The following is a 72,089-nucleotide window of genomic DNA, read 5'->3' as shown; positions in this document are numbered from 1 at the left end:
TTCTGTTTCCAAGTTCTACCAAGAGATATGCCAATAAGATTTCCAAAAAAAGACCACACTCTGTATGGAAATTCTCTCTCAAAAAGCACATGATTAATATCTTCAATATGACCATGATTACAGCAATTACATTTAGATACAAGAGGAATACCAATACGGCGTAATCTGTCATCCACAAGGCCATAAACCATGTCCTCCAAAAATGGATAGACATTTTTAAAGGAAGATTCTTATGCCAAATCCATGCATGCCAAACCATAGAATTACCTCTAATACGAATACAATTCTATGCAGATTTTGTAGAGAAAATACCTGTATCCGTAGGAGTCCAAACTAGAACATCCTTTCCATTCTTCAGTCCAGCTAAATCAGTTATTATCTCATCCACCTTATCTTGCCCTACTAACTCCTCCAATAACTCCACATCTCAACTATTGACAACCTACAATCTTTAACTTTCAAAAGAGGAGAACCCATAACATTCATATCATTAATCAATAGACCATTATCCCTCCATTTGTCATACCAGAAAAAAAGATCACCCTCTCTAATTTTCCATTTTGAATTATTTAACAAAAACGGAATACAATTAGCAACCATTCTCCAAAATCGAGATCCTTTATTATTTTCTATAAGATACCACGGCCGGGTTCCAACATATTTGGTTTTGAAAAAATTTGCCCATAAAGAATTACCTTGAAGAAGGTTCCAAGTGAAGCGCATATGCAAGGCTTTCTGAACATCCTCAAGGCTTCGTAACCCAATTCCTCCTTCTTCCACCGGCTTACACATCTTATTCCAAGCCAAGCATTTCTTTTTGTTCCGTCCATCAGCTTCTCCCCAAAAGAAAGAACTCATCAATCTATGAATCTTGGCAATAGTAACTTAAGGTACCTGTAAAACAGCAAGTAGATGGATATTCATACTAGATAGAACATGCCTCAAAAGAACAAGTTTTCCTCCCGAAGAAAGAAGCCTCATCTTCCATCCACTAATCTTTTGCCTCACTTTATTCACCATATCTTCTAAATGAGCCTATTTCAAATGCCCTCGAATTATTGGCACACCTAGATATTTGAAAGGGAAAGTTCCTTCCATAAAGCCCGTCTACCTTAAAATCCATTGCTTACGCCGATTTGGAATTTTATTAGAACAATACAAAGCAGATTTCTGAACATTAATAGTTTGTCCTGACCACCTCTCATATTGAATCAAAATTTTTGAAGAACCCGCACCGATCTTTGACTTCCATTAGAAAAAACCATAACATCATCAGCATACATCAAATGAGAGATAATAGGCGTACCTCGGGCCTGAGAGAATAGGCCAAACTGATTCTCTTGCACACTCCTATGAATCAAACGGGAAAGAACCTCTTGTTGGATGATAAACAAATAAGGAGATAGAGGATCACCTTGACGGAGCCCACGACCACCCGGAAAAAAAACCCTTAAACGTTCCATTCATCATGACTGAATACCAAGGGCTAGAAATACATGAATAAATCAACTCACAAAATTGAGAAGAGAAACCAAACCTTCTCAAAACCATTATCAAGAATCCCCAATCCACCAAATCATAAGCTTTCGCCATATCCACTTTTAACAAGATATTCCCCCCATGTATTCTTTTATTAATAGACTGCACCAACTCCTGAGTGAGGCTAATGTTCTCAAAAATACTCCTTCCAGGACTAAAGGCTCCTTGCTCCAAAGAAATCAAGCGAGGTAAAATACCAGTTAAACGAGAAACAATAATCTTGGAGCAAATTTTATAAAATACAGAACAAAGACTAATAGGGCGGAACTTATCAAAACCTGTGGGTGACTCCATCTTTGGTATAAGAACCAAATATGAGGCCGTGAAAAATCTTGGAAGATCCTTGATCATAAAGAATTCCACTACTGCCTTCCAAACATCAACCTTAACCACTTCCCAACAATTTTTATAAAAGCTCCAAACCCATCAGGACCCGGAGTGCTTTGATTTGGGATGGATGATACTGCCTCAAACACTTCCTCTAAAGTAGGCGGCCTAATCAAAGAAACATTTTCCTCCTCTAGTATGACCGTCTCAATAAGGCCTTCCAGTCTAGATTGCTCTATGGGCGGTTCTCCTCGAAGTGAATCTTGAAAAAATTCCACCGCCCCTTGATGAATACTCTCCGGGCTCTCATAAGTTATTCCATTCGATCTCATCTCCAACACTCTCTTCCTTCTTTTATTGATAAGACAAGCATGAAAAATTTTTGAATTACTATCTCCCTCCAACTTCTATTTAAGCTTAGCCATTTGTGCCAATCTCATCTCTTCCCGATGCCTCCAACCAGCTAGATTTGAGACTGCCTCATGTAGTTCTCTCTCCAAATTTACCTCCCAATTTGATTGAAGCTGTAGCTCAATCTCCTCAATCTATTTTTCAAGGGTATCAATACGCCCTATTGTGTGACCAAATACTTTTTTATTCCATTCCCGAAGAACCACCTTCGTATGTTTTAATTTCTTACTTAATACTTAACATCAAACTTTAATAACACAACTATAAAATTCAAAAAACTCCATAAAATGTTAATCCATTTAATCAACCCAAGTATCTATGTTCCTTCATGGGGACAAACAAGAAATTCTCAATAACATAAATTAAAAACTCTCCAAAACTCGAAAATATCCTTAACTCATCAAATCAAAATAACCAAAAATAAAAACAGTTTTCTAACTACGACTCTCAAATAAGTACTTGTACCCTTGGGCACTTGTTCCATTACAGACATCATAGCTTGCTAAAACCTCCTACTCTTGTTCTCCAGCTGAACCATCAAAATTATCTGAAAAATAATTAGAGATAAGGGATGAGTTATCAACAGCTCAATAAGCAAAGGACATAAACTAGTGTGTAAACATGAGCATTTATAGAGTTTAGAATGCAGAACAAAATACTTTTAATTTAGAATGCAGAATCAGAATAATATTTTCAAAATGCAGCGTCAGAACATGTTATAAAAAATATTAGAGCGAAAATTCAAAAATATTCAAAATCAAAATCCCTTTGGCATAGCATAAACTGAAACATCACATCTTATCTTATCATATCAGAACAAATACCATGTTTAACCCCCGTGAGAGGGTTGTACAAATCCCGGTAGCTAACTAAGCAGAAATAGAATGTGAATCTTCTTCTTATTCATTCTCGGAACCTCGAGTGTGCACATAGGAAAGGCCACGAAAAAAATCACTTTGTTTCTAAAGTGGGTGCACCAGAAATAGAAAAGTTGGTACCAACCCGAACAGAGGCCACAGTTTTACACCCGTGGTAAGGTCAGAACGAAACAGAAACAGAAACATAATGTTATACCAGAGGTTTTCAAAAACCACATCAGATCATATCAGAGTACATAAATCTTCAGAACATAACAAAATGATATCACAAAACATAATTTATGCACAAAATTTCAAATTCGCACTCTTTTTCAAAGTTCAGAAACAGAATGTCAAAAATAAGCTCATGTCTACACCAATCATGACAGAAAATACTTTCTTCTTAAACAGAATTTCATGAGTAATGCAGAACAAATAACTGAGGTAGTTCAAATTTATTTTCATAACCAAATATGTATATTTTCAAAAAATAACCTCAGCTCATTATATTTTAATGCAAAGTCTAGCATAGGAACCCCGCTTACCTGAACTTCTTAGTTTTTCAGAATTTTTCTCAAAATGTCGAACAGTAATTAATCGTCACTTATAAAATAATCACATAATTCTCATAAATTTTCAATTAATCACATATTTCGATATTTAATTCTAAGCTTCTAAAATAACCTATTTTAATCCTTCAATACCTAAAATCCCTCATAACCTTAAAATATCCTGATGCTCTAAATTTCTTTGATAATACTCAACATTTAAGGTAAGTACTAGTAAAAATTTCGTTAAAAAATAATAAGCAAATAGCTTTAATCATAATTTAAATGTTTAAAATAAAATTACACAGTTACTAAAATAATTTGCTACCAATAGTACAATTTGAAAATCCTATTTATTTTCTGTAAAATTTCTTATACTTCCTGCATAAACAATGTAAAAACAGATTTAATATAAACACAAATTTCAAATTGAAACCATCTTATAATAAGGGCAAAACTGTAATTCCATATCTAAATAATATGTAGTAAAGGGTACTAATGTAATTTCATCCAATTCTTTGAAAACCAACAAAAACCTACTTAAAACAAATAAAAATGCATGGCAGGGCTTACTCAAGGAGGAAATCACGCGGTAGTGGGCGACGCAGCGAGGGGCTAGAAGCTTAGCGATGTAGCATGCGACATAGCGGTGGAAGCGAGAGAGAGTAAGAGAGAGAGAGAGAGAGAGAGAGAGAGAGACCAACTAATGAGAGAGAGAGAGATGGAAAGAGATGGAGAGGAGAGTGGGTGAGATCGGCGGAAGCTTACCGAGAGGAGAGCGATAGACTAGGATGGAGTGCAGCGCCCGACGAAGCTTCCTGTGCGGCGGCGATGTCGAGGAGGAGGTTGGCAGCATAGGGTGGCAAGTTGGTTGAACACGATGGGGAAAGCAACTTCCTCTGTTTCGGAGGTCAATAATAGAGTATGTCGTGGGTGTTCTTCCTTCAACGACTAGGCGATGGTGGTTACCTTTCCATGGTGGTGAGGACGGCTGGAGGGTGGTGCGCTGTTTGTACAGAGGAGTTGTTGTCCACGACTTCGCGTGGCAGGGTAGCGGCATCACTGAAAGAAAAAAAATAGTGTTGCGTTACGGGCTTGGCCAGTGATTGGGGGTGTTGCACGGCTGCGCTGAGGGGAAGGTCTCATAGTGAGGAGAAGAAGAAGCTACAGAGGGGAAGAGGTTGGGAAGTGAGCAGGCAATGGTGGCCAGACATGGTGCAATGGTTGTTGCGGTTGCTGAACTCCATATTAGAGCGGGATGTTCCCACAGTAATGGCTTGTTGCTACAGCTGAGACCATGAAATAGGTGGTGCCGCATGGTGAGGCTTTGGACCCTAGGTGATGGTCGTTTATGGTGGAGGGATGGGCGTCGGACTAGGAGAGGTTGATTCGTGCGACAGAAGGATGAGGAAAAGCACGATTGACGGCAGCGAAATGTAACAGAGGCAGTTTTTCTATGCATGGGCTAATATGTGTGTAAATATATGTGATGTGAAAAACCTAGAGAGATGAGGGAGAGGTGCGTGCAGATGGAAAAAGAGTCGTGCATGTGCATGGAGTGGATAAAAAAAACAAGAGACGTGCAAGAACATGAATGCCGTGGATGTGAGAAAACTCTAGGGGTGAAAAATAAACGGAAAAAAAAAACGTGCGGGGAAGTTAACGTGTGAAAAAAAATGTGATTAAAACAGAACAAAAATAAAAACCCTAAAGCTGAGGAGAAAAACTGATTCAAGTGTAACCCTAGTTGAGGGAGAGTGGTGTGCATGGAGAGGAAAAACAAATGAATGTGAAATGAGTAGTACGTAAAAAAAAATAAGGTAACACGGACTTGGGCTTTTTTTGCGAATTATAGGCCCCGACTCAAACTCAAATAAATAATAAAAAAAATTATCACTGCCCATAAAATAATAGTCAAAAAATTTCCCCTAGCTTTTTCATATACTTAACCCAAAAATATATAAAAAAAAAAACTTGGCGGTAGGCTCGGGTGTTACATTCGCCCCCCTTAAAAAAAATTTCGTACTCAAAATTTGCTAATACTATAAGCAAAGCCTAAATATTTATCCGCTAGAACTATTCCATGCATACCCCATACGTCAATCATATTGTCGAACTTAATTAATATTCCAGAATTGTCGAACCTAATATTCCAAATTCTAACCCTCCAATATTATCGATCGTATTCTTCTATATTTTCCCTAGCCATACACGTTCACACACACTACCTTTTCAAGTCTAGAATATAAACCTCCCTAATGCAGTTAAAGACCAAACAATAAATTCCAAAATCTCCACCTAATATAAAAACCTCAACAATATAATTAAAAACCTAAAATAATTTTAAACTCTCCACATAATCTACAAACCATTTACAAATATCGAAATAGACCCTCAAATTATCATGTCACCAAAGCCACGCTTCCACTGCGCATTTTAACAACTTGTAGTCCTAAGCATATTGTATCTCAAATCAAGTACATCTGAAAAGAACTAACCTCCACATTTAACTAGTCCATACATTTTTTTTTCGTTAGATTTAATTTTGCAAAGTCTCCCAACATGTATGTAGATTCTAATACATCAATATCACAAGTCTAAACCTCCAGTTCCTAATCAAAACTCGTTCCACGAAGTCAACTTAAAATCTAAACCTTAAAACCTATCAAAATTATTTCCTACAATCCACAGAATATGCCTACCGAAATTAAAATCGCAAATGTCATAAAAATTGTTTCCTTAAATTATGCAAAGTCTAAAACCTCAAATTTTGTGGAACTCATTCCATAGGTCCACAAGTGCTAAAACCTTACATATCATCAAAAAAAAAAAAAAAAAAAAAATCATATCCTGGAGCCTGCAGAATTCTACAACCTTAAAATCTCCTCAAAACTACTTTTAAAGTATGTACCATCTCTAAATCTCAAATCTCCAAAGTTTCAAACTTGACGACGAGCAGCCATCCTGAGATTTTAAACTTAGTTAAACATTCTAGGGAAAGAAAACAAAATATGTATAAACAAAATATAAATAGCAACTAAAATATTTAAAAACAAGTCAAAAATAAATAAATGAATCAATAAAATCTTGAACTTGTTTTAACCATTCTTAGCCATTTCTTTAACCAACTCATATAGTCTTCCCTACCATATAGAAAAACTCATTTCTCCCCATAAAAGGTCTTACATCTTAGAATCTAAACCTCAAAAATCTAAACCTTAAATTAATCTTTATAAAGATTATCTCCTATATTCCACGAATTAAGCTTGTCGGATCTAAAATCTCTAAACCTCAAAATCTTAAAACTCAATCATAAAGTCTTGCAAAATCTAAAACCTTAACTATCCTCATAATCATCACTTAATCTTTAAAATTCTACACCTCAAATTTGAAATTTCTTCCAAAACGCACAGATATCCACACCTCAAATGTTTATAGTCTGCAGAACCTCAAACCTGACTTTCGGCCAAACTTATAACAATTTAAAAATCTAAGCCATAAATCATATTCAAGTTGTGTCCTACATTCTTACAGAATAAGCCAATCAAAATCTAAAACCTAAAATTCCATCAAACTCCTTATCATAGTATGCAGAATCTCAAACCTATCTCTGATACCAACAGTAACGCCCCATTCCCGGAGGTTCGGAGAGTTAGCTCTTAATACTTAATATCAAACTTCAATAACACAACTATAAAATCCAGAAAACTCCATAAAATGTTAATCCATTTAATCAACCCAAATATCTATGTTCCTTCATGGGGACAAACAAGAAATTCTCAATAACATAAATTAAAAACTCTCCAAAACTCGAAAATATCCTTAACTTATCAAATCAAAATAACCAAAAATAAAAACAGTTTTCTAACTACGACTCTCAAGTAAGTACTTGTACCCTTGAGCACTTATTCCATTACAGACATCACAGCTTGCTAAAACCTCATACTCTTGTTCTCCAGTTGAACCATCAAAATTATCTGAAAAATAATTGGAAATAAGGGGTGAGTTATCAACAACTCAATAAGCAGATGACATATACTAGTGTGTAAACATTAGCATTTACAAAGTTTAGAATGCAGAACAAAATACTTTTCATTCAGAATGCAGAATCAGAATAATGTTTTCAAAATGCAGCGTCAGAACATGTTATCAAAAATATTAGAGCAAAATTTCGAAAATATTCACAATCAAAATCCCTTTGGCATAGCATAATCTGAAACATCACATCTTATCATATCATATCAGAACAAATACCATGTTTAACCCCCGTGGTAGGGTTGTGCAAACCCCGGTAGCTAACCGAGCAGAAACAAAATGTGAATCTTCCCTTTATTCATTCTCGGAGCCCCGAGTGTACACATAGGAAAGACCACGCAGAAAACTACTTTGTTTCCAAAGTGGGTGCACCAGAAATAGAAAAGTTGGTACCAACCCGAACAGAAGCCACAGTTTTACACCCGTGGTGAGGTCAGAATGGAACAGAAACAGAAACAGAATGTTATGCTAGAGGTTTTCAGAAACCATATCAGATCATATCAGAGTACAGAAATCTTCAGAACAGAACAAAATGATATCACAAAACATAATTTATGCACAAAATTTCATATTCGCTCTCTTTTTTCAAAGTTCAGAAACAGAATGTCAAAAATAAGCTCATGTCTACACTAGTCATGATAGAAAATACTTTCTTCTTAAACAGAATTTCATGAGTAATGCAGAACATATAATTGAGGTAGTTCAAATTTATTTTCATAACCAAATATGTATATTTTCCAAAAATCAACCTCAGCTCATTATATTTTAATGCAAAGTCTAGCATAGGAACCCCGCTTACCTGGACTTCTTAGCTTTTTCAGAATTTTCCTCAAAATGTCAAACAATAATTAATCGTCACTTATAAAATAATCACGTAATTCTCGTACAATTTGACTAAAATAATTTGCTACCAATAGTACAATTTGAAAATCCTATTTATTTTCTATAAAATTTCTTATACTTCCTACATAAACAATGTAAAAACAGATCTAATATAAACAAAAATTTCAAATTGAAACCATCTAATACGAAGGGTAAAACTGTAATTCCATATCTAAATAATATGTAGTGGAGGGTATTAATGTAATTTCATTCAATTATTTGAAAACCAACAGAAACCTATGTAAAACAAATAAAATTGCATGACAGGGCTTACTCAAGGAGGAAATCATGCGGCAGCTTGCGACGCAGGGAGGGGCTAGAAGCTTAGCGACATAGCGGTGGTGATCTCGGCAGAGCACTGGAAGCGAGAGAGAGTAAGAGAGAGAGAGAGAGAAACCAACTAATGACTGAGAGAGATGGAAAGAGATGGAGAGGAGGGTGGGTGAGATTGGCGAAAGCTTACCGAGAGGAGAGCGACGGACCAGGATGGAGTGCAGCGCCCGACGAAACTTCCTGTGCTGCGGTGATGTCGAGGAGGAGGTTGGCGACGTAGGGTGGCAGGTTGGTTGCACACAATGGGGAAAGCAACTTCCTCTGTTTCGGAGGTCAAAAATAGAGTATGCCGTGGGTGTTCTTCCTTCAACGGCTGGGCAACGATTGTTGGCTTTCCGTGGTGGTGAGGACGGATGGAAGGTGGTGCGCTGTTTGCACAGAGGAGTTGTTGTCCACGACTTCGGGTGGCAGGGCAGCGGTGTCACAGAAAGAAAAAAAATAGTGTTGTGTTACGGGCTTGGCCAATGATTGGGGGTGTTGCACGACTGCGCTGAGGGGAAGGTCTCACAATGAGAAGAAGTGGCTATGGAGGGGAAGAGGTTGGGCAGTGAGCAGGCGATGGTGGCCAGACGTGGTGCAATGGTTGCCGCGGTTGCTGAACTCCACGTAAAAGCGGGACGTTCTCAAGGTAATGGCTTGTTGCTACGGCTGAGACCGTGAAACAGGTGGTGGTGCACGGGGATGCTTTGGGCCCTGGGTGATGGTCGTTTATGGTGGAGGGATGGGCGTCAGACTAGGAGAGACTGATTCGTGCGACAAGAGGCTGAGGAAAAGCATGGTTGGCAGCAACGAAACGTAACAGAGGCAGTTTTTCTATGCATGGGCTAATATGTGTGTAAATATATGTGATGCGAAAACCCTAGAAAGATGAGGGAGACGTGCGTGCTGATGGAAAAAGAGTCGTGCGTGTGCATGGAGTGGATAAAAAAAACAAGAGACGTGCAAGAACATGAATGCCGTGGACATGAGGAAAACTCTAGGGGTGAAAAAAAACGGAAAAAAAAACGTGCGGGGAAGTTAACGTGTGAAAAAAAAAAGGTGATTAAAAACAGAACAAAAATAAAAACCCTAAAGCTGAGGAGAAAAACTGATTCAAGTGTAACCCTAGTTGAGGGAGAGTGGCATGCATGGAGAGGAAAAAGAAATGAACGTGAAACGGGTAGTACGTAAAAAAAATAAGGTAATACAGACTTGGGCTTTTTTTGCAAATTATAGGCCCCGACTCAAACTCAAATAAATAATAAAAAAATTAATCACCGCCCATAAAATAATATTTAAAAAATTTCTCCTGGCTTTTTCATATACTTAACCCGAAAATATAAAAGAAAAACTTGGCGCTAGGCTCGGGTGTTACATTTGCTATTTGTCTCAGGTTGAACCTAAAAAGGTGGAAGAAGGCTTACAAGATGAAAGTTGGGTCAATGCCATGCATGAAGAATTGCACCAGTTCAGCCGAAATCAAGTATGAGAGTTAGTTCCAAGACCTAACGATCACAACATCATTGGAACAAAGTAGATTTTCAAAAACAAGTCAGACGAATATGGAACCATTGTTCAAAACAAGGCCAGACTGGTGGCACAAGGATACACTCAAGTTGATGGAATTGACTTTAACGAGACCTTTGCACCAGTAGCTTGTTTGGAATCTATTCGAATATTGCTAGCAATTGCAAGCCATTTAAAATTTAAGCTTTATCAAATGAATGTTAAGAGTGCTTTTTTAAATGTCATACTCAACGAATAAGTATATGTAGAACAATCAAAGGGATTTTCTAATCACTTGTTTCCTGACCATGTTTTTAGGTTAAAAAAGGCTCTTTATGGATTAAAGTAAGAACCTCGAGCATGGTCTGAGAGACTAACGAAATATTTGGTTGAAAATAACTTTGTAAGACGTCAAGCTAACCGAACGCTGTTTTTAAGAAAATCTGGTAAGCATCTACTTATTGCTCAAATTGATGTAGATGACATTGTGTTCGGTTCCACTCTTGACAAACTCGCACGTGAATTTTCTAAAGAAATGCAGAATGAGTTTGAAATGAGTATGATTGGAGAATTAAATTTCTTCCTTCAGATTCAAATTAAACAAACTGAAGGAGGGATTTTTATTTCGCAATCTAAATATGCCAAAGATCTTGTTAAGAAATTTGGCATGGAAGGGAAGACACATGCTCGCACTCCTGAGCACCTCGGTTAAAATATGTTCGAATTCAACATGCAAGAATGTTGATCCGACTCTATAGAAGCATGTTAGGAAGTCTTCTTTATATTACTACTAGCAGACCTAACATTTCCTTTAGTGTAGGTGTTTGTGCACGATTTCAGGCTAATCCTAAAGAATCACACCTCACAGCAGTAAAAAGAATCTTGAAATGCCTGAGTGCTACTGTTGAATACGACATCTGGTATTCAAAAAATTCAAATTTGAGTCTAGTTGGCTATTCTGATGCTGATTGGGCTGGTAATGCTGACAACAGAAAAAGCACTATAGGTGGTTGTTTTTATGTCGATAGCAATCTAGTAGCATGGATGAGCAAGAAGCACAACTCCATTTCCTTATCCACTACTGAAGCCGAATACATTGTGGCTGGTAGTTGTTGCATTCAGCTTCCTTAGATGAAAAGATGCTTGAGGACTATGAGTTCTCCCAAGATACTATGACTGTTTACTATGACAATTCAAGTGCAATTAGTATCTCGAAGAACCCTATGCAATACTCAAGAACCAAGCACATAGATATAAGACATCACTTCCTAAGAGACTTGGTTGAAACAAAGGTAGTGTCTTTGGAACACGTCAAAACCGAACACCAATTGGCCGATTTGTTTACTAAACTTTTAGATGGCTTAAGGTTTGAATTTCTAAAGAAGGCATTGGTGTGTGTGACATGCCCTAATTATTTTTTCTTTTCTCTAAATAATAATAATAATAATAATAATAATAATAATAATAATAATAAAAGGGGTTTTTTTTTTTGTTTTTCAACAACTCCATGTTGCTTTCATTGTGCTAGGTACAAGCTTTTTAGTATAATGGTCCTTGAGCTTTGTGACTCCACAAATTCATCTTGCTGGGACCGAGGTAGATCTTGTCTGGTATGTATTTTTACTTTTGATGCACAACTCTTAAGGAAGACCACACAAGGATTCTATTCTCTGCACTGTGAGGAACTTAAATCTAATCTCCTAACAAATTGGTGACAACATGCGTATAAGCATACAATGCCCAAAGTAAGGGGGAGTCTATATCTTGAATTGATTAAAACTAGTTGAACCTAGTACCAAATCGAAAAAGTTCTCCTCTTGCCATGCACTAAGGTCGATCCTTATAAAAAAAGTCGGTGTTCAAAAGTCATTGCGGAAAAAGACGAACACACATGTATGGATCTAAACTCTAAAAGGTCATTGTCGAAAAAATCGTTGTCTCAATCATTGTGGAAAAATATGAGCAATACAAAATTGACATATAGAGTAAATATGGCTTTGTGCTTGGAGGGAGTTGCTTTTTCAGGTATCTAGGCCCTAGCATAAAATTTGACTTTCAAGAATAGCTCATCCTTATTGGAGCAAAACTGAAAAAATTATAAAAGAAAGGGGAGTACAGAAAAGAAAGAAAAAATATTAAAAAGTTTTTTTGGACAGTTTTTTTTTCCTCACTCACACACACAAATTCTTGGCAGGTCATCAATTAAGAAAAATGCTCAACTGTGAAAACTGACCATTAAGGAATACTTATCATAAATAAATGGGAAAGAGTTGAGTGTAACAAAGCTCGAACAAGGAAATTACTTAAAAAGGCCCAAGCTTTGTGAATGAAAAATACATGATATTTTTTTTCCAGTTCTTTAAAATTATTTTCTTTTTCAAGAATTTTGAAAACAAAAAAAAAAAAAAAAAAAAGGGGGAGAAGGGGGGGTTATGAGTAACTAGAATTGGAGTGGAGTGGTACCTCTAAAAACATGCTCTACGTGTTTAAAAAAAAAAGGGGTGCACGTGCATTGCACTTTCCAGGCCTTGAGTGGCAAATGAAAAAGATTAACTGCACGTCAATTCCCTTAATCACCATTAAGCCTCGATTCTCTCTTCCACTCACTCTGGTTACATGCTCTGATAAACTCTCAGAGAGAAATGCATCATCTTTCAGTCTGTACATCTCAAGAAATTTGGATTTTTCCTCTGCGCAAAATCAAGGTAAGTCTTCTCTTCGGAATGGGTTTCTTAAACTTTAGATTGCTAGAAAACTCTTTAGGGTTTTCTTAGTCTCCGATTTCTTAAAAAATTCGCTGAAATCCTTGAAGTTTTGTAAACTGTAGTTGGCTTGGAATTGAACACCTTGTTGAAGGGGTAGAATAAGGTTTTGAACATTCAGGGTAGGATTTTGATGGAGAAGGTAAGGAACAAAGGTTACATGTGAGTCTATTTGGCTATTTTTTTTCTCTCAATATCTTTGTCGTTCATTCTGGGCTGCGATGATCCTATGCTTAAGTGTAGATGTTTTCTGTATCTGTTAAATTTGTTGAACATTTGTGTGCTTTCAGGATAATTTCCCAGAAACACATATGTGCTATTTTTTTTTTTTTTAATTATGTTCACATTCTTGGCCCTGTTACATCAATATTTTGGGAGAAAAGTGAATCTGTTTACTCTATGTATTCATCATGCTCAAAAAATGTTTTTTTTAGATGAAGTACAAGTCAATTTCAAAGAAAGCAAAGTTCGACAGCAAAGCACCTCCAAGTACATTCCTCCAGTGAGGAAGAGTCTGAGTTTCATGAGAGAACTCCAAAGAACTACCCTCAAAAAGTCAAAACGAGAGGAAAATGATCTGTCCCTGCTAAAGGAGTAGGGAGTACATCAAAGGCTTCTACCAAAAAACCAAAACCCCCAAAGTTTGTCAGTGAGGAGGCAAAGACAGCCTATAAGATAGTGTTCTCCAAGAGAAATGTTCTTGGAGAATGAGAGGTAACTCTGAGTGATGTAAATGACCATGCATTTGAATTTATTGCTCACATATTTGCTAACAGAGGATGAGAGAAAATTACTGAGAGAGCCCCTGCCCCTTATATTGAAATAGTAAGGGAATTTTATGCTAACGATTTACTAAGTATGGACAATAATTTTATTACATCCACTGTTAGGGCTGTTGACATGATTATCACTCCTGAGATTATTAGAGATGTCTATGAACTTCCTAGTGTGAAAAACCCAGGTTTTCCATACAAGGGTATGGGGACCCCATCAAAAATTCAAATGAAAGATTTGTTTTCTGGACCCAATGCACCAGCATGGCCCCCAAAGGTTCATAGACTTTCTATGAAATCAATGCTCCCTGAATTTAGATTGCTTGCCAAAGTAGTACTGACAAACCTTTGGCCCATCACAAGGCATACCGAGCTGACAATTGAAAAAGCCTAGTTTATGTATGCACTAGTTAAGGGTGTACCTATAGATCTTCCCTCCCATATTATTAATGTGATTTCCAAGGCTAGGGCTGACATGACAGACAAGGAAAATCTGCCTTTTAGAGGACTCATCACTAAGTTGGCTAGAAATGCTAAAGTGTCTTTAGGAAGCACAGAGGCCACAATAAAGATGTATGGGAAGATCTCCTCTAAAACGGTCACCAAGTCAGAAGTTGTGGTTGATGGAATGAAAAGGAGCCAAGCTAAGGCATTCACATCTTCTCATCCTGCCCCAGGAGAATCTATCGAAGTAATTGAACAACTTCAGATGTTGCAGTCAAAACTTGACTCATTTGTGGATAAATGGGAGGAAAAATTGGGAAATGGAACAAATGCTAGCAGATCTGCAGGACGAGTCTGAGAAGGTAAGTGATAGGCTGAAGCAAGTTGTTCTGTTTGCGGATTAGATTCTAAAGACAGTCAATCCAACTGAAGATGAAGAAAAATCAGACTTTCACTGATGCTGATAACCACATAAGGGGGAGATGGGATGGATTTTCAATAGAAGCAACTGAGGGAGCTGCGGAGGTAATGCTGACAGAATGCTGACAACACCACCACCACCACTTTTTATTAATCTTTATTTTTGAAAAGTCTCTGTTGATTTGCATATTGAACAAGCTTTTATTATTTTTTTTCTGTTTATTATGTTTGCTATATTAAACTGACATGTGTTTGGTTAAGTTAAGACTCAATATGATACTTCAAATGTTTTGTTTTTTTATTTGTATGACGTTCTATATGAGATCTTTGCTGGTGGGTTGGTTAGTTGGTTTTGTAGGTTTAAATCACATTCATCCATTATGTGTTTTGTCATCAATCAGCTAAAGGGGGAGATTGTAAATATAATTTATGTTTGGCTAGAATTAGATGAGTCCGTACTCAATTTGAATTATGGATAAATGTATTTTTGATAGGACTCTAGGAGTGCATCCGATAAAGATAAGTATTTATCTAATAAGGATGTGTAACGCCCCGTTCCCGGAGGTCCGGAGAGTTAACTCTTAATAACACAACTATAAAATCCAGAAAACCCCATAAAATGTTAATCCATTTAATCAATCTAAATATCTAATTTCCTCTATGGGGACAATAAAGAAAATCTCAATAACATAAATTAAAAACTCTCCAAAACTCGAAATTTTCCTTAACTCATTAAATCAAAATACCCGAAAAAAATAAAATCAGTTTATTAACTACGACTCTCAAATAAGCACTTGTACCCTCAGACACTTATTCTACTTAATCATCACACCTTGCTAAAACTTCCTACTCTTGTTCTCCAGCCGAACCATCAAAATTATCTGAAAAATATATGGAGATAAAGGGTGAGTTATCAACAACTCAGTAAGCAAATGACATATACTAGTGTGTAAACATGAGCATTTATAAAATTCAGACTGCAGAAACAAAATATTTTCCTTCAGAATGCAGATTCAGAATAACATTTTCATAATGCAGCATCAGAACATGTTATCAAAAATATCAGAGCGAAAGTTAGAAAACATTCATAATCAAAATCCCTTTGGCATAGCATAAACTAAAATATCACATCCTATCTTATCATATCAGAACAAATACCATGTTTAACCCCCGTGGTAGGGTTGTGCAAACCCCAGTAGCTAACTGAGCAGAAACAAAATGTGAATCTTCAGAACAAAACAAAATCATATCACAACATAATTTATGCACAAAATTTCATATTCGCTCTCTTTTCAAAGTTCAGAAACAGAAAGAAAAAATAAACTCATGTCTACACCAGTTATGACAGAAAATAATTTCTTCTTAAATAGAATCTCATGAATAATGCAGAACAATTAACTGAAGTAGTTCAAATTTATTTTCATAATCAAATATGTATATTTTCCAAAAATAATCTCAGCTCATTTTATTTTAATGCAAAGTTTAGCATAAGAACCACGCTTACCTGGACTTCTTAACTTTTCAGGAATTTTCTCAAAATACTAAACAATTATCAATTGTCACCTATAAAAGTCACGTAATTCCCGTAAATTTCCAATCAACCATGTATTTCGATATTTAAGCTTAAAATGCTAAAAGAACCTATTTTTAAAACCTCAAAACCTAAAATTCTCGTAACCTTAAAATATCATCATTTTCTAAGACCATCAATATCCACTTAATTGAATTCATACTGAAGAAGAAAATTTATTGAATAAGTATTATGATAATTATATAACTCAATAAAAATTAACATTCAAAATATCTAAAATACCAACAATATTTTATAAATAAAAAGAATACATTGGTTACTAAAATTTTCATAAAATAAGTCATGAAAAACTCATCTCTTAAGAAAAATATGTTTACTTCATTTAACTAACAATATTATCAAAATACAATATAATATTTATTGAAACTTAAAGCAAAAATCCTATTTAACTATAAACTTAACAACAACAAAAAAAAAAAAAAAACTTCTCACCCGAAAACAGTAGGCTAAAACCGGGAACTTTCCATATATATACATATATATTAGGTTAAAAATTTACATATATATATATATATATAATCACACCTTAAGAAATAAATTTAGCGATGAACATAAACGCATGAATATTAGACATGCAGCGGCGGCAGAGACTCATTGAGAAGATAAAGTGCGACGGCGCAGGGTGCAATGGGAGGTGGTGCACTCGGTGGCTATGCACTGGATGAGAAAGAGAGAGAGAGAGAGAGAGAGAGAGAGAGAGATGCACGGTGAGAGAGAGACAAAGTCATGAAACACAGAGTGAAACACGGTGTGCATGGAGGTGTTACTGAGAGTGTTACTCGCGGCAACGGCCTGGGTGGCTAATGACGGTGGCACGGCTAGGCGTGGCTGAGATGCTAGACCATGGGTTCCCTTTGCACCGCGGAGGAGACGTCCGAAAGGGTTGGTTAAAGCGAAAAACCTATCGTGCTTGGAGGAGCAACCAATACTTTGTTTTCGGAAGCTAAAACAGAGTATGCCGTGTGTGCTTCTCCTTCAACGGTTGGACGACGGTTGCTGCCTTTCCACGGTGGTGAGGACGGCTGGAGGGTGGTGCACTGATTGCATAGAGGAGTTGCAGTCCACGACTTCGAGTGGCAGGGCAGCGGCGTCACGGGAAGGAAAGAAATAGCTTTTCGTTACGGCTTGGCCAATGGTTGGGGTGCTGCACGGCTTGGGGTGGGTTTACTTGACCAAGGCGGAGGACAAGTGTTCTGCAGTGGCTATCTTACGGTGTTGGTGGTTTGCGGTGGAGGATGAGGGGAAGGAGGGATGAGATCAAAAGGGACGATGGTTGTGGATGGTGATTTCTGTGCGTGCGTGGGTGGAGAATGCCGTGGGAGTTGCGGCAACTGGGCATGGTAAACCAACATGCAGGTACGCTTGTATATATATATATATATACACTGGCGGTGACGAAGAGGAAAAAAAAACCCTAGAGATAAGAGAGTAATGTGCTTGCGGACGAAGAAGAGTCATGCGTGTGTGTGCATGTCGTGGACGAAAAGGAGACTAACGGGTGAAGACGAAAAATAGACTGAAAGAAAGACAAAAAAAGAAAAAATAAATAAATAAACATGCAGAAAAAAAATATTTTACCTGTGAAGAATTAAAACAAAATAACATGAACAAAATAAATAAATAAGAAAATCAATAATAAAAAAAAAGAGTTTGATTGGGTCCGGGTGTTATAGGATGAGTGTTTGAATTGTAACTCTTATCAAATCTTGTTCATATGATAAGATAAGAGTTTACAAGAGTCATAGGCATGTTTCGAGTTTTAGAGTTAGTTGAAGAGATAACGATACAAGCCTTATTTAAACTCAAAGAAATTGAGAAGAAGTAATCTAGTCCAAAATGTTCGTAGATAGTGAACAACGTATTTGACTAGGATTTTGGATAAACATATCAGTAGAGTCCTTATCCAAATCAATTACAAGATTACCTATTTGTAGAGAAGTTGGCTGAGGGTTTCAAGAAAACTTGAACAACACATATTCACAAGTGTTTAGAGTTTGAAGATTTGGGTAGAACTTCAAGAGATTGTGAAAGAGAAAATTCTTGAGAGAAGGACTTTCTAAAACGCTCAATCCGTGAGATTGAGTGAGAGCATACTCCAAAGGGGAGTTGTCGTGTTCGAGTTCAATCACTGGAGGTTCTTGTAGGAAAGACAAAGATTGGGAGCGTTAAAGGTTCTAACTACCTACTACGATAGAAGATAAGCGGGTCATGTGTCTTGGGTAAATATGTCTAGTTACAAAGGTTTTGTAAACATTTTACTTGTAGAACTCTCAATTAATAAAATTGGCTTTCCTGGGTTTGGTTGCCCTGTAGGATTTTATCTTTGAAGAGTTCTTCAAAGGGTTTCCCTTTGTAACCAAATTATGGTGTTCTTAATACTTTATGCTGGTTATTATTCCATGCTAATAGTTTTTTGTTTAGCATTAACGTGCGTTACAGGGATACTTGGATAATTTCAATATAAACCTTAAAACAAGCTTTTCTGATGAAAACTGAGCATTACAGTTCTCATGCCTAAAAAGGAAAAAATTGAAAGCTAAAATGGCAACTTTATAATCCTACATTCATGCTCCGACTGGTTTAGCAGGCACCTCCACCATAGCCCCATCTGCGGGCCTCTCCACCTTGACACCGACATCATCTGAATAGTCACTGTGAACTACACGCACGATCATAACCGACAAGTTATCGCACGAGCTTCCATATGTAGGATTCAAAGCTCAAAAGTTTCAGAAAAACATGTTAACAGACAAGGGTAACCTTTACAAAGTTATTGATTGGAAAAGTGTGACCTTTATGAACTCTTGGATCATCTCTATTGTGCTCATGCTACGATACATAGATTTATAGATAGATAGATAGATAATTTGACTCAACTCCATCAACTTTCCAAGATCAAATTGTGGAGCCTTCTGGATCTTGACTTTCCAAATAAACACATTTCGTAGAGGATAGATGCTTGAGGTTGCCTTCTCGATCTCTTTGCCAATTGACTCGGGGATGAACTTGCGAACCAACTCTTTGAGATTACAAGACGATGCCTGGTTGATCATGATCTCTCTCATCTTACGACGGATCTAACATGACCAAAGCAAAAACTTTATATGTACCACTCGGTTGAATAAACACCTAAATATCGCATTCAGTAGACAAAACAATCAAAATAACAAACACATGGATGGATTTAACAACCAATCTTAATGAATAGAAATAGACATCGGGAAAAGGATTAGTAGGGATATAAGATAGTGTACTTCATCCTTTATATTATCTGTTATTGCATTTATCAAGCACGTCGACAACGAATCAAATCATTTAAGCCAGTAAGTTAGAGAATCTTTTACCAGAAAATTATGCAAAACACAAACTCAATACAGAATAATGCAGTATAAGTCTTCCTAGATACAATCTCTGCTCTATTTGATGATAAATAGTTATATAGGTATCTAGTTAACTATCATGATAACCTAGTTAATATCACCTGTCTAATATGGCTGGACTGGGCATAACAAGTCCTCTTGACTTGGTTTTGCACCTCTTAGTAAATCCAATGCACAACATCCTCAAACTGTAATTGTCGGTAGTCTTCACGTTCACACCCACGTGAGCCTCAATCATTGTCTGCCATTTCCTTACCAAAGACCTCAATTTGTCTGTGGTAAAATCCATTCCCTGAAATATTTGATTTTTTTTTTAAATGTAAGTTTGTTTTATCATTAAAACTAGCACTAACAATGTTTTTCTTTGATCGAGAAATATAACAATTAAAAAAGCATAACACTAACAATGTTGTACACCAATGAAACTATACTACATAACCATACCCGGAAATTGGTTAGGACATTCCTCCCTTGAACATCCTCAGCTCTCAATCTGATCTTTCTGTAAGCATGATCCTCATGATCCTGAAGATCGGCCATTGATATCTCAAAGACTCTATGTTGAGCCCTTCAGATGCAATCTAGTAAAAGAGACAACAGGGGCATGTGTAGATACATAGATAAACATATATCGGCAATGTCTAAACACATTAAAAGCTTAATGGTTGTGGAGGATTAAAAAAGTATGCTCATCATCAACATGCATAGGAAAGATAACAAAAGAATCATATCAAAATCACATTAGGGAGGAGAAGCACATAAAGGCAAGGATGTCACAACCAGAGTCGAAGTCATATATATTCCAGAGACTTCGATCAGAAAGGGAATCACTGACTTTAAAATATAATGTCATTAAATTACATCTAGTCATGTGTCAATGAACAAGAATTACTTAACAATCAACCAAATCGGCCAACTACTTGAGCTAAAACAACGCATATAAATTGATTGGACAAGCCATAGCCAAAAACATTCAAAGAAAGATTGCATCTTTACAGCCGATATAGTGACGATATCCAGGCAGCCAAAATTTGAACTCTATTTCATATCCAATATTTTCTTGTCAAACAAACAGCATAAAATGAATGGAGAAAATAAATGACTAAAAGAGATACCTTGGTACCTTGAGTCCGAGTAACGAGGGTTTTGCCACATTTTTTTTACTGCGAACACTGAAGGCACCTTGATATCGTACCAATCCTTTTTCGCAAATGGTTGGCCCTATTCATATATACAACTCAAATGCTCAAGAAAGAAATGTAAAGGGCAATAACAAAAATGAGTAATATAAAAAAAGTAGGAAGATAAAACTCACGCCTTCTTCTTGCCTCCCTTCTTTCCATTGGAAATCCTTTTATTCTTTCTGTTCCATACAGACACCAAAACAATTAACGCCTCACAAATCCACGGATCTTATTTCACATGGAGAGATAATGAAAGAAATAGAGAGTATAGCCGACGACCATATTAGTCTCATTTCTATCATGCAAACGGTTAAGTATCCACCATTTTGCCAGTGCATTTGGCTCAGATGGTCCATCTCTTGCATTTACTTCAAGCCTTTTCAGGTCAACGATTGTTCATTAACAAATATTACCAGTAGTATTGGTAAAAGAAAAGAATAAAAACATGGATATAAAAAGCTTATTTGAAGATCTTTAACTTTATTGAAGCATTCTGAACCTATGGGAAATGGAATGACTCACAGTGTAATTTAAAAGAGTAGTCATGAGTGCTAAGGCATACATTGGCTACTTGTTAAGTGAAACTGGGTTTATAAGTGATTCTAAAATATTTACCAACCTTTTTGAGGTTATAGCATTGATATGGCTAGCGCTTTCCCTAGATTGTTATATCTGTTATTAGAACAACTCAGTGAGGCCAGCCATGCGTTTCTAAGCACTATATTGCTATGACTTTGATGAAAACGTCATGAATTTAAGAGGGAGATTTTGTAACACCTCAATCCCACATTGAGAAAAGACATGACTCACATGGTTCAAGTCATGAGCACTAAATCTCACATTGGCTACTTACTAGGTGAAACTAGGCTTTCTAAGTGATTATATGGAAGTTTCAAATTGACTAGTCATTTTAGGGGTTATTAGGCATATGTGGCCAGCACTTTCTCTGAGTAGCTACATATCCAACACACCTTGACCGATAACTATGAAAATTCATAACTCTATCAACACCTAATTGCTTTCTAAAGAACCTTGTGATCGATTGTAATTGGCTTCAAGTAACTTGAGGAATACAACGATTCAAGAAACCAAAAACAACAACAGTAAGAATGACAGTTCCATATATGACAATATAGATCATATCAGCTTCTAGGCCAGCATAAGAACATTTATAAATGCTTGCCATTTATTTTAAAAACAACAACAGTAAGAATGTTCCCATTTTCTGGCAAAAGCAAGAACTTTCAGCCTGTGAGCCGCCAAACACAAGCTAGTAATTTAGGTTAAAGTCTAATGTACAAGCAACCAAATCAGACATTCACAGAGTAAAAATACATACGATGCCAAATTCGATGGGATTTAGGTTTTGTTTTTTTCGTTTGCTTTTTGTCTCAGATTAGGTTCATGTCAAACACTAGCTTTCCAGCCGTTCTTGTGAAAGAGAGAGAAACAAAATCTTGCAACTATTTTAGCCAAAGTTTACACTTTGGTTTGCACTCACAAAAGAACATGAACAACCATATACCTAAATGAGTTTTAGATCGATATTTTCCAATTTTCAACAAGATTTAAGGTCTGCCTTCTAATGCTGTTCATCTAGGGCAAAGCACTATATTGTCGCAAGTCATGACTCCCGCTTGAATTTCCAACACCGCAAGCCTCTGTTTTGGAAATCTCTAGATTCTGAAATACAATGGATTGCGGTTTCTGCAGAGCTGCGCCGTGGAGGAAGGCAGCGAACAGTGGGTATAGGAGCTTGAGCGAGATCCATGAGGGGGCGAGTAGATCGACGGTGAGAGAGAGGGAGAGCTTCAGTGGAGGGGCTGGGGACCATTAGGGGTATAGTTGGAGGTGGTGTAACGGCTGCGGACGTGGCTGCATTGGGAATCTGAGGGAGAAGAGAGAGGGAGATCTGCGGGAGAGAGTGTCACAGGTGCAGTGGGCAAGGCTTGAAGAGGGTGACTAGAAGAAGGGAAATGTAATCTGTGTAGAAGGTGAATAACGGAATTAACATATTGGGAATAACAAAAATAACGGAATGAAGTCCTTTAGTGAAACAAAGCGTTTAGCTCTTTATAATTTGCGTTTTGAGTATTAGAGTATTGCACTGTTTTTCTTCTTCACAACTGCTTCTATAAAAGCAGGAGTGATCACGTAATTGGCATCAAGAATTTAAGTGAGATCATTTTCTAGAGGTTGGGAATCCCTCGAAGATTCTCTGCAAGATTCGCCATGGAATCTTGATCATACTTTGTGAGTTCTTTTTGTGTTTGTTTGTTGCTTTCCTCTGTGTGATTGGCAGTATCTAGAAGAACCTTACAAGTGGTAATAGTAGTAGTCGATCTTGGGGGAGGTTATGAGAGGGTACTCGTGCCACCAAGAAAGGTCAGCAAGAAGGTTATCAAAAACAACAAAGAACTGGTTCAAAAGTAATTGGAGAACCATCAGCAAGCCATTAATGGTATGGTAGAAAGGTTAGAACAATTTTCTGACATGTTGTGTTCTTTAGTTGAAACTGTTAATGAAAACTCTTGTTGTGATAGAGAGGTTTTTAATGAGCCTAGAGGTTAGGAGGATAGGCCTGTGTTTCAGAGGAATTTTCGATTAGATTTCCAAGATTTGTTGGTATTGATCCTACGGGTTAGGTCTTTAAGGCCAACTAGTACTTTGATTTTTATAAAGTACCTTTCCATAAAAAATTAATGGTGGCTTCACACCATATGAAAGGGGAAGCATTGGTTTGGTACCTAGATGCTTTAGATTCGGGGCAGTTTAATTTTTGAGAATCTTTAGTTGTGGCAATGCAAGTCAAATTTGGACCATCCACTTATGATGATCCAATGGAAGCATTAACCAGACTAAAACAAACTACTTCTGTTAGTTTGTATAAATCTCAATTTGAAGCCTTGTCAGATAGGTGGAAGGGCTTGTCAAATAGCTTAGCTGCTTTGTTAGTGGATTGAAAGATGAGATAAGGCTGCCTGTCAAGATGTTTAATCCACTAAATCTTGGAGCTGCTTTTGGTTTAGCTAAGATGCAGGAGGAGTATGTGTTATCCTCGAGGAAATCTTGGAGACAGATTGGGCATTATAGTGATAAGTGGCCTATTTACCATGGGGGTGATTTAACTGCTAAGGGTTAGAAAAGCATGGTTCCTGTAAGGAAGATTACTTCTGCTCAAATTGATGAAAAACGGAAAAAAAGGATTTGTTATCATTGTGATGAAAAATGGAATCCTAATCATAACTGCAAGGCCTCAAAAGTATATTTTTTGCATGGGGAAACTAGTGTTGCGCAAGAAGAATTGTTGCCTGAATCTGAAGAAGTAGAGAAGAAGGGCATTGAAGAGCTTGAGGTCTCATTACATGCTATATCAGGTTTCAGGTTGCATTAATAGTAATGCTATGAAGTTGCTGGGGAAGATTGGCTCCATGTCTGTTGAAATTCTTGTAGACTCAGGATCCACTCATAACTTCATAGATCCATTGGTAGTGGAATCTGCAAAATTAAAGGTGATAGAAGATGGTGGTTTGCAAGTTAAGGTAGCAAATGGAACCAAAATATTCAGTCAGGGTAAATGTGAAGAGCTGATTAGTATTCAGGGTATAAATTCAGAATTCCATTTCATATCCTTACTCTTGGTGGCTGTAACATTGTGTTAGGAGTTCAGTGGCTAAAAACATTGGGTCCCATCCAAAGGGATTTTAATAATATGTCTATGGAGTTTGGAGTTGAGAGCAAGAAGTTGTCATTACAAGGTATTACTTCTGATGTGACAAAATGGGAAGTTGGGGCTAATTTGTTGAAGTCCTCTTTTGTTAGGAAGCAAGGGTGGTAATTGCAATTGGTGGTAGTTGAACCAGGGTTGGAAAAAATTGAGTTGCAAACTGAGGTAGAGGAAGTGTTGGAGCAATTTTGGCTAGTATTTGAGGAACCAGTGGGGTTGCCACCACTTAGAGCCTTTGATCACCAATTGTATTAAAGGAAGGCACTACACCAATTTCAGTGAGGCCTTATTGATATCCTCATTACCAGAAATCAGAGATAGAAAAAATTGTGCAAGACTTTTTGAAGAATGGGGTTATAAGACCTAGTCAAAGTCCATTTTCATCTCCTGTTCTACTTGTTAAAAGAGCTGATGGAACTTGGAGGATGTGCATAGATTATCAAGCACTCAATCAAGCAACTATCAAAGACAAATTCCCGAAATCTGTCATTTATGAGCTGTTTGATGAACTTTATGGTGCAAAAATTTTTTCCAAGCTTGATCTCAGATCATGCTATCATCAAATAAGGGTAAAGGAGGATGACATACCTAAAACTGCATTTAGAACTCATGAGGGCCACTATTAGTTCTTGGTAATGTCATTTGGGCTTACCAATGCACCTGCCACCTTTCAAGGGTTGATGAACCATGTTTTCAAACCTTATCTTCAAAAATTTGTGTTAGTTTTTCTCGATGATATCTTAATCTATAGCCAAAACATGGTGGAACACCTTGCACACTTGAAAATAGTATTGTCTATTTTACAGTAGCAGTCTTTGTTTGCAAAGAGATCAAAATGTAAGTTTGTAATTGCTGAAGTTGATTATCATGGGCATATTATTTCTGGAAATGGAGTAATGGCAGATCCAACTAAAATTTTTTCCATGCTTGATTGGCCTATACCAAAAACAATGAAGGCATTAAGAGGCTTTTTAGGCCTTACTGGTTACTACAGAAAGTTCATTAGAGGTTATGGATCCAATGCTACCCCATTGACAATGTTATTGAAGAAGAATTCCTTTGTTTGGTCTATAGAAGATGAAGAAGCCTTTAATCATTTGAAGGTTGCTGTAGCAAAGCTTCCTGTCTTGAAGTTGCTAGATTTTTCTAAAAAATTTAAAATTGAGTGTGGTGCCTCAGGGGTGGGGCTAGGAGTTGTGTTAATGTAGGATAGCCAGCCAATAGGTTTTTTTAGAAAAGGTTAGGGCAAGGCATTGTCCTTGTCAACTTATGAAAAATAATTCTTAGCACTGGTATGTGCAGTGGGCAAGTGGAGGCCATATCTGTTGGGTCAAACATTCAAGATTAAAACAGACCAACAATTACTAAAACATTTATTGGAGCAAAGGATGACTACTGAGGCTTAACATAAGTGGATCTCAAAGCTCATGGGGTATGATTTTAATGTCGAGTACAAGAGAGGTAGAGACAACAAAATTGTTGATGCACTTTCCAGAAAGGAAGACGAAGAGTTAGCTACATTGGCCCTTATTTCATTTCCCACTCCTGTGTGGTTAGAAGAGCTTAAGTAAAGTTATGCATTCTCTATGGATATTTCTAATATGTTGGTTGCTTTACAGCAAGGGAAGCAATTCCTTCTCTTTAGCAAGGCCTCATTTTCAGAAAAGGGAAGTTGGTGTTAGTTCCTTCATCACCCTTTCATCAAAAGGTGTTGCAGCATATTCATCATAATCCTGAAATAGGCCATCTTGGGTTTCACAAAACTCTACAAAAGGCTAGATTGGACTTTTACTGGCAATGAATGAGGAAGGACAGAAGGAAGTTGGTGAAGGAGTGCCAAATTTGCCAAATAAACAAGCATGAGACTATGCTGCCAACAGGGTTACTCCAACCCTTACCTATTCCTCAAAGTCCTTGGCTTGACATTGCCATGGATTTTATTGAGGGCCTTCCAACCTCAGGTGGTATGTCAGTAATTCTAATTGTCGTGGACAGATTAACTAAATTTGGCCATTTCTTCCAAATGGCTCACCCTTACACAGCCAGTAGGGTGGCTGAGGTTTTCTTTAATGGTGTATCAGACTCCTTGGATTACCTAAAACAATCGTGTCTGACAGGGATGCGATTTTTACCAGTTTATTTTTGAGAGAGTTGTTCAAAATGCAAGGGACTACTTTGGCATATAGCTCAGCTTAACATCCTCAATCTGATGGTCAAGCTGAGGCTTTAAAGAAGTGTGTAGAAGGATACTTGAGATCCTATGTGGGATCTAAGCCAAAGAGTTGGTGCACATGGCTGCAAATGGTAGAATGGTGTTATAACACCACTATCCATTCCTCTACTGGGTTTTCACCATTCCAGGCTTTATATGGGTTCCCTCCCCCCAAATTGTTGACCTATGTTCCTGGCACTACTGCTAATGTAGCAATGGATCAACAATTGAAGTCTAGGGATGAGATTTGTCATTGTTAAAGGAGTATTTGAAGAAGGTTCAGGAAAGAATAAAGTTATTTGTTGAGAGAAGAAGATCTGAGAGGGTTTTTGCAGTAGGTGATTGGGTTTTTCTCAAGTTGCAGCCTTATAGAGAAAAGTCTATAGCTATGAGACACAACATGAAGTTGGCCCCAAGGTATTATGGCCCATTTCATATCCTCGAGAGGATTGGTGAGGTAGCTTATAAGTTGAATCTGCCTTCCTCCTCAAACAATCATCCTGTTTTCCATGTCTCATGTTTAAAGAAGAAACTTGGTGATCAAATTTTTCCATTGTCTACCTTACCTCTAGTTGACAAAGAGGGTAGTGTGAAGCAATCTTGGAAAGAAGGGTGAGGAAGGTAGGGAACCATGCCTCTACTGAAGTGTTAGTCAAATGGATAGGGGCTACCATCGAGGATAGTTCATGGGAATTGCTTTGGAACCTTAGAGCTTCTTATCCTCATTTGGTGGGCACAATTCTCTAATGTGTCACGGGTGCCTTGTGGGCAAGGCCTTGAAGAGGTAGGGATTGTCACGGGTGTAGTGGGCAAGGCTTGAAGAGGGTGACTGGAAGAAGGGAAATGCAATCTGTGTAGAAGGTGAATAATAGAATTAACAGATTGGGAATACTAGAAATAACGGAATGAAGTCCATTAGTGAAACGACGCGTTTTGTCATTATTGCATTTTATGCTTGCGTTTAGCTCTTTGTAGTTTGTGTTTTAAGTATTAGAGTATTGCACTGTTTTTCTTCTTCATGACTGCTTCTATAAAAGCAGGAGTGATCATGTAACTGGCATCAAGAATTTAAGTGAGATCATTTTTAGAGGTTGGGAATCCCTCGAAGATTCTCTGCAAGATTTGCCATGGAATCGTGATCATACTTTGTGAGTTCTTTCTGTGTTTGTTTGTTTCTTTCCTCTGTGTGATTCTGAGTGATTGGCAGTGAGGATCTAGAAGAACCTTACGGAGAAAGAAGCCGCGAGGAGGGGCTTGGCTGGGTTGGCTGGCGACGGTGGAGGTGGAAGGTGACGGTGGGTCGATGGCGGCGTACATTGGCTGCTACTTGGAGGCATGAAAAGTGGGGATCGGGGAGAAGAGTGATTAGGAAGAGATGAGTGGGGCATGATTATGCCCAAACTAGTATGCGGTGTTATAGTATAGTTCAGGGTGTCGATCCACAAGGATCAAAAGAAACACAGCAAGACGCAAGCTTAAAAGAAAAGATTAAATTATAATATGACAAGAATCTAAAAATTCTACCTAAAGCACGTAATTAAAATAAGATTAGGGCACGGATAAGAAGGTAAATAAAGCTTTGGGCTTCAATCAATCGGATCTAATACTTTGACTTTTTCAATCCAACCAATATACACAATTAAGAATTATAGCACCAAATTCCTAATTGGAAGACATGATATTATATTCATCTACTTTCTTAAGTTTAATTCTAGAATCTATTCTCCCCTTACAAACTACGGTTTTCATATATAAAAATGAATATCAAATCTAGAGACGACACTTTGTTCACAAACAATAATGCAACAAAAGATCACATCAATGGCATGGAAAGCCTATTTAAGTCACAATCATATATTCATAATCCTATAGCTCAACAAAATCAAACCATAGTAAGATTTAATATAATTGTCTCAAACTTAAAATATCCAAAACAAATAGAGAATTGAATCCTAGAATCTTAAACAATAAAACGTAATCTATGAATTCAAATATAGTCAACGTATTTTCACCAATTAATTTTCGCCTAGGCTTTTCCTAAGATTTAGTTCTCCACAGAAGAACTAAAAATAACTAAAAATAGTATTTTTCTCCTCTCTTTAGAGCCGAGCCATCTTCCTTTTAAAAACTCTCCAATTTCATGCCAATGATATGTTTAAATAAGGTAGAAAAGAAACCCTAATGTCTTCATGATTCCCGCATAAACAATCGCCTAAATTTTATCACTCATCTTGGTAGCCACCTACGTGCCTCAGAAGTTTGAGTTTAGAAATACTTATAGAGAAAAATTTGTAGCCCTTTAAGATATCTTTCCAATGCATTAATAATTGCATCAATCCGATATGTGAATGGAAAGTTACGATCAAAATACTAAAATATGTCCAGGCTGTCTCCTTGCACGTTTTGGACTATGATCTGAATTATTCTCAAACCCTATCATTATCCTTATTGGCAGAGTCCTACACTCGTTGAAAGTTCTTAGGTTGTTCCAACGTCTTGCCCACTTGAATGTTCTCCTTTGACTTTGACTAGACTTTGACTTGGTCTTTTATAAACCCTGAAATTAAACGTGAAAATCTACTTAGGAGTATCCCAGAATAAATAGAAACTCAATTTAAGAATACACATTAATTCTTATGATTTCTATTCTCATTTTAGCATTTTAGTCTAATATATAGGGTATTTAGAGTGCACTTTCGTACACTCATCACACCGCTCAACTTGCTTATTGCTAGTCCCTAGCAATTTCTATACTAAAGAGATGAAAGAGAAGAGAATCACTAAAATAGGCCACCAATTCACATTTTCTAGATTTACATGTCAAAACAAACTAAGGAATCTAATAACCCATCAAAATCAATCCACTTATAGCAATTCATTGGGTGTGTGTGTGTGTTCTCCAAGCCAAAACCGCCTTACCACTAACATTGACACATGAAACATCAAGAATATCTCAAGCAAAATGTTCAACTCCATAACTTACGGGTATAATAGTATTTCGTCGAAGGGCTCTCTCTATGGAGTTGAAAAGTGGTGTACACACAATCACATAAAGATTTGGGTAATTATGAACAAGCAACAAGCAAGCATTGACCTTATGATAGGAACACTAACAAATGAGAATTCAACCATTCTTTCCACATGCTTTGTAACGCCTGTCCTTGTGGTGGGTCTTTTTATAAAATATTTTGAGAAAGGACGACGGGAATTACCATCCGATTTAAAACTTTTTGCTTTCTTCCCAGGGTGCAAGACTCTACGTTTATAAAATAAAAATGTGCTTTTACAATAAAAGAGGTTTATAGCGGAAAACATCAATTTTAATAATAAAATGCCTCTCTTACATTTAAACCTCGTGCCTAGACTTCCGTGCTCTTCCCCATGGGCCGTGTCCGTCCCAACGCGTACTTCATTTCCTTCCCAGTGGGAGGGGAGAGGGACATGCATAAAAACTAAAATGAGTCGAAGACTCGTAAGCATTACTTCATGCAGTTAAAATATAATAACGTTGGTTTTCATTCTTGCATTCATCATTCGTATATCCTATACATACATGCATGCGTGCATACGTGCGTTCATTTGAAAACGTCACTAGACGGGGTTTTCCTTTGAAAATGGACTTTCTTTTCGTAAAACATTTCACCCGTCAGTACCTTCATTTCTGCAAGAGTGCAGTGCCTTCATTTCTTAAAGTGCGTTTGTGCATGCGTACATACGTACATACATACATTCTTTCTTTTCACTTTCATAGGCCGGTACACACTGTTACGCCCCGTATGTTAGGGTTAGCGGCCCTTTGACCTGGATTCCGCCCGTAGCCACAGGTTGGGAATCCCTTTTCATAGGGGGCAGCACTGGGTGCACTACCAGTACTACTTACCCGGCATTACAATCTGCCCATTCATTGGTACCCTTTCATTCATTCATATGGCCGTTACGTGTCTTCATACATTTCATGCTTTCATTCATTCTTTCATTCATGCCAGCTCTGAAGAGCTGGAACTTTCATTCAATTCTTTCTTTCATTTAACATGAGAAAACATTTCTTTTCGTGAGAAAACATCATTTCGTGAGCATGGGCTCGAACGTCCTCTTTCATTACGTCCACGAGCATCACCTCGCGGCATTCACAAAAGTGTCAGTTCGCATCATCCATAAAACATAAAGCACGGGCTCAAACTTCGCTTTTCGTGGCATCCATAAGCATCACCTTGAACGTCGGCCTTCGCGGCGTCCATGAGCATCACCTCGCGGTGCTCGCTACAGCATCGGTCCGCAGGATCCACGAAGGCGTCGGCTCAAGCTCGTCTTTTGTGCACTTTCATTAGTTCGTTTCTTTGAAAATACATACAATAGATACATCCTATAGTCATCCATTCGCATGCGTACAATTAATAACTTTGGGTGCGTAAAAATGGGCTTTCATGGAGGGGCCGTACGTACTTATACGTTTGAAAGCATGACATCTTCTTTCATAAACATTTTCTTAAAGAGAAGAGCTTTTCGTTTTCGTTTCATAATTTCTACAAAACTCTAGAAGGGCACGAACGTAATACTTACCTGGACTCCATGCTACTTTCATACCATGTAGTCCATTCATGCGAGTGTCAGCTGGCAACCTACATGCATACATAACCTTAACGTCATTCTCTATCTAATGCATAAGCAACTGAACTATATATAGAACTACACTATACTTGAAACACTCTTCTTCTATCCCGTGCACTTATGTGCCCTTCACTATATTAAAACCTTCGGGGACCACTTACAGTCACCACATCTTCCAACTCAACGTCTTGCCTCGAGTGCTCATTCACTAAAGTGAACCCATGATTCACCTTAAAATTAAGACACTAAGACCTCTGTCTTATTCTCCTTATTGAACTCATCTTGATGCATGACTCAGACCAACTAAGTCACGCATCCCAATCATAGACAATAGACCCGTCACTACCTCCATACATCTTAGCCCATACTAATCCTCATTCTCATCCATATAAGCCACACGACTCTAAGCCAACTCTGAGGCTTAAGCACTGTGTAACTATGCTCAGGACAGATTACCCATTACATATGGTGAATCCGTCCGGCACATGTGTCTAACCAGAATACACATGTACCTTACCCCTTTATCACCTAAAATCAACATATAACATGTTGATCATCTGCTCGTAGGGATGAGGGCCATATTCTGATACCAACATTCTCTTAACTCGGTTAGCATAACTCTTCATGCTATCCGTCCCTTCTTACAGTTCATCCCAACACTTAACGAGACAAGACTCCGTTCACAACTATGCCTTGCGTCACGTCACATAGCTCGAGACTACTCTCAAGCTACACCGTGACCTTGTCACGTCACCTGACATCCTATTACGTCACTTCTACGCCAACTTCTTACTCATCACGAGTACGGTTCCTCATGTACTCCCGTCACATCGTGACATCTCGTCACGTTCCCGTTACGCCATTCCAAAACTAACTCCTTATCCATCATAAGCATGACTGTCAATAACCACGTCACTTCGCGACGTTGCCCAATCATGCTTCCGCTGTGTACTCTTACACTTTTTCTGCTACTTCACGCATACTTCTAGCCGTAAGTCAATCACAGTGACACTTGTCACCTCAGACTACAGGCTATGCCATAACTACTTCGGGACATTGTTCCACAATTCTTGACACTATTCATCACGTTCTATGCCCATCAACTGCATAACCATCCTTATCTCTACGACACGTCACACGGAGTGTTGCTGCCTCGTGGAGTACACTCCACGTATACTCCCTTTCCACACGCTACAACCTATCATTAATATGGCATAACCGCCATACGATGCATCATTCCACCACATGGAGTACACTCCTCGTGTACTCCATTCATACACACTACGACCCATCACCGTTATGGCATACTTGCCATATGGTGCATCTTTCCACCACATAGAGTACACTCCACGTGTACTCTCTTCATACATAACACGCCACTCAGAGTACACTCGTTATGTCACATCACCATGATGGCATACCCGCTACATGGAGTAAACTTCATGTGTACTCCATTCACACACCACGCCATACAGAGTACACTTTACATGTACTCTTCCCAATCCACAATACTCCAGGAGAGCATATTTCACATATACTCTCCTTATCTCACTTTATGCCACACACAGAGTACACTCAATGTGTACTCTTCCCATTCCACCTGCCACGTCATCCATACAGTACATGCCCCACAACTACACTGCACAGCACAACCACGCCCTAATTACGGCACAAACTCCTCAATCATACTTCATTGCACACTTCACAACACAGAATGCCCAATACTTCACAGCGCACTACACAATAAGCCCAATACTTCACATACACAGCACTACATGTCACCACACTACACCGATATGCCCAACACTTCATAGCGCCCTACACAGCGCATCTCAATACTACACAGTCATTCCCCTAATACTAACAGCACAATCCACAACCTAATTAGCTAATCAATTTCTAACATAATTAACGAGGGATAGAGAGTTATACCATTGACGGGATAACTCGTGCGTTGCTCGTTGATTGTCACAACCGATGACGTCGGAGAGGTCGTACGTGGTGGCTAACTCACTTACATTGACTGTTTGGGCGTTTAGATAGCTAAGTGTGGTCTTGGAAGGGCTCGTGAAGGCCTCGTGATGGTCGTACGTGGCGGCTAACTTACAGTGGCGGTCAGTCACGCGCAGTGACTGTCCATTACGTGCAGTGATTACCCACCACATAAAGTGGTGGTTTGGGGCCTTGGGCTTGGCTAAGGGAAATGCGGTGGAACTCGTGGTGGAGTCAAGGTGGCGCCCCGATGGTTCACGGCGGCGGATCCGGCCGCACAGTGTGTGAGAGGCCATGGGAGAGTGAGAGAGAGTGTGCGTGCATGGGTGGCAGATCAGGGCCATGGGAGGTTAGGTTGGCTTGGTGGTGGCCTGAGGAGGCTGATGACGGTGGTTACCCACCGTGGGTGGCGGTGCACGGCGGTGGAGGAGTGCAAAGCAGTGCGTGTAAGGGGAAGAAAGCTGTGCGGTGGAGAGAGGCTACTGGCCTCGAGTCACATGGAGGAGGAAGGGGAAGGGGAGGAAAGGTCCATGGTGGTGCCTGGTGGCCATGGGAGCTGCGCACGGCGGCGCACGGTGAGGAAATGGGTTAGAGACCCATTTCAGGTTCTTGCCGTGGAAGGAGAGGGAGGGCTGCACAACAGGGCCTGACTTCGGTGGAGGATGATGGCCGGCAGGAGGAGAAGCTGTCGTGGGAGCGATGGCGCCTTAGGACGGCGCATGGCGGCGCTACGTGCATCAAGCCCATTCGGGCTTTACACTTCCAAGGGAGAGGAAGAGAGAGCGTGAGAGGGAGAGATCGGTGGGGGTGTGCTCGCCAGAGGAAAGGGGAGCTGATGGTGCCGGCGGTGAGGGCTGCCGATGCACGGTAGCGCCGGGCTGAGGCATGGAGCATTTGGCGAGGGAGAAAGGCCGCGTACAACGTACGCTTGATGGAGAGGGAGGAGAGAGAGAGGGCTGGGGAAAAGTGAGGGAAAGAGAGGGGGGTCTGGGTATTTAATACAGTCCCTTCGTCTTGGGGTCCTCAAAACGATCTAACGTTGAGATATTAAAATACTGATTTGAAAATGCGTAAACGTTAACTTAATTAAAAGCACTTAGAGGAATTAAGGTAAATATTATTTTAAACTAACTTTAGTTTATAAAATAATATTTCTTCATCATTAATAAATGATGAAGTCTTATTTAATATATTTAAGAGAATAAAACCATTAAATTAATTAAAACTTTCAACATAATTTAAATCTCTTAATATTTTAAATAACTGGAATCATTTTATTATTAAAATGATCTCCGACAATTATAATATTTTAAAGCTCTTCAAAATATTATAATTGTCTCATTTAAAAACAAGTTTAACTCAACGATACTGGAAATACCTTATATAAATATTTCCAGTACATTTTAAACATTGGACGTACTTTAGAAGTCACCTAATATCTCGAGAGTCACGTCGTCATGGTTCGGCACACATGACGATGCTCGCAGTCGCCAGAAAGAATGGCAGACTGTTGCATAATTCCGTCATCGAAATTTGCTTATGTCAAAAAGGAGGAGCTTTACGTAAGAAAGAGAGAAGCTTACGTAAGAAGAGAGGAGCGGGGGTTACATGCTTACTTGGGATCAGAACAGTCAAAACAAAAGGTTGTAATATGGCTTAGGTTAGGCTATATGACAAGAAAAGAAAAAGGATTCAAAAACTTCCAAGTACATACCTAAGGAATCTTATTAAATATCTCAATAAACCACATTTCTCACTTGATATACTCTTCAACCTTTCAAATCATCCAATAATGCCTGTTCTACTTTTTCTTTTTCTTTTTTTATTTTTTATTTTTTATTTTTATAATTTGGTGAACAATTATATGTCACCCTGGTATTTTGCTATTTCCACCTAGCCTTGGTATTTTTACCTTTGAAGCTCACTCACTCGAACACCTTGTAACTCATGTTCTTCCTTTTTTTTTTTTTCTCTTTTTTCTTTATTCCTTACAATAAAAAAAAAAAGAAAAAAAGAATTTCACATCTAGTACACACTTGAAAGTAACAAGGATAGGAAAAATCAGTGTATAAGTTATACTCCAATGTGGAGAGGTATGGATAATGTAGGTATATGAAGAAAAAAGGCTATGTGTTTCTTGGCTCAAAGTTTGCTACTAGGGATCTATAATTTAAAGGGTTGGCTTGAAAGGCTGAAACGTTAATCCTAAATTGACCTTCATCATATCCCAAGTATATCCGCCATCATATCACAAACCATACAAAGATATTCTCAAAAGAAATGCCCAATTAAAAAAAATCAATGAACGCTTGTCACAATTTTCAGCACTTGTTAGCTCTCAATCCTTTCCAAACCTCACACATAAAGACTTAAGCACAAGAGTTTTCTAGATACATGTGTCAAACCACCATCTTACCACAAAACTTGGATGAGTGCATTAGAAATCTTGTGAATACCTCAACATAATGATCAAGTTGGTTTTGTTGAATTCACTAAGATGGTGATGCATGAGAATAAGTACACATGTGAAGGGATGTACGTGTGATGCTTAAAAAAAAAAAATTCTAACACATGTAAATGTGCCACAGAGTTCCAACAAGTATTTGTGAATGTAGAATTTGCACCACTGCCCAACTTAAATGAAACATTGTCCTCAATGTTTAAAAATCAAAACTGAATGGAGAGTAATTGAAGAAGGTAGAATATACCTTATGTGTGACGTGGGCAGCCCGGTAAGCATAAGAGATGGCAAACTGAAATGGCGAAATGACACTATCCTACAAATAGAAAATAAAGAAAACAACAACAAACAAAAAGAAAGAAAAGGAACGGAAAGAAAACAAAGCAAAAAAAAAAAACATACCTGCATGGTGGGGTCAAGGTTGATAGACTGGTTTTGCAAGTGGAATGTCTTCCACTTTAGTTACTTGTCTACCAATAAGGATTTTAAGGTGTTGACCATTTATTTTAAAGACCTGGCCATCCCTAGGGTCCTCTATTTCTACTGCCTCGTTTTCAAAAACATGTTTCACTACAAAGGGACGGTCCACCTTGACCGAAGTTTTCCTGGATGCTTGTGAAGTCTAAAATCATATAAGTATACTCGGTTATTAGACTTAAACTTCTTCCTAATAATATTTTTATAATGAAACTCTTTCGTTTTAGCCTTATAGATTTTAAAGTTCTCATAAGCATTATTTCTCAATTCCTCTAACTCGATCAACTGGAATTTTTAATCTTACCCGCATTCAATTTTGAAGAAATACTAATAAGAGAAGTGTCACCTAGGTTGAGAAATGCATGCTTTAAACCTGAGGGTGGCAGTTTCAATTCCAATTTGGGACTCTCCACACTTGAAGGAATTTTTTTTTCACTTTTCTTAGACAGCTCTTCGAATTTCGGTTGCCAAACATGTGGGCAATAGTCCTAAGGTTCATAAAAAATAGCACAAGCATAAAAAACATTAGATGAATTATTCATAGTATCAAACTCAGGATTAACAAGAAAATATTCAATGGTATCAGAATTATGAGTTGTGTGAACTCCCTTATCTATGAGTGCGCCAATCATGTATGTTTGTTGGCACTCATCATCCTCCCTGGCGTGCTTACTGATGTGGAATATGTTGACCTCCATGATCATGTTTCCAAAAGATAATTTCATCAGCCAATTCCTGCAGTTTATAACTGTATTAGCCATAGCAAGAAAATGTCTACCTAATATGAGAGGAATCTTAGAGTCAGACTCAACAATAGACCGAATATCCAAAATTGAAAAATCTACAGGGTAGTAAAACATGTCAAGTTGGATCAAAACATCCTCAATTATTCCTCTCGGTTCATAACGGAATGGTCAGCCAATTGAAGCACAACAAAAGTGGGCTTAATTTCACCCAAATCAAACTGCAAATAAATGGAATAAAGCATCAAATTTACACTAGCTTCTAAATCTAGCAATGCTTGCCCAAACTCATGATTCCCAATATTACATGCAATGGTTGTACAACCAAGATCCTTGTGCTTAGGAGGAATTCGCTGCTCAATTAGAGCACTAACTTGCTTTGTCAGGAATGCTGCCTTGTTAACATGGTGCTTTCTCTTAACTGTGCACAAATCTTTGAGAACTTTTGTATAAGTAGGAACTTGTTTAATAACATGCAAAAGAGGAAGATTGATTTTTGCTTGCCTGAGATTCTCCAAGATTTCGTTACTAGAATCCCAAGTTTGCATACCAGATTTTAAAACTTGAGGAAATTGTACCTTAATTGGGCTCTTGATTACCTCGGCTTCCTTGGGCAACTCAGCACTGTTATTGCCTTGTTCCTCTTCAACATCCTCTGGCTTATCAGTTGTTGGGATGTGTAAGGACTTACCACTTCGTGTCACAATGACATTGATCTCCTTCAAATTTTCTTGTGTCATATGTTGACCTTGGGGTGTGGATTGAGCTTGAGAAAGGAACTTGCCATGCTCATTCACACTCAAAGAGCTCATCAACTTGGATACATGGCTCTTTATCTCCTTGTTTTCTTCAACAACCTGCATAATCAAAGACTCAAAACTTTTGATTAGTTTTACCTTGTGTCTCAATAAAAGCATGTAAAGTATCTTCTAAGGAGTTCCTGGAAGAGGAAAATGCATGATACGGTGTAGGATAAGTGCTAGGTGGTTGTGCAGGCTGCTGATTTGCATATTTTTAGCTAAAATTGAGGTGATTACGCCACTCCAGATTGTAGGTATCGGAGAAAGGTGCAAAAGGCTTCTTGTACATACTTAAGGTATTACATTGTTCCTCATACATTCTTTTCATTTCAGCAAATGTGGGGCACTCTTGAGCTAGGTGATCTACACCACCACACACAAAACATGGTACAAAGGACTCAACACGGGTAGTCATGTGTGTTGGCTTTAAATTTTTAGTTTTTAACACCTCTAACTCCCTAGTAAGCATCTCTACCTTAGCTTTTAGGTTATCCTCTTCCCTAAGATGGTAAATTCCACCACCATTTAGATTTCCAGCAGACCATGACCAATTTGTACTCTCAGTAGCACTAGGTCCGGTCCAATTGTGAGCTTTTTCAGCAAGCTGATTGAGATATTCTATAGCCTCATCTGGATTTTTCTACAAAAATTTACCTTACACATTATCTCTATGAATTGACGCTCACTAGGTGTAAGTCCCTCATAAAAATAATTAATTAAGTGTCAGTTCTCATACCCATGGTAATGACACATACTCAACAACTCCTTAAACCTCTCCCCAGCCTGATACAAAGTCTTACAATCCTTTTATGCAAAGGTGGAGATTTGCCTCTTCAAAGCATTGGTATTATGTTGGGAAAAATATTTGTTAAAGAAGATCTGTGTCATCTCATTCCATGATCCTATTGATCTTGGTCTTAGTGAGTACAACTAGCTCTTTGCTCTATCCTTCAAAGAGAAAGGAAAAACCTTAAGTCTCACAACATCATCACTAGCATTATGACTATAGAAAGTTGCAACTACTTCCTCAAACTCTCTAATGAGCAAATAAGGATTTTCATTCTCTAAACCATGGAAGGTGGGAAGTAGCTGTATCATCCCAATTTTGAAATCAAGTTGACGAGTGTTGGCTGGAAACATGATACATGATGGTGTGGCTGTGCTTGTAAGGTGGAGGTAATTTTGAAGAGTTATAATGGGTTGATCTTTGTGTTCACTCATTTCTTCGGGACTAGATGGATTGTCAAATAAAGGATTTAAAAATTTTGATTTTGACTCTAGCATAGGCCTACAAGCAAATTTGTTCAAGGTATCTCTATATCTGTGCATGCAAGTTAAAAAACATACAAATAACTAAAATAACTAAAAAAATGTAGCAAGCTAAAAGAGTGAACAAAGTTACCGCGTTTACAAATTACCGAAATAAATTATTTGTATCATTTCTTCCATTGTCTCCCCGGCAGTGGTGCCAAAATTTGATTACACCCAAACTAGTACACGGTGTTATAGTATAGTTCAGGGTGTCGATTCACAGAGAGTCGGAAGAACACAATAAGACGCAAGCTTAAAAGAAAAAATCAAATTATAATATGACAAGAATTTTCAAATTCTACCTAAAGCACGTAATTAAAATAAGATCAGGGCATAGATAAGAAGGCAAGTAAAGTTTTGGGCTTCCATCAACTGGATCCAATACTCTAACTTTTTCAATCCAAACGATATACACAATTAAGAATTATAGCACCAAATTCCTAATTGGAAGATATGACATTATATTCATCTAGTTTCTCAAATGTAATTTTAGAATCTATTTTCCCTTTACAAATCACGGTTTTCATATATAAAAATGAATATTAGATCTAGAGACAACACTATGTTTACAAACAATAATGTAGTAAAAGATCACATCAATGACATGAAAAGCATGTTTAAGTCAAAATCTTATATTCATAATCCTATACCTCAGCAAAATCAAACCATAGCAAGATTTAATATAATTGTCTCAAACTTAAAATATCCAAAATAAATAGAGCATTGAATCCTAGAATCTTAAACAATAGAGCTTAATATATGAATTGAAATATAGTCAAAGTATTTTCACCCTAGGCTTTACCCAAGATTTAGTTCTCCATGGAAGAACTAGAAATAAATAAAATAGTATTTTTCTCCTCTCTTCAGAACTGAGCCATCTCCCTTTTAAAATCTCTCAAATTTCGCGCTAATGATATGTTTAAATAGGGTATGAAAGAAACCCTAATGTCTTCATGATTCCTGCATAAAAATACCTAAATTTTAGAACTCATCTTGATAGCCATATATGCACTTCACGAGCTCGGATTTAGAAATACTCAATAGAGAAATATTTGTAGCCCTTTAAGATAGCTTTCCAATACATCAAGAATTGCATAAATCCGATATGTGAGTGGAAAGTTACGATCAAAATACTAAAGTATGTCCAGGCTGTCTCCTAGTGCATTTTAGACAAATCCATCATTATCCTTATTGGCAGAGTCCTACCCTCGTTGAAAGTTCTTAAGTTGTTCCAACGTCTTTCATACTTGAAAGTTCTCCTTTGAATTTGACAGGGCTTTGACTTGCACTTTTATAAAACTTGAAATTAAACATAAAAATATGTTTAGGAGTATCTCAAAGTAAATAGAAACTCAATTTAAGAATACACATTAATTCTTATAATTTCTATTCACATGTTAGCATTTTAATCCAATAATAGTGTATTTAGAGTGCACTTTCGTACACTCATCATAGGGGGAGGAGACGGCTGGAGGGAATTAGAGGAATGGGGAAAACGTGCAGGTTTAAATTTTGTTAGTTTTTTCGGCACTTGTGATTCACCACTAAAAAGTTTTAATTGGCCAAATATGACTTTTACGGTGACTATATTCGCTGCAAAAAGTATCTATTGCGGCGATTTTCAAATTTGACAGAAATAAAAAGCTGCTACAGTAGCAATCTTTTGTTGTGAGGACAAAAGTTGCCACAATAGGTACACAAGTCATCGCAAAAAAGTAAACAGTAAATTCTCCTCCAGCATTTCACAACTGGACCCTGGAATTCAGCGGCGACTTGAAAATTGCCGTAAATAAGGACCTTTTGCTATATTTTTTTTTCGACGATCTTTAAATCGCTGAAAAATGCCTGATTTCTTGTAGTGTGATCAAGTAATTAAACCCTTGGAGTGAACAACCAAGTATCAATGATATATTAAATTATGCAAGTGTAATTACCTTATCACTTTAAATGGCCTACTACTCAGTGCTTGAATATATCCCACATGTAGAACTTCTATCTTTCTTGGTAGAAAGACGGAGAGTGGGTGAGAGAGAGAAATCTAAAGAGGTTTATTAATGTTAACCTCTTGGCTTTTGCCATACAATGCCTCCTAATCATATTGATGTTTCTAATTTCTTATATATGGACCTCAGTCAATTAACATAAAACGTAATAGGTATACATGAAGTTGGGACCTTAGTCAATTAACATAATCCATATATTTAATATATGTATGGATTAAATAATGTCCCCAAATATTAATGTATCATCCTTTTAATGTTATTATAGGTCAGATATAATGCACGGATATTAGGGAAACAATATCCAATTAAAATAAACCAAATAATATTAACCAAGTATATCATCTTTCTTAAAGCAAACATTTCGGATGAAAAAAACAAGTTGTTTTGAGCTAGTGGACAGAATAGTAGACCATAAAAAATTATAAGTCATGTAACGGATTCTTTGGACTTTTCAGAAAAACATTCTTTGGCATCATTTCATATCGTATCGTATCATATCATGTCATGTCACGTGATCCATATCATGTGAGCTCATTGCCTTGTTCTTATAACACATAATGAACACATCACGGCTCTCCTAAGCATTGTGTGCTCCTACTAGTTACTGCACCACCAATGGTCCGTACACCGTGGTGAATATGTCTTATTCATATTTATTATAACACGACAATACTTCATCAAGTTATCAACCTTAGTCATGGCACCCACTAGTGTTAGGTGCTACCTCACTCTGGCATCATTTCCAAAAAGATTCATTCGAGGCATGCCGATGGTTCTTTGTCAACTCAGGGATTACCACTCTATTTTTAAGCACTCCAAAGTGGACAGAGGAGTTCTACCAGGATATTCCCCAGTCCTAACATTTGGGATTGTGATAAAACATTTGAAGACACTTTTCTTTTTCTTTTTCTTTTTAAAAACTGACCATTTACCCAAATGCATGTAACAAGAGACTTAAGACGTGTTCCTTCTTATACTTGACATGTGACACATGAGATGCTGTGCATAAGATCATCAAGCGTAACATATTCAAATCATGGCATGATAACATATGGCATATGAAATATCAAAAAAATTTCATGAACATAGAAGAACATGACTTGGCTGAAACATCAAAGTCATGTAACATAGAGAAATTTCACTTTAACATGTTCCAAACTTGAAACATGATAGATAAAAGTCATGGCAAGGTTGAAACGAACATGAAATTATGACAACATCACATAAATCTGAAACACATTACCTTACAATAACCAAATCTTCATGACACATAAAACATCAACATGTCCTCAAGCAAAATCGAAACATGTGCATGTGAATCATGGCATTTTCAACATAGATCCAAATCATATAACCTCTTTCATGGTCTTATACAAAGTTGGAACAACATATTCAACCAAGTAAAACATAGATTGACAATCAAAGGTAATCAATAACAAAGAAATATTTACACAAATATATACGCATGTTATCCAAACTAAGTTGAGTGTTTACTTACAAAAATTCTTCAAGAAAGCACTAGCAAGCTGTAAATGGAAGTACAACTTGTTAGAACAAGGGTTTTGAACCCTTATTCTTGGAATCTTAAAAAGATTTCTATTGGATATCTAAATGCTCTTTTTAAGATGGATCGGTTATGCCATCCAATCTTTTTTTATCTATAAAAGTGAGATTGATAACATACTACCCCATTTGGACATTATGAGTGGAATGAAATACTTTTCTTATAGTTTTGTCAGAAATCCACCATCTTTTTGCCTCTCTTGTCAGCTTGAAGGCGAAGTACGATACTTTATGTTCATTCGTACAACTAAGGATGCGAAGTATCTCCTCAATATCGTGAATCCAGTCCTCTGCTAAGGTTGGGTTGCCCTGCCCATCAAAAGTCGGAGGGTGCATCTGATGAAATTGCTCAACGGTACATCCAACCTCATCACTTGTTGCATTCAAGTCTAACATGTTCCATATGCGGCGACAAGCTACCATCCTAGAAGATCCATGATGGTCTTTTAAATCTGTCTTCCAAGTGTAGAAGATATCTAAGTAGTACATGGATGAGTTCCATGGTAATTTCCACAGGGACAAAAATGTTCGTGAAGAGAAAGCATGTAATGAGTTGTGTTTGTGTGAGGAACTTGTTTGTGCAAGAGCTATTTACACAGCTAATAAGAGAAACCAGAAAAGTGTGTTTGTGTACTGATACGGGGTGTATTAATGAAGAATGGTTTAGATATTTTCTCTATTTTTCTTAAAGAATGATTTTCCTAATGCTTGTAAATTAAAAGAAATGAAATGGGTGCAAAGAATTAGAAATTGCAGAAAAATTAACACCTAAAGACAAAAGATCAAACACTTGAGCAGCGGATAGGGCCTCTTTTTTATCCAATTTGTAGTTAATTTTCAGGGGTGCTAAATCTCAATCATCAATCCTGTCAAGGAATCGATTATTGGAAAATGAAAAGTTTACATTCGGACATGCACCATTTCTTTAAAAGCCTTCATTGTATTACCAATCAACATCACAATAGCAACTGATCGAAGGAAACCTTGATAAATTCAAGCCTCTGTTGTGCCTTTACATCTACAACAGAGCAAGTGCAAGAAAGTCCTTCAATTCTCAACTCAAAATCTGATTTGCAACAAAGTAAAGAAAAGTTCATACCAATAGAAATTTCATTAACCCAAAGCCCAAATCAAACCGAAACACTCTCCACAACTCAATCTACCAAGTTAGCCTAACATCATCTTTCCAGAAAATAGAAATTAAAACAAGTAAAACTAAAACTCATAGAAGGGTTACTAGGCACATAAGCAAAGCTGAGATACAAAAAATATTATTCGAAAAACAACCCCCCCTTCCAGCGTGATTTTTTTCTTTCATATGCCCCTGGCTGTGCTGCTTGTGCCCATTTCCCCTGAGAGTTCTGCTCCACTTCCGTACTTGAGGCCACATGCCATCGTGCCTTTAATCCATGCGTGAATCTACCCAGCCTTTGATTCCAGCCAGCAAGCCCAGAGTGTAGCAAGATTTACGTGCCCCTGCACCTTGCATTTCCACTCCCCAATTGTTCTGTAGCTTCATGCCTTGCACTGTGGTTTTCAATCGTGCCCCACGTTCTAGCGCATTCCCTTTTAGCCCTAAGCGTGTGGTCCTCTCGTTCTTTTGTCAACCAGTCCAATTGGTAGGCCTTTTCCAAAAATTCCCTACATCAATTGAGATTAAGTGTTCACAATGGGAGGTGTAAAATTGAGATATTAATTCTAATGTGGCTTAACAGCTGCATTATAAATCCTTTTAAATGCAAAACACCAGGATTTAACATTGAGTCAAGTACTAAAAACTATTGCATAGTTAAGTGCTTAATTCATTTTTTATTAAACAATTTATTCACTTTAACAACTTAATCATGTAGTTTTTGACACTTTATCAATCCACACTTGATTAAACATTTCACATAAGTATTAAAAAGAGCGTATAGGACCTTAAAATGGAGGCTGTAGGACCTTAGATATAGAAAGAAGTAATAGAGCTAACAATGGGGCCAATCAATTTAAGGCAAGACTACTGATTTTGATAATGATATAAACCGATGTTCTAACTAATAAGGTATCGTCTCAGATTAACGCCAAGTGTGGACCTTAGATGTAGGTCCCTTACCAATTTTGACACGATACCTTTCACTCAGCTAGTAATCTGAGTAAGGCGGAGCATATGCAAGGAATGTACATTTGCACTCTTGAACGTGCAGTCTGACACAGTAATTGTTATGCAACTTCTCCAGTCCCTCTTTGCCAAAATAGAACTCAAGAACTCTAGTTTGATACCAAAAAAAGACTTACATATCCAACGATTTAAAGCACCAAATCAGATCGCAAGATAGAACAAGAAATTAACAAGAATATAATGCAGTGATTAAATAAAACCAAAAAATAAAGAAACTAAAGAAAGAACATAACCAATTTACGTGGTTCAACCCTAATGGTCTACGTCCATGGAAGGAATGGCCTCAAAGCTTTATTGATGATCAATGTCCTTCACAGAGAAGCCTCAGAACAACTAGTTTACAAACCCTCTCTCACAAACTGGAAAATCGCACAGATTTTCTCTCTCAGTGAAACCCTAGGAAGAAACCCTCCTCTCATACTCTCTCTCTCTCTCGAAGTCTCTCAATAATATAGACCAGAAGAATGAATGAATGACCATTGATATCCCTCAACTACAATATATATTGTTGAGCAGATGCCAACATGTGTCGCAATCCTGTGGCTCAATCACTTGATGATGCAGCTCACGAGTCACGGGCTTCTCAAATGATCAACTAGCCCTGCTTCATTAAGCTTCAAGGGTCCAGATTTAGCCACTTGTCCGTCATTCACTTATTCAAATAAGAGAAAAACATAATAGAAGTAAAAGGCAACAAATAAATGTATTGACGCACCATTTACAATTCTCCACCTTGGCAAAACATTTATTGCCAAGTTTTCATCAATTCTCATCATCGGTTATTTCCTGCATTGTCCCCCTAATGGGGACAATCTCTAGACTTCTTACCAACTAAGTTCAAACAGTGTCTGAGGGGTTATCCTCAGTTGAGACCTTCTCCACACCTACAACCTTAGACTCTATAACATCCCTAACAAAGTGAAGCCTTATGTCAATATGTTTGGACCTTTCATGGTAAACTTGGTTTTTTGCTAAGTGTAGTGTGCTTTGATTATCACAGTGTACTGTGATATTGCCATTGAAAATATTTAATTCACTTGCAATACCCCTTAACAATATAGCCTCTTTTATAGCTTCAATCAATGCTATATATTTAGATTCTGTAGTGGACAAAGCCACAATAGATTGTAAGTGTGATTTCCAGCTAATAGCTCCCCCAAAAGCAGTAAACACATACCCAGTTAAGGACTTCCTAGTGTCTACATTCCTTGCAAAATCAGAGTCTACAAAACTAGTCAACTCACAACCCTTTTCAACATTATTCTCAAAACTGAGACCTAAATTAGTAGAGCCAGCCAGGTACCTTAATACCCATTTAATGGCCTACCAATGCGGTTTTCCAAAATTCTCCATAAATCTACTAACTACACTCACAGCATAGGTCAGGTCAGGTCTAGAACAAATCATTGCATACATTATACTTCCCACCATGCTAGCATAGGGGATTTGTTGCATAAAGCTAATATCTGATTCTGTTTTAGGAACTTGATCTACAGACAGTTTGAAATGCTGACCCAAGGGTGTGTCCACAGGTTTTACATGTTCCATACTAAATCTCTTAAGAATTTTAGAAATATAATTTTTCTAGGATATATATAGCACCCTAACACTTCTGTCTCTTACAATTTCCATTCCTAATATTTTCTTAGCAGGGCCCAGTTCCTTCATTTCAAACTCTAATTTCAGCATGCATTTAACTTGTTCAATTAAAATAGTGTCTTTACAAGCCACCAACATCTCATCTACATACAGTAAGAGATAAACAAATACTCATTTCTCTTCCTTGTAATAGACACAGCTATCATATCAGCTCTTTTTAAAATTATTACTAATCATGTGTGTGTCAAACCTCTTATACCACCGCCTAGGTGATTGTTTAAGGCCATATAAATATTTTTTAAGAAGACACACTTGATTATTTTTAATCTCATTAGTGAAACCTTCAGGAGGTTGCACATAAATTTCTTCTTCAAGTTCTTCATGCAGAAAAACAGTTTTAACATCTAATTGTTCTAAATACAAGTTTTCAAAGGCTGTACAGGCTAGCAATAACCTGATTGAGCTGTGTTTAACCACATGAGAGAAATTTTTATTAAAGTCAATTCCCTCTCTCTGTGTAAAGCATTTGGCTATAAGCCTAGCCTTATACCTAGTCCCTTCTATCCCTGGTATGCTTTCCTTTTTCTTATAGATCCACTTGGATCCAACTAGTTTGACTCCTTGAGGTTTAGGAACTAGAACCCAGGTTTTATTCTTATTAAGAGATTCCATCTCCTCAAGCATGACAAGTATCCATTTGGAGGAATCTTTACTTGTCACAACCTTTTTATAAGATCTAGGTTCTTGGTAGACAACCTCATCAGCTACTGTTAGGGCAAAGACTGCTAGTTCAGCTTGACCATACTTTATAGGTGGTTTAATAACTCTCTTTTGCCTATCTCTAGCCAAATTATAAGAGCTAACTCCACTTTGATCCATGTCCCCTGAGATTTCCTCCTCAGGGTTACTGCCTTCCCTAGTTTCAGGTTCAGGTTGGGTGTTAAACTGCCCCACCTTAACCTGTAATCTCCCTGAGGACTTATCAACCTCTTGGTTTAATTTTTCTTCTTGTACCTAAGCCATTTGTGACTCATTAAAGGTCACATCCCTACTCACAATACACTTATACCTTCTAGGTTCATCTACCTAAAGTTTGTATCCCTTAACCCCTTCAAGATACCCTATAAAAATGCACTTAAGTGCCCTAGGTTCCAACTTATCAGTTTTTGAATGTGCGTAGGCAACACACCCAAACACTCTTAGGTAGTCATAGTTAGGAGGTTTCCTAGACCATAACTCTTGTGGGGTTTTAAACCCTATAGCAGAGGAGGGACACTTATTTATAAGGTGAACTGTAGTGGTGGCAGCTTCTGCCCATAAGGTTTTGGGCAACCCTAAATTAGACAACATGCACCTTACCCCTTTTAAGATGGTTCTGTTCATTCTTTGAGCTAAACCATTCTGTTGAGGTTCCCTCACTATCTTATGCCAAAGAATTCATTCCTTTTGACAGTACATGTTAAACTCATTAGACAAGAACTCTAGACCATTGTTAGTCTTTAGAGTCTTGAGTTTTCTACCTACTTGGTTTTCCACTAGAGACTTCCACACCTTTAATTTTTCAAAGGTGTCACTTTTATTTTTTAGGATGTATATCCAGACCTTCCTAGAGTAATCATCCACTAAGGAGAGGTAATAACTCTCTCCATCATGTGAATTTACTCTTGCAGGTCCCCAGAGGTCAGAATGGACATAATCTAGGGTTTGTTTGGTGTTATGAGTTGCTGACTTAAAACTGACCCTCTTTGCCTTTCCATAGATACAATCTTCACAGAAAGGTAAGTTCCCTAGGTTCTGGTCACTCAGCAACCCTTGTTTTTGCAATTCTAAAAGGCCCATTTGACTTACATGTCCAAGCCTCTTATGCCATAACACAGATTTATTTTCTACAGTGTTCTGTATAGGGGATGCTTCCCCAACTACAGTTTTCCCAAGTAGTGCATGCAACCCATTTTCAATAACCCCTTTCATAACAACTAAAGAGCCTTTAGTAACCCTAGGAACCCCTGGCTCAGATTTGAAGGTGCAGCCTGATAAATCAAGCATGCCAAGAGAAATTAAGTTTCTCTTTAACGCAGGTATAAACCTAACCTCCCTCAAAGTTCTTTCAGTACCATCATGCATTTTTTAAGTCTAACTGACCCTATTCTCATGATTTTGCAAGACTTATTATTACCCAGGATTACATGTCCCCCATTTAACTTAGAGAATGTCTCAACCTAGTCTCTGATTAGGCACATATGAAAAGAGCAGTCAGAGTCCATTATCCACATTTTTTTTTAATCAACTTCACAAACAGTGAGTACCTCAGCACTCTCATATCCCTCTAATACCACAAAGGTATCCCCTGCCTCTTTAGGCTTATTCCCAAGGTTTGTTCTCCTCTCAGGACAGTCTTTCTTGAAGTATCCTTCCTTATGACAGTGAAAACATTTAAAATGTTTCTCCTTTGACTTAGACCTAAATTTCTTAGTTTCATTCTTGCCCTCTTCTCTCTCTTTTCCGTTCTACCCCTAACAAACAAACCCTTCCCATGATCCTGTTTGGTATCTCCTCTGTTTTGTAGTTCCCGAGTATGAAGTACAGATTGTACTTCATCTAGTGTTAGTGAGTCTCTACCATACATCATGGTTTCTTTTAGACTTAGCTATGATGAGTCCAAAGAACTCATTAAGAGGATGACCTGATCCTCATCCTCCACCTTAATGTCTATAATAGCTAGGTCTAGAATAATTTTATTGAACTCATCAAGATGCTGCCCTATTCAAGTCCCAGGGGTCATCTTGCAGGTCTAAAGCTTGATTTTCTTGTGAATTTTATTAGCTAAGGATTTAGTCATATAAAGATTCTCTAATTTCAACCATATACCCGCAACAGTGTCCTCACTAGCCACCTCTCTCAGGACTTTATCCCTAAGGGAGAGGATTGGGGCACTGTGGGTTTTCTGGAGAATGTCCATATGGACAGTCTCCTTTTTTTCCTCTAACGAGGAAGAGTTTTTTTTCTCACCAAGGAGGGCATTCAACAATCCATTTAGGACTAGCAATACCCTCATCTTGTTCCTCCATAAACTGAAATCATTTTCCCCAGTAAACTTTTCAATATCAAACTTCATGATCCCCCTCAACCTAGGCTGTAGATACCACTTGTTATGCAACTTCTCAAGTCCCTCTTTGCCAAAACAGTAATAAATTGGTTACATACCACAATAATTGAGTGAATGTGTTCCTATAATGTCTAGTAGTTATAATCAAACAATAATTTTTGTATAGTTTTTTCACTTCCCACGTCTAGTTGTATTAAATCTTTTTTATTGGATATTTGGATTTAGGACACAATTTAAATGAAGGCAATCAGCAGATTGACTAATCTACTTGTTTAGAACAGAAGTTATATTATTCTTAACAAGGCCATTGAACAATAATAGAGAGAGACAGAGAGGGAGTCGCCATAACTACCAGACATTATAGGCGGAGCGTATGTTTAAAGGTAATTAACACCTGAGGCATTTTCAACAAGTATTGTTAGAACAACGGTTTATCCAAATGCACTTTTTAAGATTTCTCCAAATGTGAGGATTCTCTATTATTGGATATTTTAAGATTCATTCCGATGTTCTTGTCGTTTCCATGCTCTTGAATTTCTTTGATGTTGGATTCTATAAGTATGCCCAGTAAGTCATCATTTCTGGCCTCACCTACTTTTGTTTCCTTCTCTCTTTGTTGACAAGGTCTTTGAGTGATGCTTGTATTTTATTGTCAATTTCTTTCATCCTCCTGTTCATCTTAGTCGGTAGATACCTGCATTCAAACGATTCATGTAAACGTGACGAGAATAAAGTGGCTTACAAGATTATGCGTTAATTTTCTTGTCTCCAAATAATAGTTGGTTTTTATCGTTCTACCAATATCTAACCTTTTTAGGTAAGGAGACAATGTGGCATCATAAAATATTTCCAAACTTATGCATGGGTAATAGTACGTAGTTGGATTTCTTGGCCTCATACGTAGTTGTATTTTGCCTACCATGTCAATTTGTGAGATTACTTTTGTGTAATCCATTTGTGGTTAAAGTATTTCTCATATAATATATACTATCATTTTTTTATTTTTTATTATTAAAAGGAGAGTGATCACATGTCCAGGAGTGATCCCCGCCCAAGTTTATTAATGAGTCCTTACTTATGGCTAAGGAATGCCATATACACAATTCATCAATTCTGGGGACTTACAAATAAACAAAAAAAATCAACCTAGTGGTACACTTACTTCCCCTAACATAAGCAAAGACAACCAATGAAAAAATTACAAGAATCATTATGAACAAACACGAATATAAGGAACACTTCCTATGTAAAGTCTAATTAATCCTCTGATTGAAGACGAAATATCATCATTACCGACCCATAACTTATTCAAACTTTTAGAACCCATTTTTGCTAAAACATCCGCAACGGCATTAGATTCTCTAAAAATATGATTAATAGAGAACTAAATCCCTCTAATCTCTACATTATCTCTCCCCAAAAATCCTCCAAATACCATAAACCACAGCATTTCTTTTTCAGCCATTCCACCACCAGTTTTAAGTCTATTTCTATTTCCACCTTTCTAAACCCCATCAGATTCACAATTCGAAGGCCGTGCAAGATACTTAGCACTTCTGCAGCATTATTAGTCTTTTCACCCTGGAAATTCGCGAAACAACAAATTAATTTACCATTAGAACTCTGGATCACCCCACTTGCACTAGCATCACCCGGATTCCCCATAGAACATCCATCTATATTTAATTTCACAAAGTTAGCTACCAGTCTCCTCCATTTAGCAAATTGTACTTTGTTATTAGAAGGAGATTTAAAAGGAATTTGCAAATTCCTCAACACAGTTTCATCCCAAGCATTTATTCTCTTGAATTCCTTAATTTTCAAAGCCACCCAAACCAACCAAAATTTAATCGAAGCAAATACCGAATCAAGAGAAATTCTTCTATCATCCATTCTCTCTTGACATCTTTTCCACCACAATCTCCAAGAAATTATGGTAGGCAAAATGCCAACTAGTTGACCCCCCTTAATAGACATCTTAGCCCTTCTATGAAAGAACTCAACTCTCTCCCTCCATGACCTTCCCTGCACAGAAGGAAGTCCTACCACTGATACAAATCTTGCCCAAACCTGTTTAACCAGCTCTCCTTTAGCTAATATATGATCAATATTTTCTTCCTGCCCACTTAAGCAGCAGCTGCATTTTGATACCATGGGAATATTCAACCTTCAAACCTCCTCATCAACGGGTAAGCAGTTGTGCCAAGCTCTCCACATTGTAACTGAGATTTTCTTTGGTAATGTCGGATGCCAAATCCACTTTGCCCATGCAAACACTAGAACCCAAGTATGAATACACTCCAGTGCACTACTAGTTGAGAATTTTCCATTACTGTTTAGAAGCCAAATGATGGTATCAACACCCGATTTTACTCTGCCAAGCCTCTCAACAATCTCAGCAGCTTGCTCATTACCCAACAACTTGGAAAAAAATTCTTTATTCCAACCTCTTTCATCCTTACATGCCTCTAACTGCAAATTCGGCAATGTAGAAATAGCTTGCGTAGAAAATAGAGGACCCAAACCCTACCAGTTGTCCCTCCAAAATGAGATCTTACCATCTCTAACCTTCCATCTTGACTTTTCAATTGCCAAAGGAATATATCTCACCATCTCCAAAAATTCATTCCTTTATTCGCATCAATCTCTGTTATATGCATACCTACTACATATTTTTAAGAGAAAAAATTTGCCCAAAGAGATGATTATGACAACAAATTCCAGGCCAATTTCATGTGAAGTGACTGTTGAACTTCATATAGATTCTGGATGCCCAAGCCTCCTTCAGATATTGGTTTGCACATCTCCCTTCATGCGTACCATTTCCTCTTTGGCTTGCCATCAATGCTACCCCAAAAAAAGGTGCTCATCAAGGAATGAAGTTTATTAATGACCTATTTCAGAGTGTTCAACACCGAAAGCAAGTGAATCGGCGTACTTTGGATAACATGTTTAATAAGCAATAGCCTAGCCCCGCTTGATAACATTTTTGCCTTCCAACCTTCTAGCCTTGCTCAGACCTTTTGAGTAATAGAATCAAAATGCCTGACCAATAGTCTCCCTACAATCGGAGCTCCCAAGTAAACGAAAGCAAAATTTCCTTCTAAGAATCCCATGATGTCACAACCCCGTCCTATTACTAGAATGGAATCGCGACGCGTGACCTGTTCTTTCCTTATTATTATTAATGCTATTTTATTTATTATTATTCTTATGTCTATGTATATACTTATGTATTTTTTTTTTTGTAGAAAGAGACAGGCGTGAACATGTCGTGCCTGCACTCTGTACTTCTAATTTAACAAGGATACCTGATAAACAGTTTCTTTAATATTCTAAATAAAGGACTCTCAGAGTCCATCATCCATTTACCAAACATAACAGTCCTAAGGAAAGGGGACTCAGTCCCTACAAACCATACAAAAGGCATTTAACCATCATATGTGGGGTTACCATCACCCCACCATAGAAGTTATGCAATGACCATCACCCCACCATAGTATTTACGTCATACCCATAGACATATTGTTTATAAGTCAAACCAACAAAATGTCCCAACATGGGACCCATCATAGAACATAAAAAGAAAACATAACCATCCTCATCATGGTCAAACTATCAGGGAGACCCTAAGCATCAGCCCCACCCTCCTCCGTAGTGCCCTGCTCCATAGCCACATTGTCTGTACCTGGACGTTTATAACATAAACATAAAGTGAGTCTAATACTCAGTAAGCAGTACACCATGCCGTTAACTTATTACTCACATAATCTTTTCTTTGAAAACATGCATACATAACATTTACAGTTCTTGCCATTACTTCCATGCATAAATGATTTAAGAATTAACTATCTTTTCATGCATAAACAGTCTAAGGCATAGCTATACTTTCATGCTTAAACATTTCCTAAGTGCATTCTTTACTTTACATTCCACTTTCATAGGCCAGTACACACTATTACGCCCCGTGTGTTGGGGTTAGGGGTCTTTTGGACCTGGATCCCGCCCGTGGCCACAGGTTAGGAATCCCTTTTCATAGGGGGCAGCACTGGGTGCACTACCAGTACTACTTACCCGGCATTGCAATCTGCCCATTCTTTTGGTACCCTTTCATTCATATGGCCGTTACGTACATTCATGCTTTCATTTCTTTTTCTTTCCTTTCATTAGAAAAATCACGTTTTCATTATCTTCATTTAATGCCAGTGCGTATGCGTTTCTTTGAAAAGAATGTTTAATGTCATGCTACATATAGGTAAGGCATAGTTACTTAAGAGAGAGCATGCATAAAATCTCATGATGCATTACCTTATATACACACAATGGTAATTATTAAGGTACTTAACAGGGGTTACCAAGAAAGGCTTATACATACTATACATGCATCTATTCTTTCATAAGAGAAACATTTGGAAGGAGAGAGAGAGAGACTTTTTCATAAAAGAGCTTTGTGTGTAAGGAGCATGGTCATAGCTACTTACCTCGATGCTTTACACTTAAGTTCCTTGATTCTTGAAATAGACTCCTATCCAATAAAATGAAATGAACGTATTAAAACTTCGTTTCATATCAAGTCTTGCTATCCGACATCCTCACGTGCTCACTTAATCCCATATTGGAACTAAAATGTTTCCCTTAACCCATTTAGCTACAACATGGCACTAATTCAACCCTTAGTATCCTTATTCCAATCTTTAAGAAACCCATGAAAGTACGAAGCTTGCTTGCTGTCCCTTTTTAAAAACTACTATTTTATACACAAGGAATCGGTAGGAATCGTGAGTCAAAATGTACAGGATGGTAGGGATTTATTTAGGAAGAGGTAAGGAACAAAGAGGTACTATAAATCTGGAATTTTCGTAAGGAAAGGCATTTTGACAGTTTTGCATCATCATGTGGAAGGTAGATCCAACAAGGGGTAATGCTCATAAAAGAGTCGACTTTTGTCACTTATTCCTCAATGGTTTTTCATACTAAAGTTTATCTTTAGTTAAACCAAAAAGGGGTGAAGTTAAGCAAGGTTAAGTGGGCTGGTTTAAGCTTTCAAAACAGAATATATTTCCAAGTTTCCGTAATACATGGACAGCTAGCAATCTCAGTGCATTCATGGTCTTAAACATCCTTTATTTAACCAAGTCTCAATCATATAATTTAATATCTCAAGAGTAGTAAAAACTCAAGAAACCTTATGTACATATATTCTGAAAACGGTACAAATAAAGAGACACAACTCTTGGCAAAATAAGAATTCTTGAGATAAGCTTACTAATTTGATTTGAAAGTCTTAGTGGCTTACTTAGGCCATAAATCTTAGGGAAAATATGCCTAAACTATAAGCTTTAACTCCATTAATAAAGAAATGACTTTAACAAGATTTGAAACATGGCTTGAGCTTGATAAAACACAAGGATGGACCAAAATCATGCTTTGTGCAACACACGGTGGAATACCAAAACAGAGCCTAACACACACACACGGCTTCTTGGTCCACATAGATATATCTATATATTAACATACCAATTAAACAACACTTGAGGCCAACTAAACTAACTAAGAAACATACCATTTCCATAATAGGGAACACATGGCAAAACACCTTCAAGGTGCTCGGTTTGCCCAGAAAACAGAGGTTTTGGTTGCTACCCACTAGATCAACTAGTAGAGGAATTTAAATGGGAAATTAGTGTAAGAAATACCACACAAAGTCGGTTCACACGGAGGTTTCGAAACTCAAATCACAAGAAAATCCCATGGAAGGTGTAATACCTGCTTTGGTCCCTCTTGAAGCCACAGAAATGCACAGCAACAAGAAGAGGAAGAGAAAATCCAAAGGATTTAGGGTTGGAACACAGCAGAAAATTTCTTAAAAACAAACCCTAGATTAAACCTATAAATCTGAAACTTCAACTACAGATTAGAGCCATAGAATTTACTTACTGGGTCGATTTTCCTTGAGGATTTAAGGTGAAAAATCTTAGATTTACGAATGAGAGAGATCGGCTTTGAGAGAAGAGAGAGACCGCACGGTTTGGAGAGAATTGAGGGGTGAATTGAGAAGAGAGGGGAAATCACTTACTTGCCTCGAAAGCTGTCGTGTAGGGGAAGAAAATGAATTCACTTGAATTCTTGAGGAAGCCGACGGTGAAGAGAGGGATGGGAAAGTCAATTGGCTTGTCTCACAAGCCAAGGGGCTGAACGGTTAGGATTAAACCTTGGGAGATATTTTCTCCCACCTACCCATCCAAGGGTTGAAAGGGTTTGGGTCACTTCTCAATTAAATAAAAGTAAAAGGCTTTAAAGAAAAATATTATAAAGTCTTAAAACATATTCTTAAATTATTTTTAATGACCTTCATAAAATAAAAGCACACACTCCTTAAAATAAATAATGAGATAATAAAATAATAAAAATCCTTATTTCAAAATATTTACTTAAAAATATTAGTAGATGACGTAAAGACCTACGTAGTAGGATTCAGGTATTACACATGATCCTAAGCAGGCTTCTTTTCTGAGATGCTGAAATATGTTTAGAGAAATAAATGGAGGACTTTCTCTTACTTACAACCTGACCCGACCACCCTTCATATATTTTGAACACATTTAAGATTGCCCTCAACGATGCCTTTCCTCCATTAGAAAACAAAACAATATGATCTGCGTAAAGGAGATGTGAAATAATAGGAGTACCTCTTGGATGAGAGAAAGGAACAATCTTGCCTAATTCAACCTGCTTCTTTATCTACCTGGTTAAGACCACTTCCATCACAATAAATAGATAAGGCGAAATTGGATCCCCTTGGCACAAGCCTCTTCCCCCTTTAAAGAAACCTTTAGGGATTCCATTAAGTACAATAGAGTACCATGATAACGATATACATTGTTGTGTAATCAGGGGAAAAAAATCAGAGAATCCAAAGGCCTTCAACACATTCAGCAAGAAATCCCAAGACACACTATCATAGGCTTTCGCCATGTCAATTTTCAACACTATATTCCCTCCGTGACATGGCTTGTGGATTCCATGAATTAATTATTGGGTCAAGCTAATATTTTCAAACATGCTACGACCTGGAATAAATGCACCTTACTCAGGAGATATAATCTTATGGAGAATAGGCAAAAGACAATTCACCAAAATTTTTGAGCAAATCTTATAGAACACAAAGCATAAACTGATCAGCCTGAATTTCTCAAAGTTTGTTGGATTGCTTACTTTAGGAATAAGCACCAAAAATGTTGCATTATAAAACCGTGGTAATGGAACCCCTCTAAAAAATTCCATAACTGCTTCAATAACATCTGGACCCACGATAGGCCAACATGATTTATAGAATCCTACGCCAAACCCATCAGGGCCAGGACTACTATCCACGAGATTGGAATCAAGAGCTTCAAAAATTTCCTGGGCTGAAGGGAGGTTACACAGCCCCTCATTCTCAAGGTCTGAAACAATAGGTTGCATCAACCCAGAAAAATCAGGCAGTGCACAACTACTACTATTTTCATAAAGAAAAGATTGAAAATATTGCACTGCTCCATTGTGTGTATCCTCGAGTGTCGAAAGAACATGACCATCTTGTAAAGGCATTGTTAGAATCTCTTGATTTTTCCTTCTAGAAGCAGCACGGAAAAAATTTGAAGCCCTTTAGTTATCCTCTATTTCCACCGAATAATTCTCCTGCAAAGACATCTCTAAACCTTCAATACGAAACTCAAGATCAGCAATATGAAGTTTAGTTCTACCAAGCGTTCGCTTGTTCCAATCTCTCAAAACAACTTTCAGTCTCTTGAGTTTAATCATAAGCTTGACCAGACCTCCAACCACCTGCACCAGATTCGCTTGCTAGGACTTCATAACACAATCCAAGAACAACTCATGGGAGACCCACATTTGTTGAAATTTAAAAGATGGAAAGCCATAACGAACATTATCCTGCTCCAAATTTATAACCATGGGAGAATGATCAAAAGATGATCTGGCTAAGTAAGACAATCTTGCCTCAGAGAACTCATTCAAGAAATTAATGTTCATAAAGACCCGATCCAACCTCACCCCTTGTCTAGACATACCATAGTGTCCGTTACACCAAGATAACAAATTCCCAGAGAATACCATCTCCAGAAGACCATTAGCTTCTACCCACTCATTAAACGCCTCCTTAGCCAAAGCTAAACGTGGATGACCCCCCTTTTTTCTTGATCCAAACATATAATATTGAACTCACCAGCCACAATCCAAGGCAACTGGGAGTACCTTGAATTAGCTAGGGAATCCCACAATCTACGTCTTTTCATATAAGAACGTCTTGCATACACAAATGTTAGTAAAAATTCTTGCAGATTATAATTAATCTTAACGGAAATAAATCGATCTTCCATACACAATATCGAGAGATCCAAAACTTGATTCCAAAAAATCCATAGCTTACCACCAGTAGCAAAGTTAGAGAAACAACTCTCAAATCCTAGTTTTCCTTCCAAAAAATCAAGCGGGACTCCTACCACATAGATTCAGCAATTGCAACAACTTTGGGCTTGAATTTCTTTATTAACAACTGTATTCTGCTTCTTGAGATCCCTAAGCCTCTAGCATTCCAATATATAATAGACATAATCAAATATTCAGTTTAGAGGGCTAACGAACCACCCTCTTAGAACTTCTCTCCTTCATTGCTTTTCGCTTGTGTTTAGTTTCTTTCAAAATATCATAATCAGAAACCGCCACTTTGTTTTTTGCCAAATGCTCAATTTCACCATCAGTTTCATCCTCCGAACAAGTTTCTACCTCTACAAATTGTTCTCCCTCTCCTACTGGAAAATCAGTTCCACCTGTTTGGCCATCGACACACTGAGTCTGTACTGCACCAATAATTCCTGGGCTATGAAACATGAACATACTTCCCTCAAATTGTTGCGGGGTGTGATCTCACCATTTTCTAGATAAGTCACTTCAGCCGGGGCCTCCTCCACTGAATTTTCCATACCCTGCTTTCCCATTTGTACCTTTGTTTCATGTCTCAAGCCTCTAGGAAAAGACATTGCCTTCAATTCCCTCTCAAACGGCTCTGTGGCAACAATTTCTGTGACAGTAGGCTCCGTCTGCACCTCAGTAATGTTACCATTCGGAGCATGTTCATTTATGGTCTGAATATTACAATCAGCATCTTGAAGACCCAAATTCCCCTGTTTACTGGATTTTCCTAATTGAAAATAGATGAAATCTCATTGTTGGGCTTCTGTAGCCAAATTCCAGCAATTCCCCCATCTTTCTTCCCCTACTTAACACTTTCTTTTCTCTGCTTCAATTTCCATTTGCACGTTAATTCATTATGATCCTGCACTCTACAATGCAAACAATATGCAGGGACCGTCTCAAATTCCACTTCTTGATAAAAACTGAGAGGGTGATGAGGGGTACCAATCCATATTGCCTTAAGCAGATCCATTGATACATCCATCTCCACACAAACATGGGCACCATCCGTCCTAGTCACACATTTGGTAGAATTATCTCTCTTAAGAAACCTCTCAATCGGCGACGTAATATTTCTCAGAAGATCCTCATGATAAAAATTCGGTGGCAAACCTGGAAAGTTTAACCACACAGGTACCCTAATTGGTTCATGATCCTCATGAAAATCAATAGACCATTGAAATGGCCGATAAGAAACACCATCAATTTCACAACTTTCCCTAGCAAATGCCTTCACAAAATCATCCTCAGTTGTCATATGTACAAAGACATTTCTAGGTTTCTGCATAGAAGAGACTATTGGTTGCTTACTCAGGCCCCATCTAGCATGGATGGATAAATGACCGGATTGCATCCAATGAAGGCCTCTGCCGAAGAAATTTCAACACCAATGAAAACTGAAATGGCAAAGCAAATCTCTCAAGTTCTTCCTTTGAGAAAACAATGCAGACTTCTCCCTCCACCATCTGTGGCGCCCGAAGAGGAACCTTCACCTCAGGGAGATGTTGTGGAGGGTCAAGAACCATATCCGCAAAAGATCACTAGCGAGGACTCGACGCCGAAGCAGCCCTAAGGCCAATGGTAGTGGCCAAGAAACCAAAATGTTGTGTACACGTAGGCATAGTGGAAAAAAGCGTTAATATATACTATCATATATATTAATGTATATAAGCATAATTTTACTATTCATATATATATTATAGAATATATACTATATAATATATACTAACATATGTACTATCATATATATTTAATGATTACCAAAGAAATCTTAAAAAGAGCATGAACTCATAGCCAAAAGTGCATAAATTGTTCATCGCCTAAGTATAACAAATCTCCTAAAATTTACAAAGATTACAACTTGATGGGGCCAAGCCCACCTTGGCTAGTCCTTAGGCTACATTGGTTCTTCTTCCTCAAGGCGATCCTACTGAGCTACATGTACATAAAATCTAGGGTTCCAAGGGGTGAAACTGTAGTTGGACTACCATGGTGAGATTTCAATGAAACATTAGTAAGTTAACACCCATAATAGCACTAACAATGCAAGACAATGGTCATGAATATGAATCCACAAGTTTCATGTAAGCAAGACTGAAAATCACAAATTACATAAGTAAGGCAATGAATCACCCTCTGAATGAAATCCATATATCATAAGTATGACAAGGAATCACCCTCTTAATAAAGCACACATATCATGAATCATCATACATATCACCAAGTACGGGGAATTACTCCATCCCTTCAACACGAGAAACCTCTCTACCCAATCAATACATAGAACACATCCACCAAAATAATATAAGGAATCACTCCACCCATTTGACAAGGGAATTTCTCTACCTAGTCAACACGTGAAATACTTCCACCAAAATAATATGGGAATCGCTTCGCCTGATCAATAGGAGGACTCTCTTTACTTGGGTTATCATGTGGAATAGTACGAAAGGGGATCATTTCAAGTAGCACGAGGACTCCCTCTACCAGAGTTAAACACATGGCAAAGCGCAGCCAAGAATGGTGCGGGAAATCACTCAACCAGGTCCCATGAGTAATGAACACTTTGAAATCACACCATCAAAGTAGTTAATAAACATAATGATAAAATATTCACTTTCATGATAGAAAATGGGTGAGAAGTAGAATATGAAATCTTGAACATACCCATAGACATGGACCCCACATTACTAGTGTAGTCCTAGAGTGAACCTACCTGGACAATAAGTAAATACTAAAGGTTGGGTAGAAGTTGTTGACCTCATTGTCAATGAAGACTTCGAACTCTTAGTCTTGAAGTCCCTAACATAAAGAAGGAGGAAAGTGTCTTGGAATACTTAGCGATTTTGAAAGTGAGATGAAGATTGTTGTCAAAATGTCTTATATACAGAAGTGCTATCAGCCACGATTCTAATAGTACTGGCCTCTGAATGGCTGAAAGAGTGATCATGAATCTCAGTCATCTACGTGTATGCTAGACTAGAGAATGGTAGAGGTCGAGTGGATTGATGGGACAAGACGTGCAAGTCCCTATAGCATGCCTTGAAACTAGGCGTGCAGTCAGCCTCCTTATGGAAATCGTCCATGTGGAATTAGCCCTTGCTTCGTGGTCAGATGTATGGCCTGTAGGTCCATATTCCTCTTTTCCATGTGTGCTCCTGTTGAGAGGTCATCGTTGAGGAATGGACCTTGGTACGTCACCTGCTACCATTTTAGCTCCATCGTGTTATCTTAGAGCATTCCTGGCTTTGTACTATGTTGTTCATTGCTTGCCCAAGTGATGCTCTTCTTGTTTTCTTCATGCTACTCACACAGGCATGACGCACATCACTCGCCTGATTGCCTTCTTCCCACTTGCGTTTGCTCATGTGAGGGTATTCCTTCCCTCGATTCCACGTGGTCCTCACATAGTTCCTCTAGCTTTATAAACCTAGAGGGACTGGGTGTTACAATAGATGTTTTCCAATTGATGGTCATGAGTTATGGGTCCTTTAACTGGGTTGGATACTCTGTGTTTGTTTTATACACATACATGGGCTAGTTCCATTTTTATGGGCTACACCCACTGGTCCTAGGGTTCTCGAGGACTAACTTTTGGGCTTTTAAGGGTTACTTTAGGCTTAATAAAATGAGTTGTAACCAAATTCTTGGGCTTCTCTTAATATTTGTAGACCAAGCCAAATAATAAATTTTAAGGCCGGGTTCGAGCCCAAAAGAAGCTCAACTCGTCCAATACATACTTTTGGCCTTTCAAATAAATTCTTGAACCTAATACCAATTAAATAGGGTATCACCTATTCCGTAAATACTAAGTAGGTTTTATCCCAATTATTGAATCCAATAAAATCCCATAATCTACCATAATAAGTTTCAGATCCGTGGCCTATTCAAAATTTCTCAATAAATCCGAATTGGGCTTCCCAAAAATATTAGTACATTAATATTATCTAAAATCATCATATAAACTTCAACGGGTCTTAAAATAAATATTTGGGCCTAATGAAAATTCCTAACCAACCTCAATAAATTATTGATTGTGAGCTTATCCAAAATGGTTCATTAAACCTAACATTACGACAAAAAAAAATTTTGGGATAGAATAAAAATCATCCCAAAAAATGAGTTTTAGGGACGGAACTTAAATTTCGTCCATAAATATTGACGAAAGTCGTTTAGTGTTCGAATAATAAATATTTCGTTCGAACGAGATATTTAGGGATGAGAAATTATGTCCCTAATAAAATTATCGTTCAAATGTGTACTAAACCATTCACACATAAAAGAGAATAACTAGTCGAATAGATATAGTTACGGTCAAATGGAATTGGCCAAATAAGCTAATAAATTTAGTGGGAAATTGACTTATGATTGGAATACTTTTATTTTAGTGTTCGAACCCTTTATATTTCATTAGATCGATTGGTTTTGATTTGGAAGACAAATAATATAAACATTCGAACATGGATAGTTATTGTTCGTTCAGTATTAATACTCATTCGAACAACTAAGATATAGTTCGAAAGGGAAATACGGCAGGATTGATGAACAAATCTTTGGCGGGAGTAGAGAATCCTTTCGAAGGCTTCTACAGTATGTTCGAACATGATCGCAATTTTTATTTATTTTAATGTCAAAACAATACCTTAATTAATATAGGTAAATATTTAATTTATATTAAAAAATAACAGTTAAAGAATACATAGAATAAAGATCAATAATTAGTTTAGAAAAGGAAAAGACGATTTATAATTAATTAATTTTACAAAACAATGAGTGTCCATACAAAAATGTAAAAGATATACATTATTGCCCCAATTCTTTTACCACATCCTCGACTCCAGCTAGGCGTGTCTCCAGCTATGTCAACCAAGTACTGTTCATCATCTGAGTCTCAGAGATGGCACTCCAGATCTCCATATGCACTGCATCAACCATCTCTATTATTTGTGCACGAATCTTTGCACACACTATATCTACAATGTCCTCACAAATAGCAGTGCTTGATGCCTCATGTATAGAGGCCTCACCTGATACGCAATCTCGACCGTCTCCATAGTGGCCTAATAAAGATAATCTCAATTCCTTGGGTTGTGACATTCATCTACCCCAACATTTATCCTTCGACATTATTTTACTCATATGATAATTTTTCATTTTGTTGTTTCCATTGGAACATGTTAAGCATTTGATGTTAATGAGCTTGAAGTGCCTTACTACTAATACCCAAGGTCACGACCCCTAAGATACTGGAAGGATAACCACTTGCCAAACCGACTGGACCTTCACACAAGGTAAGAAGGAATTAAGTCATCCCCTAGAATGACTTATGTATCCTTTTGTGCTAACCAACTCCGAAAGGACCCCAACAAAATGTCGAAGGAATATGCACCAGATCCAAGTATACATAATTACATGGCTCTCATTTTCAAACTTCTAAGATTTTATTTCTCTTGGGCCAGATGTGCACTGATATTTGAGGACATGATCTGGGTCACCCCCGTTGTCAATTTGTGAGACATTCTATGATAATACCCATTAGGTGTTTATGAACCTAGTAGGATGAGAATTAAGTGAGTTTTCAGTATCTAATCAAACAACTAAAATCTTTCATTATTCAAGCTAGTGAGAATCAACCCCTTAACTTATTCAAATATAAATTACATATCACTTTACAAATCACTAAGCATTCACATGAAATTCTGTTTACTTACCTAAATGTAAAACAATGAAGAGAATTGAGGATTTTGTTCGTCAACATCCTTCCAAGAAACAAGCTAAGCTTCTGCTTCTTCCCTTTCCTTTCCCTTCAATTCAAGAAAGCTTGACAAAGTCATAGCAATGCGTGCCTCGATGAGCCTAACCCCACTATCATTGGACACAATTTCTAACTCTCCATCGCCATCCTCAACATGCCAGAGCCTTCCAGCAAGCAATGGCTACTGCTCTGACAATGCTCTAGCGAGTGACTCTCTTGACCAACCAGCAAAAAACCAACCAGAATCATCCTTGCTCACATTGTTGTAATAAAGAAGCATGCTATTAGAGATACTTGATTATGTTTATTTTTGGTTTAGTTTATTTCTATTTTAGTTCAGGTTAGTTTACTTAGTTATTTAAAACTTTACTTTTCCTGGTGTGATGATATAAAAGCAACACTTCTATATGCAAACACTACTTTTGAGTAATACAAGTTTTACTCTACATCTTCTTGGCATCAGTCTTAACATGGTATCAGTTTGAACAACATGTTCCCGCACAAAACACTATGTCTTCTTCATCTGTTTCATCTTCTCCTACGAATCCTTTTGATTCCTCCAATCCATACTACATCATGGTGATAGTCCAGGATCTATTCTTGTCACTCAAGTTCCTATAGGTGACAAGTATCACACATGGCGTTGGTCCATGCTTATGCCCCTAACTGCCAAGAACAAAGTCTGTTTCGTTGATGGATCTATTTCTAAACCATCCGAAACTTCTCCTCTTTTTTTCTCCAGGACCAGATGTAATAACATGATCCTATCCTAGCTTCACAATTCTCTTTCTAAAGAGATTGCTACTAGTGTGATCTATGTTGAATCTACCATGGACATATGGTCTGACCTCAAGAAAGGTTTTCTCAGGGTAATGGCCCTCGGATCTTCCAATTGTAGAAGTCAATTGCCTCTCTTATGTAGAATGATCTTTTTGTTAGTGCATACTTCACTCAGATGAAGGGTTATGGGATGAATTGATGAATTATAGACCCTTACCTGTTTGATCATGTGGAGGTTTACGTACCTTGATGGATATGCACCAACAAGAGTATGTTACACGATTCTTGATGGGGCTGAATGATTCCTTTTCTCGAGTGCGTGGTCAGATTCTCCTCATTGATCATCTTCCTCGTATCAACAAGGTTTTCTCCCTTGTTCGTCAAGAAGAGCATTAGAGATATATTGGTTTGGTAATGCTTCCAAATATTCCATCTGCTGCAGTTTTATCTTCAGCCAAACCTGTCCATCAGAATAAACCTTCATCTTGAAAAGATACACCTATTTGCTCCCATTCCTCTATTCCTGGGCATACCATTGAAAAGTGTTTCAAGTCACATGGATATCCTCCTGGATATCGTTCCAAAGGGAAGTTTTCCAATTCTTCTTCCTTTGCTCATCAAGTTACTGCTGTTGATTCTCCATCCTCATTTCCTTTTACTTCACAACAATGTCAACAACTTCTAGCACTCCTCAACTCTGAGTCTCATGATTCTCAGGCAGCAAATTTAACTTCTCCAATTAATCACCTCTCGGGTAAATCTTCCTTTACTTCTGTTTTTTTTTTTATCATAACAGTCTCCCCTTCGTATATTGCTCAAGATGATTGGATTATAGATATTGGTGCTACGGACCATATGGTCCATTCTACATCTTTTTTCACTTCTTGTCATCCTGTTCACCATTCATTTGTTAAAATGCCTAATGGATTTTCTATGATGCCCCCAACCTCCGCTTGGGATGAAATAGAGACTTAGAGCGTCGGGACATGCAACAAAAGGTTACACACCCCCGTTCGTGACAGATAATATGCAATGCATCCTAGTATGCAACTAGCAGTATGCAATAATCGCAGCGGATAGAAAGGTGAAGACAGAACTTATGCTAGAATCACTGAGACATCCCAATTTCATTAGAAATCATCAAGTTTAAAATACCAACATAGCAAAGACTTAGGTACAAAGTTAAATCGTTCTCTTCATGTGATCTAAGGCATGAAGGACTAAGGCTATAAACATGATAATCAAATCTAGTCTCCTCTCGAGGTCAGACTCCTCAATCAGTCAGATGCAGTGCTCCATCTAATCTGTCCTCCTCGTATCCTAACACAACTTCTATCATCCTAAGTGGAATGATTAGTAGGTCCACAAAGGGTGATATTTACATGAAATCTCAGTAAGTTAACAACCAACTTGCACAAAGATAAATTATGCATGAAGGATGATAAATATGCAATGCATGAAATGCAGAAAAATGTGCGTTTGTCTCCCATCTAGGTTCCTCAACCTTTTCAGAAAAAGCTTGATGCACTTTCAATTTGAGAGAACATTTTTACTTTCTCATTCCAAAAACATGACTTTTCGAAAGAGAACATTTCATACTTCATTGCTTTCAAAAATCATAACATTTCACCATTTATTGAGCCATCATTAACATACATTCCATCATTAACATTCGTTTAGTAGCAACATGGTTCCCCATATGCATCATGAGTACCTGCTAGTGACCGTAGCACAACTCATGTTGGCATTACGTCATTGTCTGTAGACATCATTCTCAATGCATTGGTAATATAACATAACATCGTAACATATACACCCACCAGCATTAGGTGTCATAACATATTACTTCGCTTCGGCATTCTTTAAAAAGAATCTATTCGAAACCCGTTGACTTTTTCGTCAACCCAGGGGTTACCACTTTATTCTTACTCACTCCAGAGTGGACAGAGGAGTTCCACTAGAATAATTCCTCATCCTAGCCTTTGGAGTCATGACAAAATTCATTTTCATGTATGCTTGAAAAATGAGTTTCATGACATGTGCATACATAGCAAGCTTTTTATGTGAAAATGATATTTTTATGCAAAATGCTAAAAATGGTAGAAATATCACACATCATGTAAATATGCACTCAATGTATCATATAACATGATATTTTATGCTCAAAGTGATAACTGAAACATGAATGAGGCATTTATTAATAAATCATAAATAATCTATCAAGGTGTAAGTTAGAGGTCAACTTACAAACTTCCGGACTAATTGAAAAATAAAGTCGTAGAGATTTCATGGCCTTCCAAGCACTCAAGACCGCTTTACACAAGAATACTCAAGAACTCACCAAGAACTTACTCAGTTTCACTCTTTTGATCTCTAAGAGGGGAAGTGCTTTCCAAGGCTCAAAAGGAAGTTGGGAGCTGAGGTGTGGAGGAAATGAGAGGGTGAGGGGACCTTTTATAGGTGGCCAAGGGGATAGGGATGTCGGCTTTGGTCAAGGGAAATGATGGAAGATGGTGTATAAATCTGAAATTTCCAGATTTGCACTCCATCGCCTGTGTCATCTTGTGCAGGTCAAAACAATGCCCTATACCACCATGATTTCACTCCTATGGTTGCTACATTACTCCTATGGGGGCTGGCCAAGTCGTGGAGTAGAGGAGAGGGAGGAAAAATCATCACAACCACCCAGGGGCTGACGGGTTCAACTGGTTTTTTTCCCTAGATTTTGATTATTGCTTTGACTAACGCATCATGAAGGTGCAACCCGAAATAAGGTGATGGGGTGGAAATGTCCTGTAGAAATTTCCAGACTGCCTTCTACAGTTTGTGTCCTTCTGAGTAGGGGAATAGTGGCCTGATATCACCATGATTTCTTCCCTACTGTGGCTACAATGGTCTTACCATGGTGGCCAGGTAGTGGGGTGATAATGTGATTTTCGTCCTGACCGATGAGAGGTAGCGAGAACCGAAGGGAGTCGATGAAATTTGGGCGAAGAGCCTTGTCCCATGGGCAGCAAAGATATTTCTCTCACCCAAGGGCAAGAAGGCTTACCTGTAGGTGAGGAGATTCACAACTATAGGGTGAAGACCTGGGCGCGAAGACTTGGCGACAAGGTTCTGGGCGAGAAGGCTTGGCACCAATATATTCTTACCTCTTGGGTGAGAAGACTTGGGTGACTAGTCTAATCGACCAACCTTAAAGTCCAACCTAAACGACATTGCGGGCAACAACTAGAAATGGCGAGAGGAGTCTTTCATCCTGGTCGGTAATCTTTCCACTAGGTAACCGAGAGGAGTCTTTCATCCTGGTCGGGAGTCTTTCCACTCGATAACTGAGAGGAATCTTTCATCCCGATCGGGAGCCTTTCTACTTGGTAGGAGAGAAGAGGGCGGTGTGGTCTTCGTAACCTCCACACCTGTTCATTTTTAGTGTACATAGCAACTACCTGGTGGGATAATTCATCCCAACCAGGATTAATTTGCTGGCTACCAAAACCTCTCAAGCTTCACAAGTCAAGCCACATATCACCTCCATTTAGATAATCCCATTAATTTAAATGAGGTGTTACATTTTCTGCACCAGTAACACATATAGGATCCATTCATCTCTTCCCATAGCTTATCTTACATAATGTTCTGTGTGTACCCTCCTTTAAATTCAATCTTCTTTCTATTAGTCAACTAACAAAATCAGCATCTTGTTGCTTGATTTTTTCTAGTACTACTTGTTATATACAGGACCTCACCCATTGGAGAATGATTGGGAAGGGAAATGCCACAGGAGAATTATATATACTGCACAAACCAAATGATCTTGTTGCTCTTTCTAGAGATTTATCTTTCAAATGTGCTCTTGTTTCACATTCTGATATTTCTGCAACTGATGTTTGCCACAAAAGGTTGGGCCATCCCTCATTTTCTAGGATAAAATTGTTGTTCATCTTGTACCTAATGTTTCTGTTAATAATAATACAATACCTTGTTCGATTTGTCCACTTGCTAAACATAAAAGAGTGCCATTTCCTTCACATAGTCAACATAGCTCCTTTTGTTCATTTTAGCTTATACATTTTGATATATGGGACCCCTTTCAATCTCAGTCATTAGATGGTTTTAAATATTTTTTGACCATTGTAGATGACTTTTCTCGTAGTACTTAGGTCTACTTAATGAAGTTTAAATATGATACCCGAGTGTTCTTACAGCATTTCATTACCATGGTTGAGAATCAGTTTGATTCTAAAAAAAAAAAAAAAAAAACCATAAGAATTGATAATGGTAATGAGTTTGCAATGCCTCGGTTCTTTTCTTCTCAAGGCATAATACATCAGTTGTCTTGGATGTAGTAGGATTTTGCTTAGGTGGCATGATCACAAATCTTGATTTCCATCGTATTTCTACTCATGATTCCTCTTGGTGCCAAATGTCCAATACTATTCACCAAGTGTGGCTAATATCTTGCCAAGTGTCCAGACAAAACTTCTCTAACCTAATTTGGACATTCCACACTATGATTTTCAAAACACTGATCTAGGTGAGAATGTCGAGGTACTATTCACTCCGAAAAAGTGAAAAATAAACTTTGCAACTGTAAGATCCTAAATAATCATACCAACTTCAAAGTGCAAATTGTTTATCAAAATTCGACTCCGAAGTGCCACAAAAAACTCAAAACCCGTTTTTGAACAAGAGTTATTCTGGAAATCGAAAATTGTTTTATTTCACTATAAAATCCTAAATATTCGTCTAAGTCTAATAGCACTGATAGTTTCTTATTCTAAAACTTCTAAGTACCTCAAATAAATAAAGTTGTGTTTCTAGCATCATAGTGAGTGGTAAAACTGCTATTCTGACAAACTAAAACCGACGCGATTGATCGAATCATAAAAACTTCTAGGGTTTTCATGAGGTTCCTAAAGTCTTTTCCTCCATCAAATTTTTGGCGGGCTGTTACCAAGGAAGCCCCCTTCAAGTTGCACGTTTAGCTCCCATGCACTACCAAACCAAGTGGAGACAACGAGCCAAGCCATACACATCTCCTCTACCCGGCCCCTCTCATGACTAGCTACACCATTGCCAACCACCACCCACGTTCCACTACAAATGTTGCACCGATGCATAAGTCGCAGCCACCCACACACCCAACCGTAAACCACCATACCAGATCTCGTGAACCACTCTAAGCTTCCTTGTCTAGTTTTCGTCTAACACAGTCTACCATGTCTAGCGTAGGCCTAGTTGCATGCTACTCTCCTCCATTATAAACAATCACCAATAGATGCTCAACCCCATGTTCGGCCATCCACGCACAACCCTGACCATCCTTTGTTTTCATAACTAGGATCATAGCAGTTCTCCGTGCACCACTGCCCAGGTGCTTGAGACAACCAACCAACAACTGCATCACCGAAGCCAGACAGCACAGACGTAGAAATATGCTTCTACAACGTTGAAAAATCACATTGAGACTGTAAGCCCTGCACGGAGATACCTCAAGCCGCAACACCCTCTCATGCCAAAATAAATCAACCAACTACCCAGCCCTTGTCTCCCATGGCCATGCACCTTTTTAAATTGCCCAACTCCACACTTATCAATGACCCAGACACTAGCATAGTCGCCAAGCCACCAATTGAGAGCCAACGCAGCCACGAATCTATCTATGTGTTTTACAATGTAAAAAAAGAGCAAGTTCGCGCTCCTCAACCCAGCTCCAGCCTTGCCATGAGATACAATAGTGGCCTCCACCCCTACCATAGGATATAACAATGGCCTTCGGCCCTATCACTAGATATAATAGTAACCTCTAGTCATAGTGCAATTATAACAACCTGAAAGAAATTCAAAAGTTGAATTTTTTTAGAACTTAGAAAACTTCGTAAAATCCCAAAAATACTTCACGAGTCAAGCAATCGACTAGGTTCTAGTTTATCAGCATAGTTGGATCCCGATCCATTATGAATAGTAGCTAGAAGTGAGAAACGAATTGCACTATTAGACTCGGATGAATATTTAAAATTTTACGGTGCAATAATACGTTTCCTTTTTTCAATGAAAAGTCACTGGGAGTGCCTTTTTATTTAATTAAGGCACTTACGAGTAGAATTTTACAAAACAAATTGCACAATTAGACCTGTAAGAATATTTAAGATTTTATGGTGCAATAAAAAGTTTTGAGCTTTTTGGTGAATAGTAACACCTGGGATAACGTCACATGTCACTTGTTTCAAACAGCTATAAAAATGCCATGTAGAATGTCAAAATCCATTTAGAATCATTAGGATTACTTTTTGGTTGGACACATGGCACAATCCCTGCCACTCATATGAATAGTGTTAGGACACTTGTCACATGGAGATTGAACTATGATGAAATGGAGTGTAAATCAAGCCATGCCAAACACTATTCCGTCCAACCAAAAGAGAGTTTAAACCCTAAGGAAATCTCAAACCATTAGAATCCAACCAAAACCCTAAACTTCATGTGATGACCAAAACTCTAAACTTGGTTTCCAAACCCTAAACCACCTGGTTTTGCTTAAGTGTTTAATCACTTGATTAAATTACTTCCACATGCTATTAACAACTCAAGTACACACTATTACACCCTCATACACTCTCTTACATCTTGGTAATTACATTTGATGAAGAAAATTTTGATTTGGATTTAACCATAAAGAAACCCTTGATGAAACCCCAAATTCAGCCCACTCAGTTAGGCCCATCTTTGGCCCACCGAAACCACCACCAAGCCAAGCTTCTTCCTCCATCCAAGGTGACCCTATGGCTGACATGCCACCTTGTATACTGTCTCCAATAGTGGCTTGACGGCAAGTAAAAAAGGCTACACAAGCAGCTCATCCAATTGTCCAAGACAAGTAGCTAGAAATCAGCAACAATGCAGTGCAATTTCCTCCCCAATTTTTGCTACCCCCCTCCCATCAAAGGGTCACTCATCCACCCAACATGTTAGCCCCTCCATATACCACACACCCCTCACTTTTCATTCCACACTTAGCACCTTTCTCTCCACTTTTTTAGAGCAAAGCGAGAGAGAGTTGACAGCCAGTTTCTAGGCACATTTTGTTTGCATCATTCTAGCTCCTTGTGAGTATTTTCTATGTCTCAATCTTCTTGAGTCTACTTTACGTGGGTATATATTGGGAAATGTTTCAAGGAGTTTTGATTGGTGAAAGTTTAGTTTAAAGATGCAAAGGTCTAAGTGGAGATAGTTTTGATGTTTGTGTGAACTTTTGAGAGTTTTGTGAAGTTTATGTTGAACTTTTTGGTAGATATTGGTATGGTGATGTGCTAACATATTTATATGCAAGTTAGGATTGGATTCA

The 72,089-nt window shown here is 37.8% G+C and overlaps 1 long non-coding RNA gene and 1 pseudogene across 1 annotated transcript; one reads left to right on the top strand and one right to left on the bottom strand.

Moving 5' to 3' along the window:
• Window positions 1-18,956: 18,956 nt before the first annotated feature.
• LOC121235405 lies at window positions 18,957-23,416 on the bottom strand (annotated as a pseudogene).
• Window positions 23,417-26,757: 3,341 nt separating this feature from the next.
• On the top strand, window positions 26,758-54,678 carry LOC121233954. The gene is made up of 5 exons (XR_005934270.1): window positions 26,758-26,772; window positions 27,199-27,204; window positions 40,415-40,420; window positions 47,836-47,840; window positions 54,555-54,678. It is a non-coding gene; the product is annotated as an uncharacterized LOC121233954 (long non-coding RNA).
• Window positions 54,679-72,089: the final 17,411 nt, after the last annotated feature.

This window comes from Juglans microcarpa x Juglans regia, chromosome 6D, assembly GCF_004785595.1.
Source record: "Juglans microcarpa x Juglans regia isolate MS1-56 chromosome 6D, Jm3101_v1.0, whole genome shotgun sequence".
Taxonomy (NCBI): Eukaryota; Viridiplantae; Streptophyta; class Magnoliopsida; order Fagales; family Juglandaceae; genus Juglans; species Juglans microcarpa x Juglans regia.
The sequence above is the reverse complement of the archived record's forward strand: the minus strand, read 5'-3'. Positions and strand labels throughout refer to the sequence as shown.